This window comes from Tasmannia lanceolata, unplaced genomic scaffold (genome assembly GCF_043159265.1).
Source record: "Tasmannia lanceolata isolate RefF3 unplaced genomic scaffold, GAP_Taslan_0.1 ptg000023l, whole genome shotgun sequence".
Classification (NCBI taxonomy): Eukaryota; Viridiplantae; Streptophyta; class Magnoliopsida; order Canellales; family Winteraceae; genus Tasmannia; species Tasmannia lanceolata.
In genome coordinates this window covers 8836819-8908907 of record NW_027518700.1, presented here as the reverse complement: position 1 = coordinate 8908907, position 72089 = coordinate 8836819, and the positions used below count along the sequence as shown (strand labels likewise).

The following is a 72089-nucleotide window of genomic DNA, read 5'->3' as shown; positions in this document are numbered from 1 at the left end:
AGGGAAGGCTGTCCGTGAGCCCTCCTGTAGACACCCCATTTTGACCGTGCCCTAAACCTTCCAATTTTGTGCAAAACCCCATCAGATCAATGATCTAGGGTCCCAAACTTAACCCTAGGCTAGCTTTGGGTCCCAGCTAGGTCCCCGCAAAATTTCGTCAAAATCCGAGTACATTTGCCTAGCGAACGAGCAGAGAAAGGACCGTAGTGTAAACCAGAAAAGGGGGGTGAATTATCCTGGAACGGTGCAGAGCAGATTTCGAATAAGACACGATTGGATGGTGCGTCCATCAATTTTTCCGCCAATAGTGCGCCCATCAATATTGGTAGTGTCAATATCACCACCCTGTTTTTATAAAATAAAAAAAAAATATATATATATATATATATAATGTGGGACCCGCTTGTGTGGGGCCCACTTGTGTGGGACCCGCTTGTGTGGGGCCCGCTTGTGTGGGGCCCGCTGGTGTGGGACCCGTTTGTGTGGGACCCGTTGATGTGGGATCCGATTATATTCAAAGAAAGAAGAAAGGGGACATCATCATTTTCTTTTGATTTTTAAAATTTGTAAGCAATGATTATGTTTTTTGTTTTCTTTTGGTATCCTATGCATGTAATGATTTTTTATTTTATTTTTTTAAAAAAAATTAAGAAAATGGGGGACATGAGGGGGACAACCACTCTCACTTTCTCTCCCCCTCATGATGACTCATGATGGTTTTCTTCTCTCTCGCGAGGAGAAACCAGAGGGGGAAGAGAAAAAAAAAAAAGAGAAAAAAGAAAAACCAGAGGAAGAAAAGAGAGGAAAAACCAGAGGAAAAAAGAGAAAGGGAGAGGGAGAGAGAGAGAGAGATCTGCAGAGGGGAGAGAGAGAGAGAGAGGAGAGATCTGTAGAGAGAGAGAGGGAGAGAGAGAGAGAGTCTTCTCCTCCGGCAACCCAACCGGATTCCGGCCACCTTCTCCGACATCCTCCCAACCAACCACCGGAGCTCCACCGGCATCCACATCTCCTCCACCCCACCTCCAGCGGGCCCCACCTCCAGCGGGTCCCACATCAGCGGGTCCCACATCAGCGGGCCCCACACAAGCACGACTCTGTCAACACCTTCCTGGATCTCTTGTGGCGTAAGTTCATTTTTTTTTATTATTTTTTAATTATTCATTCTTTGCACTACACACACGGGTCCCACAGCGGGTCCCACAGCGGGTCCCACATCCGCGGGTCCCACAGCGGGTCCCAAAGCGGGTCCCACAGAGGGTCCCACATCTGCGGGTCCCACATCCGCGGGTCCCACAGCGGGTCCCACATCAGTAGGTCCCACAGCGGGTCCCACAAGCGGGTCCCACAGGGGGTCCCACATCCGCGGGTCCCACAGCGGGTCCCACATCAGTAGGTCCCACAGCGGGTCCCACATCCGCGGGTCCCAAAGCGGGTCCCACAACGGGTCCTACAGCGGGTCCCACATCAGTAGGTCCCACAGCGGGTCCCAGCGGGTCACAGCGGGTCCCACAACAGCGGGTCCCACAACGGGTCCCACAACAGTGGGTCCCACAGCAGTGGGTCCCACATCAGCGGGTCCCACATCAGCGGGTCCCACATCAACGGGTCCCACAACAGCGGGTCCCGCAGCGGGTCCCACAACAGCGGGTCCCACAACAGCGGGTCCCACATCAACGAGTCCTACTATGAATAGTAGTTTTGAATAGTACTTATAAATAGTAATTATGAATAGTAGTTTTGAATAGTACTTATAAATAGTAATTATGAATAGTAGTTTTGAATAGTACCTATAAATAGTAATTATTAATAGTATTTTTGAATAGTAATCTTGTATAGTAATTATAAATAGTAATTATAACAGTCTTCAGCACAGGAGTCAGTCCTTCAGTCAGTCCAGGAGTTTTTCCTATCATCATAGGGGTTAGGATTCTGTCCATCCTCTCATCAAGTCGTGATCTTTACCCGCTCCTGCAAGGTATAGGATGCTGTCCAACCCTTGCCGAGTTATTTTCCTGTTCGTTCCCCCGCAAAGCATAGGATGCTATCCAACCTTTGCGGGATTCCAGAAGTCTCCCTACCCATATGATGATAGGATTTTATTCTCTGGTGTCAAAAAACAATAAAAACATTTCAAAAATACTTGAAAACAACAAAAACATTCCAAAAAACACTTGAAAATTCAAAAACATCTCAAAAACAATTCAAAATCCAAAAACATTTTAAAAATCAAAATTTCAAAAAAAAATCTTGAGTCATGTGCAGAGTAGTTAGGAATTCTGGTCCGAACTACGTTGGCTTGATCCCTTTCAACAGGGTACGTAGTGCAGCTTGGGGTCCACATCCCAGGTCCAGCCAAACCTTTAAAAATAAACATTTCAAATATTCCAAAAAAATACAAAAAAACTTCAAAACCTTTTCAAAAAAGATCTTCCCCTAGAGTTAGGAGTCTGTCCTAGATATTTAGGGTGTTTTAGAGTTAGGAGTCGGTCCTGATTTGTATTGATATGGTGTGTCCTGTCGTGTGAGTGTCCCTAGAGTTAGGAGGCCTCAAGTCGATCGGTTAGACATTTAGTCGAACCGATGGCTAGACTAGGAAGCATATAGTCAACCCATGGTTTTCCTTAGAATGCACAGCCTAGATACACATAGGATATAGGGCCCACCTGCATTAGCTTAAGGCTAATCAACTTGCATTAGTTAGGGCATATAGAGTCCTAAAAATTACAATCCACTTGAATTTAAGCAATCGCACAAAAAGCTTTAAAAACTAGTCGAGTCTAGTTGATCGAGTCTAGGATAGCGGTCCTAGAGGTTTAGGCATTGTAGTTTAGCATAGGACACCGAACTACGTTGGCTCTGATTCTTCCCGAGGCCGGGATACGTAGTGCAGCTAGGATGGATGGCCATCCTGGTCCGAGTCAAGTATTGCATTAGAGTCTAGGGTTTGTCGTGTCGGGTCGTGTGTCGAGTCGTGTTGTGTTGTGTGTTTTGCTGTGTTTTCTTATTTTATGTACAGATCCTATACCTTTAGCTGTAATATGCATGTGCTTGTCCACCAGAACTTAGACACCAATTAGGCATGGCACTCATAACCTAGCTATTCTTAGGCGACATATCTTTCATTTCTTTTGTGTGTGCTTCTTATTCATCTCCGAGACATGCATGATTAGCTAGACGTTATCTCGGAGATATTCGTTCCCATTTCGCATGATTTTCGCCCAAAACTCTTCAAAATTAATAATAAATGGCATAAGAGACCAGGTGCTAGCACTTGGGCGAATTGGGGGCGCCTAATCCCTTCCCCATTCGTCATCAGGCACGAACCCTATTTTATATCTCTGGTTATCTGTTGCGACAGAGCACAGCATGGGATCCAGGGCCCACTTCCTTGGATGGCGACTCTTTCTTTGCTTAAGGTGCGTCTCGAATCCGGGCTAGTCCCCGAATCGAGAGGTATCTCACTTTACATCGCCGCTCATGCTGTGAGGGGCACTCTTTCGAGGGTTCCTTGGTGGGGCTCTCCTTCACGTGGACGATCTAGAGACTCGCGCGGGGGCCCGTCCCCTCACGCCCGTCCCGGATCGGGGTCCACAGACTGGCGACTCCACTGGGGATTTCTTGGAACATTGCCTAACTCTGTAAAAATGCCATTTTTATTAATTTTGAAGAAATTTGGGTCAAAACCAAGTTAAATGGGAACTTTATCGTTAGAAATCCAGGGGCACCAATTAGGTGCGTAAATAAAACAAGGGATTCACACACTGCACATCATGCATTGTCATATTCTTTATTTCTTTCATTATTTTCATTATTGGCCTCAGGGAATAGATATGACGCGCACCAGATGGGAGCCGTTGTATCTATTTCCGAGCTATGCGCCAGAGCTGCAGCCGTAGACACTGGGTGTGCTGGTGTTCTACAGCAGCCGATGAGCAATGAACATACTTTGTATAATGCTGGGTGTGCTGGCGTTATACATCAAGGGTATGGTCATAAGCATAGTACCCTGCAGAAATGCCCGGGCCCTACTTTTATTTCATTATATTATGTATATATATTAGTTTCTCCCTTTAGAACCAAAATTAGGGAACCCTTGCTAGGACACTATATATATGTACTCATATAGGACGAACATGTGCGACCAGCATATGTAAGCCTAGGATAGAAGTCAGCCTACCCATGTAGTGTAGAAGGGTAAGTCACACCGTGGTTACCCGCCGCGTTATCTAGTACACTCACAGACACTTCTGGGTCAAGATTTTCTTGGCTGCGCTAGATTAGACTAGGGTTGGTGCCCCTGGTTAGGATGTATATATATATATATATATATGTATATATTTATTATTAGATTAGGGCTTGCTTCTTAGTTAGGTTTCCTTCTAATCTAATCAATTTTTCCCCATCTATCCATTCTGTGGATTATCATCAGATTCTTGGCTCTTTTAGTCATGATCTGTCTTCCGTGAGCTTGATCATTTGATTGATCCTGATCAGACCGTGTTCCACATGTTGATTGTGAGTCTATCTTGCCATTATCATTATCGGAGTGTGTGTTCTTGCTGAGAGCCCTGCTTTATCTTGATCATGACGGCATACTCTTCATGTTTAGTTGCTGAGACCCTCCTAGTATAGCCGTCATGCTGCTGATTCTTTTCAGAACCCTTGAACGTAATCATTATCCTTTTGGGTTCATTGACAAACTATGTGCTTACCTTACCACATCTCCTGGTATAGCCGTTATGCTGTCGAATTTTCTCCAAATACCTTGAGTGTGATCATCATCCTTTTTGGCTTGTTGACAAACCATGTACTTGCCGTACCACATCTTTATGTACAGTTGTTATGCTGTCGGATTTTACCCAAAGGAAGGATGTATTGGTGCTACCTTTTGTCTCAACTTGCGCATTGCATTGCCATGTGATTAATTCTCATTGAGCTTAGTGTTTGTGGTGTCCATGAAAGGAGTCTTAGTCACTCGTCTGCCATCAACCCCAAAAGAGCTTTCATTTCTAAACTCGCTTGGTCTAGCCAGTCTGCTGTATCTTTTTCCTCTCACATTGCCCAGATGGCCGAGTACACTGAAAATCTCATCTTGACAGAAATGAGAGAGACGATGATGACATTCAAGACCTGATAGACAGGGATCCCCTCATTCTTCTTGAACTCAAGTGCTTCCAAGAACCCTACACCTAACCGTGTTGCACCTCCTACACCCACCATGGGAACCATTTCACCCATTCAACCCTTCATATATCTTACCACCTTTACCTGTACCACCTCTGGGCTGGAAAATGATTGGGAAGAGAAAAGAAAAATATCATACCAGAGAAAGCCTTGCCATTGTCAGGTGCCAAAGAACAATTTGAGCTGGGTCAACAGAAACCAAAGAGGCCCTCCCTTCTGAGATTCTAACTCTAGGATTACTCTTTCCGATCATTATCGCCATTAATGAAGGCACGTTGTCCTTGAACTTTCAGCGCCAATCCGTTGCCTCCGATAAAGTGTCTCATCTTTGAAATTTGTTTTGAAGTGTGTATACCAACCCTCCTGTCAAAGTTGGTAAGTCTAACCATGTCAGTATCAATTCTAAGTATGTTGTGTTTACCGGTCTCTCTCATTGTGAGCCAATGTCCAATCTTTTGCTGAATTTGATGGAGAGCCTATCGTGGCGCATCAAAAATCATTGTATGTACTTCAAACATTCAATGAAAAGAACATTTGATTCCAGTGTCGTCAATATTCTTGTATATGTTCACTCTTGGATCTAATGTTAATAAACAAATTAAGACACCCTCCTCGAATGAGGATGCCGATGAAATTCTCCTCGTGATTTGAAAGATAATCAAACGAGAGGAAGAGCGTCGAGCAAAGCCACTTGCAGATGAAATCGATACCGTGGATAGTGGTATCGAAATCCGAAACTCGGGAAGTAAGGATTGGCAAAATCTCCCGAAGAGCGCAAAGAATCGATAAACCTATTTAGAGGGTTCAAAGAAGTGTTGCTTGGTCCTATGAGGATAAACCAGAAGCGTGCCTTGGCATCGTTCAATGTGAGTCACCCTCGGCTTCAGACAGGTCAAAAAAGCAAAAAAATTCAAATGAAGAATACCAAACATCAAATGCAGTGAATGAAAAATTGAGAGAAGACTTTCAGACAACAAAGTCATGAGCATAGAGCATGAACCCCAAAAAGAATACTTGGGCTATACATTGCGATGGAATTTCAAGTTAAAGCATTCCAGGCGTAGGGGCATTCCCCACATCCAAGCAAAAAAATAAAAATCAGAATGAACAAAGAAAAATAAGATAGAATCCAGAGAAGAAAGGAGAAGGGAGCATGCCCCACGTCAACTCCTCAAGAACGTCAGAATCGCAGGAAGCAGAGTCGATAAATGGATTGAAAATTTCAAAATCATCTTCAGCATTCATAGAAGACCCAGAGCCGTAGAATCCCGAATATCAGTGCGAGATCCCAAAGAAAAAGTGGGAATTCAATCAGTCTAGCTTGCACAGTGCAGATGAAGTCTTGCCAGGAAATGCCGCCAGACTCCTCAAAAAAAAAAGAGAAAGGAAAAAAGTTCAAAGCCATTGAACCTTAGCCATTCAAGAAGCTTGTATGCCAAAACATCAGAAGGCCATCCTTGGACGCCTGAGCCTTAAACGCCAAAAATCCCAAGTTCAAAAAAAATCCTTTTGCGAACACCTTCGAGCCTCAACAAAATCAAACATTCTTTTCAAACACCCGCAAACCAGGGGCATTTCGTCCCGAACTACGTCTGACCTGATCCCCAACTCTTCGGGGGTACGTAGGCAACCTGATCAATTCAGGTTCGGTCAACCTTTGGGATAAAAATCAAATTATTCCCTTTCAACCTTTGGGATAAAAGTCAAATTATTCCCTTTCAACCTTTGGGATAAAAGTCCATTTATTCCCTTTCAACCTTTGGGATAAAAGTCCATTTATTCCCTTTCAACCTTTGAGCTTAAAAGCCAAATCATTCTGTTCCAAATCTCAGTGAACTACGCGAACCTGATCCTCCATTATTGGGGTACTGAGGCAACCTGGCCAATCCAAGTCTAGTCGAAACTTTGAAATCCAAAAGAAATATCCAACCGTTTTGAACCCAAGCCCGCCTAGAAAGTCCTTCTGGTGAACAAGCAGAGGTTCAAAGTCAAGAAGAAAAAATGATGGAGTTTGAAGACCCGCTAGGTTGAAAACCCGGGAGGGCGGTCTAGGCAAAATTTAGGGTCATTTACCCGCTAAGTTGACAACTGAAAATTCAGCTTAGGCAAAAGTTAGGGTATCGAGCCCGCTGGATTGAAAACCCGAAAGGGCGAACCAGGCAAAAGTTAGGGCAAGCGGTCCGTCAGATTGAAAACCTGAAAAGGCAATCTGGTCAATAGCAATGACTTCCAGCAAAAAGTGAATCATTGAGGTGGAGAAACAGTCTTCAACCAGGGTAAAATCTCGGAGTCCAAGTAGTGCCAGCAAGCTTACTTTAACATTCCTCTAAACTGAGGGCATCGAAACCGAGCAATCCAAAAGGGATAATAACCATGACATAAACACCGAAAAAGGAGAGTTGTGCATCTTGACACGGTCTTCGAAATACTCTAAGAGTGGCTAAGCCATACCCTTAAAAATGACACATCAGATCCAAGAGTGAGTCAAAAGCGAGTCGAGTCCTTGGAACAATGAGAATCTTCTTTGATTGAGTCCTTGGAAATCTGTTCCTCCTTCATATTTGTGTTCCCTCTCCTTGCGAAGTCCAAACTGTCAGATGCTGGAAGAATGGGAGCGTGTCATCCAAAATGCGAAGAAAATTCAGAGTAAATCCTGGTTTAGGTATCAGAAGGGGCGGGAGACATCTTGTTCAAACCTACCCGAGACCTTAAGCCTCCAAAAGTGAGCCATGCGAAAGAAGAGATTTCCAGACTCAGCCATCATGGTTATTGTCCTATTCTCTCCATACAAAAGAACTTTGCATCCTCGAGCCTTCATGAAACGAAGCATATTTTCTTCAACCATCATTGCCCTGCCTCCTTAAAACTCCTGTCATGGAAACACAATATACTAGGGGCATCTTTTATGACTTGCGTCATAAAAGATATCAAGCACAAAAGGCAATCAGTGCCAATGTTTTCAGTAAGTTGAGATAAGAGATGTACGAGTATATCTCGAGCCAAACTTCAAACTTCTCAGACGAGTGCATTCTCTGAAAGGTCAACTTCCCCAGAAAATCAGTTTCCCAAGCAGAGTCTAGAATTTGCTCGCGCAGCCTTCAATCCCTGGCAAAATTAGAAAAATGGTCAATACTCAAAACCTCAGCAAGTTACCTGTGTCTGGTTCTCAGCAGAGATCGCACACTCCTAACGTTCTCGGCAAGAGACAATCAATCATGTAATGGAATCGATCGAAATCTCGATTTCTTGAATCAAAATTGTTCCTCCTTGAGTTTCGTGTTCTTGATTCTTAGAGTGGTTTGATCATGATAGCTGTCTAATCATTCCGCCATGTTGATCTGTCAAGATGCTATCTTCCCAGATCCCAATTTAGGTTTGATCATGATAGCTGTCTAATCATTCCGCCATGTTGATCTGTCAAGATGCTATCTTCCCAGATCCCAATTTAGGTTTGATCATGATAGCTGTCTAATCATTCCGCCATGTTGATCTGTCAAGATGCTATCTTCCCAGATCCCAATTTCGGTTTGATCATGATAGCTGTCTAATCATTCCGCCGTGTTGATCTGTCAAGATGCTATCTTCCCAGATCCCAATTTAGGTTTGATCATGATAGCTGTCTAATCATTCCGCCGTGTTGATCTGTCAAGATGCTATCTTCCCAGATCCCAATTTAGGTTTGATCATGATAGCTGTCTAATCATTCCGCCATGGTGATCTGTCAAGATGCTATCTTCCCAGATCCCAATTTAGGTTTGATCATGATAGCTGTCTAATCATTCCACCATGTTGATCTGTCAAGATGCTATCTTCCCAGATCCCAATTTAGGTTTGATCATGATAGCTGTCTAATCATTCCGCCCTGATCATCTGCCAAGATGCTATCTTCTCAGATCCAAATTCAGGTTTGCATATCTTCGACCTTTCGGTTCATTCGCAACCAGGTCAATCCTTGAGTTTTGACTCATTCGCAGTCTCGCTCATATCCTCGACCTTTCGGTTCATTCGCAACCAGGTCATAGGTTTGATCATGACAACTGTCTAATCATTCCGCCCTGATCATCTGCCAAGATGCTATCTTCTCAGATCCAAATTCAGGTTTGCATATCTTCGACCTTTCGGTTCATTCGCAACCAGGTCAATCCTTGAGTTTTGACTCATTCGCAGTCTCGCTCATATCCTCGGCCTTTCGGTTCATTCGCAACCAGGTCATAGGTTTGATCATGATAACTGTCTAATCATTCCGCCCTGATCATCTGCCAAGATGCTATCTTCTCAGATCCAAATTCAGGCTTGCATATCTTCGACCTTTCGGTTCATTCGCAACCAGGTCAATCCTTTGAGTTTTGACTCATTCGCAGTCTCGCTCATATCCTCGACCTTTCGGTTCATTCGCAACCAGGTCATAGGTTTGATCATGATAACTGTCTAATCATTCCGCCCTGTTCATCTGCCAAGATGCTATCTTCTCAGATCCCAATTCAGGTTTGCATATCTTCGACCTTTCGGTTCATTCGCAACCAGGTCAATCCTTTGAGTTTTGGCTCATTCGCAGTCTAGCTCGTATCCTCGACCTTTTGGTTCATTCGCAACAGGGTCAAAATCTTAGGTTTCCGACTCATTCGCAGTCAGGCCTGTTTTCTAAACTCTTGACTCGTTCGCAGTCAAATTAATCTCTTTGACTTCAGTTCGTTCGCAACCAAGTCATCATTCCGGCCTTTTGGTTCATTCGCAACCGGGTCAAAATCTCGGACTCTTCGGCACATTCGCTGCCAAGTTCTCGCTGATTTCTTGATTCATTCGCAATCAAGATAATCTCCCTGACTTCGACTCCTTCGCAGTCGAGTCAATCTTTCAATTCTTAACTCATTCACAGCTCAAATCAAATTCCATCCTTTTGGTTCATTCGCAACCAAGCTAAAATCTTAGACTCTTCGGCTCATTCGCTGCCAAGTTTCTTGCTGATTTCTTGATTCATTCGCAATCAAGCTAATCTCCCTGACTCTGACTCATTCGCAGTCGAGTCAACCCCTCACTTTCTAGTTCATTCGCAACTAGGCCAGTATCCTTGACTCTGGCTCCCTCGCAGTCAAGTCAAACCCTTTGCTTTTCGGTTCGTTCGCTTCGGTTCGTTCGCAACCAAGCCAGTTCCCGTTCCTTTGACTCATTCGCAATCAAGCTAATCTCCCTAACTCTGACTCATTCGCAGTCGAGTCAATCCCTGACTTTCTGGTTCATTCGCAACCAAGTCAATTATTCGGTCTCATAGTTCATTCGCAACTCGGCCAGTATCCCTGACTTTGGCTTTTTCGCAGTCAAGTCAAACCCTTTGCTTTTCGGTTCGTTCGCAACCAAGCCAGTTCCCGTTTCTTTGACTCATTCGCAGTCAAGTACGTGTCGTGATCTTTTGGTTCAATCGCAACCATACCAATATCTTTCCCGGCTCTCTCGCAGCCAAATCAATTCTTTAAAGCTTTGCAAGAGAGGCTATCTCATCCATATATCCATTATTGAGTTACGAGTTCAAGAGAGGCTATCTCACCAGCGTTTGTGGAGTCAGAGTCCGGTGAAAGGCTATTTCACCATGTTATCTTTGTGAGTATCATTTTCAAAAATCCAAAAAAAACAAAAAAAACAAAAAACAAAAAAACAAAAAAATCCAAATTTTTTTTAAAAAAAAAAAAAAAAAAAAAAACCCTCTGATTTTGGGCCAGTCAAAATGTGTTGTCTGTTCAGCTTTGACATTCGCGCGACAAGCACGCTCTGCCAAAGAGGGGCATCTGTAGACACCCCATTTTGACCGTGCCCTAAACCTTCCAATTTTGTGCAAAACCCCATCAGATCAATGATCCAGGGTCCCAAACTTAACCCTAGGCTAGCTTTGGGTCCCAGCTAGGTCCCCGCAAAATTTCGTCAAAATCCGAGTACATTTGCCTAGCGAACGAGCAGAGAAAGGACCGTAGTGTAAACCAGAAAAGGGGGGTGAATTATCCTGGAACGGTGCAGAGCAGATTTCGAATAAGACACGATTGGATGGTGCGTCCATCAATTTTTCCGCCAATAGTGCGCCCATCAATATTGGTAGTGTCAATATCACCACCCTGTTTTTATAAAATAAAAAAAAAATATATATATATATATATATAATGTGGGACCCGCTTGTGTGGGGCCCACTTGTGTGGGACCCGCTTGTGTGGGGCCCGCTTGTGTGGGGCCCGCTGGTGTGGGACCCGTTTGTGTGGGACCCGTTGATGTGGGATCCGATTATATTCAAAGAAAGAAGAAAGGGGACATCATCATTTTCTTTTGATTTTTAAAATTTGTAAGCAATGATTATGTTTTTTGTTTTCTTTTGGTATCCTATGCATGTAATGATTTTTTATTTTATTTTTTTAAAAAAAATTAAGAAAATGGGGGACATGAGGGGGACAACCACTCTCACTTTCTCTCCCCCTCATGATGACTCATGATGGTTTTCTTCTCTCTCGCGAGGAGAAACCAGAGGGGGAAGAGAAAAAAAAAAAAGAGAAAAAAGAAAAACCAGAGGAAGAAAAGAGAGGAAAAACCAGAGGAAAAAAGAGAAAGGGAGAGGGAGAGAGAGAGAGAGATCTGCAGAGGGGAGAGAGAGAGAGAGAGGAGAGATCTGTAGAGAGAGAGAGGGAGAGAGAGAGAGAGTCTTCTCCTCCGGCAACCCAACCGGATTCCGGCCACCTTCTCCGACATCCTCCCAACCAACCACCGGAGCTCCACCGGCATCCACATCTCCTCCACCCCACCTCCAGCGGGCCCCACCTCCAGCGGGTCCCACATCAGCGGGTCCCACATCAGCGGGCCCCACACAAGCACGACTCTGTCAACACCTTCCTGGATCTCTTGTGGCGTAAGTTCATTTTTTTTTATTATTTTTTAATTATTCATTCTTTGCACTACACACACGGGTCCCACAGCGGGTCCCACAGCGGGTCCCACATCCGCGGGTCCCACAGCGGGTCCCAAAGCGGGTCCCACAGAGGGTCCCACATCTGCGGGTCCCACATCCGCGGGTCCCACAGCGGGTCCCACATCAGTAGGTCCCACAGCGGGTCCCACAAGCGGGTCCCACAGGGGGTCCCACATCCGCGGGTCCCACAGCGGGTCCCACATCAGTAGGTCCCACAGCGGGTCCCACATCCGCGGGTCCCAAAGCGGGTCCCACAACGGGTCCTACAGCGGGTCCCACATCAGTAGGTCCCACAGCGGGTCCCAGCGGGTCACAGCGGGTCCCACAACAGCGGGTCCCACAACGGGTCCCACAACAGTGGGTCCCACAGCAGTGGGTCCCACATCAGCGGGTCCCACATCAGCGGGTCCCACATCAACGGGTCCCACAACAGCGGGTCCCGCAGCGGGTCCCACAACAGCGGGTCCCACAACAGCGGGTCCCACATCAACGAGTCCTACTATGAATAGTAGTTTTGAATAGTACTTATAAATAGTAATTATGAATAGTAGTTTTGAATAGTACTTATAAATAGTAATTATGAATAGTAGTTTTGAATAGTACCTATAAATAGTAATTATTAATAGTATTTTTGAATAGTAATCTTGTATAGTAATTATAAATAGTAATTATAACAGTCTTCAGCACAGGAGTCAGTCCTTCAGTCAGTCCAGGAGTTTTTCCTATCATCATAGGGGTTAGGATTCTGTCCATCCTCTCATCAAGTCGTGATCTTTACCCGCTCCTGCAAGGTATAGGATGCTGTCCAACCCTTGCCGAGTTATTTTCCTGTTCGTTCCCCCGCAAAGCATAGGATGCTATCCAACCTTTGCGGGATTCCAGAAGTCTCCCTACCCATATGATGATAGGATTTTATTCTCTGGTGTCAAAAAACAATAAAAACATTTCAAAAATACTTGAAAACAACAAAAACATTCCAAAAAACACTTGAAAATTCAAAAACATCTCAAAAACAATTCAAAATCCAAAAACATTTTAAAAATCAAAATTTCAAAAAAAAATCTTGAGTCATGTGCAGAGTAGTTAGGAATTCTGGTCCGAACTACGTTGGCTTGATCCCTTTCAACAGGGTACGTAGTGCAGCTTGGGGTCCACATCCCAGGTCCAGCCAAACCTTTAAAAATAAACATTTCAAATATTCCAAAAAAATACAAAAAAACTTCAAAACCTTTTCAAAAAAGATCTTCCCCTAGAGTTAGGAGTCTGTCCTAGATATTTAGGGTGTTTTAGAGTTAGGAGTCGGTCCTGATTTGTATTGATATGGTGTGTCCTGTCGTGTGAGTGTCCCTAGAGTTAGGAGGCCTCAAGTCGATCGGTTAGACATTTAGTCGAACCGATGGCTAGACTAGGAAGCATATAGTCAACCCATGGTTTTCCTTAGAATGCACAGCCTAGATACACATAGGATATAGGGCCCACCTGCATTAGCTTAAGGCTAATCAACTTGCATTAGTTAGGGCATATAGAGTCCTAAAAATTACAATCCACTTGAATTTAAGCAATCGCACAAAAAGCTTTAAAAACTAGTCGAGTCTAGTTGATCGAGTCTAGGATAGCGGTCCTAGAGGTTTAGGCATTGTAGTTTAGCATAGGACACCGAACTACGTTGGCTCTGATTCTTCCCGAGGCCGGGATACGTAGTGCAGCTAGGATGGATGGCCATCCTGGTCCGAGTCAAGTATTGCATTAGAGTCTAGGGTTTGTCGTGTCGGGTCGTGTGTCGAGTCGTGTTGTGTTGTGTGTTTTGCTGTGTTTTCTTATTTTATGTACAGATCCTATACCTTTAGCTGTAATATGCATGTGCTTGTCCACCAGAACTTAGACACCAATTAGGCATGGCACTCATAACCTAGCTATTCTTAGGCGACATATCTTTCATTTCTTTTGTGTGTGCTTCTTATTCATCTCCGAGACATGCATGATTAGCTAGACGTTATCTCGGAGATATTCGTTCCCATTTCGCATGATTTTCGCCCAAAACTCTTCAAAATTAATAATAAATGGCATAAGAGACCAGGTGCTAGCACTTGGGCGAATTGGGGGCGCCTAATCCCTTCCCCATTCGTCATCAGGCACGAACCCTATTTTATATCTCTGGTTATCTGTTGCGACAGAGCACAGCATGGGATCCAGGGCCCACTTCCTTGGATGGCGACTCTTTCTTTGCTTAAGGTGCGTCTCGAATCCGGGCTAGTCCCCGAATCGAGAGGTATCTCACTTTACATCGCCGCTCATGCTGTGAGGGGCACTCTTTCGAGGGTTCCTTGGTGGGGCTCTCCTTCACGTGGACGATCTAGAGACTCGCGCGGGGGCCCGTCCCCTCACGCCCGTCCCGGATCGGGGTCCACACCTCCCCTCCCTCACCTTCCTCCGAGGAAGCCGAATATATGGGCGAAGGAGAGGAGGATGTCGAGGTCGGCTCCGTAAAGGCGGCATCCTCCGTCCGTCGTATAGAAAGGAAGGGCATATTGCGAGGTAGGAAAATCGTCTTTGAAGATCTTGCCGCATATGATGTTCGATCCCTTTTTGTGGCCTTTGGATGGGTCAATTTTCTCGGAGTACATTGCGATTCATACCCGACTCTTGTGAAACAATTCTATGCCAATTATAGAGTCGACGAAGATTATAAGTTCTTCCAGTCCACAGTCAATAATAAAACCTTTCGCATGACCATGGAGAAGTTTTGTGAAGTCGCCTCTCTTCCCACCACAGGCGACGAGAGTTTCTTTTGGCCCGGTACCATGGATGACTTTGATCGTTATATGGTTGATCCTGTCACTGCTTATGGGGAGCTTGGTTGCAGACCCCCACCTAATGACGGGTCAACCAACGTGTCCTACAATTCCCTTAGCCGTAGGTGCAAAGTCCTACACAAGATTCTGATCAGCAATATCACGCCTCGCGGAGGTAATAGTGACATGGTCCGGCCTTTTGAGGCGTTTATTATGTATCGACTTCTAAAGGGCTAGCCCCTTCACCTTGGCTATATCATACTTAGCTTCATGGAGGACACGAGGACAAAGGCCTTGGCTAGTCTACCATTTGGGATGCTTCTGACACGTATCTTCCAACATGAGAAGCTGATCGAAGGTAGCGAAGAACGCGTTCGTCCTTCTAATCCAATGAATCGTACAACTATAAAGGCAATGCGACTTGATGACCAGAGGCCCGCTCCACCACCTCGTCCGCAGGCTCAGCGTGTATCGGCAGAGGAGCTCGTTGCACATCGTCAGTACTTTGACGAGAAGTTTGCTGCGCTTTCTCAGCTCCTTGCATCTCATCATGAGGACCATGTCGCGACACAGCAGGCTGTGAGCGCCCTACGCACCGAGGTCTCCACCCTCCGGCAGGAGTATGGGACGTCATTCAGCTCCCTCACTGAGCAGGTTTCTTCACTCAGCGAGTTCGTCCGCCGCCTTCTGCCCCCAGATCATTAGGTTGTTGCTGCCGATGAGAACTGTACATGATCCCTATGCAGTTATTTACTTTTTGGTTTACTTTTTTTGGCATGTATATGGATGGTATGTTATTATGGTTGATATTATGGATTAATGGATGGTAGGTATGTTATATTTGGGTTTGATATGTTATTATGGATGGATGAATGGATGATATGTTATTATGGTTGTTCAATTTCTCTGTCTTGGATGACTGGTATGTTTTCATGGTTGTTATGAATAGCAATGGTCCTACTAATCCAATGAATGGTACAACTCTAAAGTGACTTGGGGATATTTGTGAGGCCTTTATGGATAATTTTGATTCTGTTTACCTATGCATGGGACTAACACTGTGTTTCAAGTGGTTGTCGCTGCTTTGTACAGATTGTGTTTAACTTAAGGATACAAAGGTTCCCATTTCTTTCGTTGCGGCTTCGTCATGGTGATTAACTTCTCCATTTCCATTTGCATCTCCTTAACTTTCTACCTCAACTGTTTCCTAATAGCTTTTTTTGCAGGCCAAATATGTCTTCTCTAGATGCTGTCCTTCCCGCTTCCAGGAGTCCTTCAAAACGTTCCGGTTACATGATGCGCATAAGAATTTGATAAATGAGACCCCATTCAGAGATTTGGTACTACACAAGAACCTCGAGGATGTGGAGTTGCGCAAGAGGATTTTGTCGACATTGGTGAGAAAGTGGGATCCGAAGCGGAAAGCATTTAGATTGGGGAGCATTGTAGTTCCTTTTCTAGTTAGTGATGTAGCCAAAATATTAGGCTTAACTATGAGAGGGGAGAGGGTGCAACTAGATTGGGATAGCATCACAACGGTGGATGGTTGGAGGTTTGGGCTTCCAACAGCCACCTTCGAAGAGGTCGTAAATGTTATTCATGCGGAAATGGATTCAAATGAAGAAGAGTCGATAAAGTCCACAGTGAAACATTTGATATTGTTATTTTGCAGTACTGTCTTGTTCGCACAGAGGGGTCACAAGGCATGTTCTTGCCTGTTCCCTTATATTGATATGGGGACTATAGGAGATGTTGCGTGGGCTTATCTCGTTCATGAATTCTTGGTCCTGTCCTTAAATTCACATGCTGCACTTGGTGGGAAGGGGCATATATTGGGTTGCTCTATCATTTTACAGGTAATTTTTCATTCATGCCTTATAGTTACTTGTTTCTAAATTATTAGGAGTGCGTAAATAATGTAGCCGCATTTCAGGTATGGGTATTTGAGCATACCACGTTCTGGGTACCTGATTATCCTGATGCTTATCCACGTCTATTTAAGTGGATCGGTGAGGATACGAAGAAGACGGAGCATAGAAAGTTGATTGACCGTGTTCGTGATGGGATGGTAAAACCAACAGAGGTGAGAGATTAATGTTAATTGGTCGTTGTATGTATGTCTTGCGTGTTGTTTTATTACATTCGTATTTGTAATAATAAAAATATGACATTTATTTCAGGTGGTTCTGATGGTTAAAACTATGGCGAGAGAGGAAGCCCTACTGCTCGGCCAGGTTGAGGCCGACGTTGTTAGTGCTGTAGAGGCTTCAGTGGGGGATTCGATTGGGGCAATTGCGCCTACAGTGGGGGATGCGATCGGGCCAATTGTGGCATGTAAGGGGAGAGAACGAAGAAGGAGAGGGATGAAAGTAAGAGAGGGACTTCTGAATGCGATCGGGCCAATTGTGGCATGTAAGGGGAGAGAACGAAGAAGGAGAGGGATGAAAGTAAGAGAGGGACTTATGAAAGAAGTAGAGGAATCTGCATCTCATAGTTCTTCGTTGGAGAGGATAGAGAAACTTGAACGTGAAGTGAGGGAGCTAAAAAGTGAAGTGAGGGAGCTAAAAAGTGAAGTGGGGGAGCTAAAAAGTGAGTTCAGTCAGTTGAAAGGGACAGATTCATTGAAGAAGAAAGATGTACAGTTATCGGGTGAGGAGGAGAAGGTAGTGAAGGATAAAAAGAAATACAGTCGAAGAAAGAAGAAGCAAACAAATGATGATGAAGAAATGGATAAAACAGGACATATTGAAAAGAAAGATGGGAACGTTGGGATAGGGAGTGATAAGGGACGTTCGGAGGGTGGATTAGTAGAAGATCCGAAGACGATGGATATTGTAGAGTTTGGGTATGATGTTGGGAAAGATGTGGTTGTTGATCGAAAAGACGAGATCTATATTAATAGTCAAATTACAGAGGATGACCGAGAGGCTGCAGCTAATATAGTTGCTATCTTGCTTGACACTCCCGAAATGAAGAGTAAACAATGGAGCATTGAAAATAATGTAAAGCAACGTCGAAGGCGAACAAGACCTAGTAGAGCAATGAGATCGCCATATTACATAGGCCAGCGGAAATTCAAGGATGCTCTTGCCAAAGTCACCGGGCCTGCAGCGACCAAGGTGGATGCATTGGCAGCGCTACAACCTTGGTAAATTCCTTATAACTTAGATTGTGTTGGAAAGCCCGTTTCATTTTTTGGAACTCTATCTTCTCCGATCAAATTCATAGATAGGTTGTTTCAGTAGAATGATCTGAGCTAAGGTCCATAGAGGGAGATGACTTTTTACTGGATTCGCAGTGACAAAGTCATTCAAAGTGATGGGTACTACATGTGTAAAGAAGACTTGCTTCTACTAAGCGATCGTAGAGGGTGGTTATCATCTCCGGTAAGATTTTATGTTATTTCTTAGATATGGTTCATTGAGTAACGTAAAGAGTGAGCGCACATTTCTTATTAAGTTCCTTCTCGTTGACCAATGGTCTGTTTTGTAGATCGTTAATGTATATACAGACTACTTGAACTCGCGGGACGAATGTTTGCGAAAAGAACAAAAGGGAGCATGCATTTCCCTGACTACCCATCTAGCTGTGAGATTCAAGTGACTTACATTACAAGTAATGATTTCTATATTTGAAGCTGCCGGCAATTATAACATTTCTTTTCGTGGTTGCAGCAACTTATAATAACCGATAGATGTGAAAATCCCGAAGTATGTTCCCGATTCGTACAGCGTCTAGAGCATATCTCAGTTAAAGAGCTAAGAAAAGTACTCATTCCAGTCAACATAGATTTGGTTCATTGGGTTCTTCTACTCTTGGATATGGGTCAGTGTACCTTCGCTCTTTACGACTCGCTAGTCGCTCGCACGGATCCTACAAGGGTGCAACCCCTTGTGAGTACTACCCTAAGTCCAATTTCGTAAGCCAAATATTAATTTCTGCTGACTACTGGCATAACGTACTGAATTATTGATTTGTAGGTTGATTACCTTGTTGAATGGTTCAAAAGGGTGAAAGACATTGATATCAGTGCATTCCCCATTGATGAAGTCGTTGTTCGGCCCATACAAAATAACGGGTGATGTAACTTTCAATTACTTGAGTTAGGGAAACCTATGTAAACGATTAATTCTAATTCTTATTGTTGCATATTCTTCATGTTTTGCAGCTACGATTGTGGGCTATTCGTTTTGAAAGAGATGGAATACCTCAGCCGTGACGCTAGTTTGGATTTCACGCAGAAAGATATTACAGCTATGCGAACTTCTCTATTTTCTAAAATGTTAAATGGGGTGTATGGGAAAGTATCCATTTAACTTTTGGGAGGAACTGATGTTGTAACTATATAGCAGGCACTCAGGTGTAAGTAATTTTGGGACAGTGAGGTATGGATTGCCTCTGGAAACCAATTTTTGACTCTTTTGTAATTTTGAAATCTCATTGTGGGTACCAAACTAATTCATCTGATTCATCCGTTTAAAACAGTTGTGGAAATTTGTTAAAAAAATTTTTTTATTGCACTCCATTCTGTTACATGTGGGATGTGATAAGCTAGTTGGTTGTTACGAACCCAAATCCATTCCCAATGTGATTGGTTTTCTTAGAGCGAAGATCAACCTCTTCTCCCATGTCGAGGGATGAGTCAGCCCTCCTTTCTACTGAAATACACAATTCTTGGGTAAATTTCATCATCGATTTGAAAAATGGAAGATTACAAGGTATTTATATCAAATAAAACCACTTAAGAGCTAAGGGACCTAATCTTATAACTGTTCTAAAGATAGGATCAACTAACATTTATAACTCCACTGACAATTAAAAGCAACATGAGATCATTCGGGAGTCCGATTGTACCGTCGGAATTCCGCGTCGGAAGTCCGACGATGCTTTCGGACTCCCGAGTGATGGCCAGTGAACCCAAAAAGTACTGGACATCCTTCGGGAGTCCGATTGGACCGTCGGAATTTCGATTCGGGAGTCCGGTTGGACCGTCGGAATTCCGAATCGGATGTCCGACGATGCATTCGGACTCCCGAATGATGGCCAGTGATACCCAAAAAGTACTGGACATCCTTCGGGAGTCCGATTGGACCTTCGGAATTCCGAAGCGGAAGTCCGACGATGCATTCGGACTCCCGAAGGATGTCCAGTGAAACCAAAAAGTACTGGGCATCCTTCGGGAGTCCGATTGGACATTCAGAATTCCGAATCGGGAGTCCGACGATGTATTCGGACTCCGGAATTATGCCCAGTAGATACCATAAACTACTGGAGATCCTTTAGGAGTCCGAAGGAACTATCGGACTTCCGATTCCGAATTCCGACGACGCATTTGGACTCCCGAATGATGCCCAGTTGGAACAAAAAAGTACTGGACATCCCCGATGATGCCCAGATTGGATGGCAATTCTACTTGCATGAATTCGGGAGTCCGAATTAATCGTCGGACTTCCGGATAAGACTTCCGAAGGTTGTTTCGGACTCCCAAATAAACCCAGATTGGAGACCAACTCTATACACAGAGTGAGAAAGAGAGAGAGGATAGAGAGATAGAGACATAGAGAGAGGTCAACATAAACATGGCAATAACGAAACAAAAGTGTTGAAGCAGTTGTTCGAATATGAACAGGGTGTATCCAATAGCAATTAAAATTGTGGTTCCAAACAAAATTATTCAACCAGGTGTTCCAAAATTGTGGTTCCAAAAAATGTACAGTTCCGGGCAACTAGTAGATACAACAACGTATAAATTGAACAATTTTCGTTTGAGTAAGTATCATGTGTAGTAACAAGGTTCCCAAAATCATTGCCACTTTTTACAATTTTCGTCTAAGTAAGTATCATGTGTAGTAACAAGGTTCCCAAAATCATTGCCACTTTTTACAATTTTCGTCTGAGTAAGTATCATGTGTAGTAACAAGGTTCCCAAAATCATTGCCACTTTGTACAGAAAAACCAACAACTCCATCCCTAAGTAAAGAAAGGAGGTGCGAAGGACACTCCGGACCTATAAGAGAAAGTTGGTACAATCAATAACAATTATGGGTTTAATATGAAAATCATATCGAGTGCGTAATAATGAAACATACATGTTCTGTGTAGGTGCGGATGGACCGATGGGAGTCATATTTAACTGACGATTTATGAGGGGAGGATTTTTACACGTTCTTTTGTTATGTCCAGGTTCCCCACATGATTTGCAGTTGTGATGTTTTCCAAATTGCAGCTCTCTCTCTATTCGTACTTTTTTGGGTCATCCGGGCTGTCGTCTTACTCGCGGTGGCAATAGTACTACTAAATCATTGGATGGCTCGGGCCATTGTGTTCGATCTAAAGTTGGATGAATCACCTCCTCATACGTACTCCGATATGTTGAAGCCAAAAACCAATCCTGGCAGTATTTATATCGGTCAAGCTTATTTAATCCCATAGCTGCTATGGCATGCCCACACGGCAATCCCATCGTTTGGAAAAGACCACACGTACATGTTTTCTTCTCTAAATCCACACTATCCGTATGAGTGGATGAGAGCACTTCATATTCATTCCAACTACACACGCGGGGTAGAAACTTACTGCCAAACGAACATGATCTGTCCAACCACTTTTCTGCTCTATGAGTTAAATGCGTTTTCCATGTAGCCGCAGCTTTCCGGCGAAACTGGAAGAAGTCTTGTACTTTCCATCTAGTGTGATCAACTAGAGCAGCAATCGGCAACTCCCTTGCGCCCTTCAATACGTTGTTGAAGCACTCTGCTGCATTAGTGGTGAGCACATTCCACCTGGCCCCTTTAAAATGTACATTAGCCCAATTTTCTTTAGGAATCTCAGATATCCATTTCTCTGCTTTTTCATTCTTTGCTTTTATGAGTTCCATCGCCTCCTTATGGTCACTCTCCCTTAAGGCATATGCCGCTCTCGAAAATAGTTTACAAAGTTTTTGACTCTTAAAGGTCTTCAACAGATTGGCATTGAGGTGGCGAATACAGTAGCTATGGTATGATCCCGGTAATGCTTCAGCAACAGCTCTAACCAGACCCCGATCGGAGGAAATCGTAAATTCATTGTTGTTTTTTTCTACTGGCATCACTCTCTGGCGGAGTAAAAGAAGAAACCATAGCCAACTGTCAAAGTTCTCGTTCTCAACCACAGCAAAAGCTAACGGAAATAATCCACCATCACCATCTAGAGTTGTCGCAGCTAATAAGATTCCTTTATATTTCCCCCGCAAATGTGTCCCATCAATTAGTATCAGGGGTCTAACTGTTCGACTGAACGCACGGATGCTGGGGCCGAATGACCAAAATAAACGACCAAATGTGTTATCTCCACTAGCCCATAGCTGCCGGGTTCGGTATACACGCATAATGGTGCCGGGATTACATCTCTCCATCTCCTGAGCATATGCAGGAAGGATGCGGTAAGAAGCCTCCGCATTTCCACACATAATTTCGTGTATAATGACATTCCCATTGAAAGCCTTCGTATAGCTTAAGGTTATACTCCACTTATCCTTGACATATGCTCTTATCAAACTAGGTGGCACGTCTCCTGGACGGGGAAATAACCCTAGGCAGGTTTCAGCTGCCCAAGATGCAGTGGCAAGGGGATGATCATTACCACTCATCGTACTTGAGCATGTATGCTCTGGCACAAACCTGTTCACCCTGACAGAATCCAGGTAATTTGTCCCAGTAATTCTGAAAGGACAACTTCCATTCTTGCATCTAACAGCATACTTTGTAGGTTTTGAGTCTACTGGGACGAATACAAAACGCCTATCAATTGCATACTCTCTAACTTTGTTCTTAAATACTTTAAAATTCGGGAAGATTCCCCCCACCTTGAACTCCTCAAGTCCTATTCTCCCCACATTTAATTCATCCACAACCATTTCATCTACTTCCATCGGCTCCCTTGTATACGTATTACCGAATGGGTCGCCGATAATGTTATGTACACCATCCTGGTCTCCGATAATGTTATCTACACCATCCTCGTCCCCGATAATGTTATCTACACTATCCTGATCATCTACACCATCCTGCTCTACACCTTGGCTGTCATCGTCCTCATCAAAGTCGTCATTGTCCTCATCAAAGTCCTCATTACCATCCTCGCAAATGGCATCATTAACATGCATATCACTATGAAAATCCCTACTGAACCGTGCATCGTGCCTGTATGGTAAGGAAAGGACTAGGTTAGAATGAAATTCAATGAGAGAAAAATATAACCTCCCAACTAAATATAATTTCTTTAATTTATTACATGGAAGTGCTCTTATGTTCAGTTGTATCTTCCTCTGTCTCATTAAAAATTGGATCCTCATAATCTTCATCCAAGTCTACTGAATATCTGCCAACCCGATCAACAATTAGAGTAACAATAATGGAATCATAAATTCATCAATGGAATCACAATTCAATACACGGATAGTACCTATTGTTGGTATGTCCTTCGCCATGTCGTCTTCGTTTGCTGGGAGCTTCAGCTGCAATAGGTGTTGCTGACACTGCACGAACGGAATTATTTTTGGGACTCAAAGCAGGTTCGATTGGAGTAGAAGCTTCATAATGTTCATTTATCTGAACTACATTTCTGAGCAATGAAAATTTCCACATGAGATAATATTCTAATGGAATGAGAATTTAAAGAATGCCAAAGTCCAGCTGAGTTAATATTTTACCTCTTCATGGGTGCAGATATAATTTCTCCAACTCTGTACTCTTTACGTATGTACAGGCTGATAGAATTAAAGAGTCTATTCTCAAAAACCATCATCACCATACCTAGGTCATGATCATTTCGAATGTCGCATAACACGATTTGATATGGATCCATGACATATCGACATTTTATAGATAATGACACGCGACATCCAGTGGTCCCAATCCTTTGGTGAATTAGAGACTGAAATTCCAGAAAATTTATATGGCGATTCACAGTTAAACACATTTTCGTCTCGCCAATATATTCGAATGATACTTCATCCTTCAAGTACCCATCAACGTGTAACATAAAAGAAGCCCTGTTTTCCACCATTTTTGCACACCCTGTTTCGATCAGAACCATTATTAGTACACTTATCATATTAATTGGACCAAAACATAACTATTACACTTTTCGAACCACATTGTATAAGCCGAAACCACTACGGAACCACATTTTCTATGGCAGAACCATTACGACACCACATTTTTCACACCGAAACTATTAGGGAATCACATTTTTCACAACGGGACCAGTAGGTAACCACATTTTATAAGCCGAAACCACTAGGGAACCACATTTTCTACGTCGGAACCATTACGGAAACACATTTTGCACCCCGAAACCATTAGGGAACCACATTTTTCACCCCGCAACCACTAGGGAAGCACATTTTATAAGCCGAAACCACTACGGAACCACATTTTCTAAGGCTGAACCATTACGGAACCACATTTTACACCCCGAAACCATTAGGGAACCACATTTTACACCCCGAAACCATTAGGGAACCACATTTTTCACAACGGAACCAGTAGGTAAGCACATTTTATAAGCCGAAACCACTACGGAACCACATTTTCTATGGCGGAACCATTACGAAACCACATTTTTCACACCGAAACCATTAGGGAACCACATTTTTCACATAGGAACCAGTAGGTAACCACATTTTATAAGCCGAAACCACTAGGGAACCACATTTTCTATGGCGGAACCATTACGGAACCACATTTTATACCTCGATCCCATTAGGGAACCACATTTTTCAACCCGGAACAAATAGGGATGCCCATTTTATAAGCCGAAACCACTACGGAACCACATTTTCTACGTCGGAACCATTACGGAAACACATTTTGCACCCCGAAACCATTAGGGAACCACATTTTTCACCCTGCAACCACTAGGGAACCACATTTTTCACCCCGCAACCACTAGGGGACCACATTTTCTAAGGCGGAACCATTACGGAACCACATTTTACACCCCGAAACCATTAGGAAACCACATTTTACACCCCGAAACCATTAAGGAACCACATTTTTCACAACGGAACCAATAGGTAAGCACATTTTATAAGCCGAAACCACTACGGAACCACATTTTCTATGGCGGAACCATTACGAAACCACATTTTTCACCCCGAAACCATGGGAACACATTTTTCACAACGGAACCAGTAGGTAACCACATTTTATAAGCCGAAACCACTAGGGAACAACATTTTCTATGGCGGAACCATTACGGAACCACATTTTATACCTCGAAACCATTAGGGAAAAACATTTTTCAACCCGGAACCAGTGGGATGCCCATTTTATAAGCCGACACCACTACGGAACCACATTTTCTACGTCGGAATCATTACGGATACACATTTTTCACAACGAAACCATTAGGGAACCACATTTTTCACCCCGCAACCACTAGGGAAGCACATTTTATAAGCCGAAACCACTACGGAACCACATTTTCTATGGCGGAACCATTACGGAACCACATTTTATACCTCGAAAACATTAGGGAACCACATTTTTCAACCCGAGACCACTAGGGAACCACATTTTTCACCCCGAAACCATTAGGGAACCACATTTTTCAGAACGGAACCAGTAGGGAACCACATTTTATAAGCCGAAACCAATACGGAACCACTTTTTCTACGTCGGAACCATTACAGAACTACATTTTTCACCATTAGGGAACCACAGTTTTCACCCCGGAACCACTAGGGAACCACGTTTTATAAGCCGAAACCAGTACGGAACCACATTTTCTATGGCGGAACCATTACATAACTACATTTTTCACCGCGAAACCATTAGGGAACCACAGTTTTCACCCCGGATTCACTAGGGAACCACATTTTATAAGTTGAAACCAGTACGGAACCACATTTTCTACGTCGGAACCATTACAGAACTACATTTTTCACCCCGAAACCATTAGGGAACCACAGTTTTCACCCCATTAGGGAACCACATTTTATACCTCGAACCCATTAGGGAACCACATTTTTCAACCGGAACCAGTACGGAACCACATTGTATAAGCCGAAACCACTACGGAACCACATTTTCTAAGGCGGAACCATTACGGAACCACATTTTTCACAACGGAACCAGTAGGGAACCACATTTTATAAGCCGAAACCACTACGGAACCACATTTTCTAAGGCGGAACCATTACGGAACCACATTTTTCACCTCGAAACCATTATGGAACCACATTTTTCACAACGGAACCAGTAGGGAACCACATTTTATAAGCCGAAACCACTACGGAACCACATTTTTTATGGCGGAACCATTACGGAACCACATTTTTCACCCCGAAACCAATAGGGAACCACATTTTTCACAACGGAACCAGTAGGGAACCACATTTTATAAGCCGAAACCAATACGAAATCACATTTTCTACGTCGGAACCATTACAGAACTACATTTTTCACCCCGAAACCATTAGGGAACCACAGTTTTCACCCCGGAACCACTAGGGAACCACATTTTATAAGCCGAAACCAGTACGGAACCACATTTTCTTCGTCGGAACCATTACGGAACCACATTTTTCACCCTGAAACCATTACTGAACCACCTTCTTCACCCCGGAACCCAGAAGGATGCCCATTTTATAAGCCGAAGCCACTACGGAACCACATTTTCTACGTCGGAACCATTACAGACATTTTTCACCCCGAAACCATTAGGGAACCACATTTTTCACCCCGCAACCACTAGGGAACCACATTGTATAAGCCGAAACCACTACGGAACCACATTTTCTATGGCGGAACCATTACGGAACCACATTTTATACCTCGAAACCATTAGAGAACCACATTTTTCAACACGGAACCACTAGGGAACCACATTTTATAACCCGAAACCACTACGGAACCACATTTTCTACGGTGGAACCATTACGGAACCACATTTTTCACCCCGAAACCATTAGGGAACCACATTTTTCACAACGGAACCAGTAAGGAACCACATTTTATAACCCGAAATCACTACGGAACCACATTTTCTACGTCGGAACCATTACCGAACCACATTTTCTACGTCGGAACCATTACCGAACCACATTTTTCACCCCGATTTAGGTTTAGTAATTAGGGTTGATTTCTTTCTAGTCTCTTCATTAAGCAAGCTACTAGTAACTTGACTCATGGTAAGAGCACCATCTGGAGCAGAGTTACTAAGTGAAACCAGCAAAGTTTCCCAACTATCAGGTAACGAGCTCAAAAGTAACAAAGCCTACAACTCATCATCTAGCACCATCTTCATTAAAGACAACTGGTTCACTATGCTCTGAACTTCATTCAGATGCTTTGCAATCGAACCACCATCTTTGAACTTCAAGTTTACAAGCTTTTTAATTAAGAAAGCTTTCTTCCCAGCAGTCTTTCTCTCATAAAGACCCTCCAACTTTGTCCAAAGCGAACGTGCAGATGTTCATTAGACACATGATGGAACACACTGTCATCTAACCATTGCCTAATATGTTCAACAGCCTTTCTATTCAATTTTTGCCAATCCTTATCAGACATGCCAGTTGGCTTGGCCTTATCACCTTCAATGGGTTCATGCAAATCCTTACAAAATAGAATATCCTCCATCTTTGGTTTCCAAATCATCCAATTTGATCCAGTCAACTTTATCATAGTTCCTGAAGAACTCTCCATTTCAATCCACACAGACAACTATGCTTCCAAACAACCACGGCTTTGATACCACTTGTTGGGTTTTTTGCCAAAGAAAACCCACTTAAATTACGAAGCAAATAAATATGTGGATAAAAGAACACTAAACAATCAAGAGAGTAATCACACAAGAGAACACAAAGATTTACGTGGAAAACCCTCTAACGAAGAGGGAAAAACCACGGGGCGAAACCGACGAAATATCCACTAATCAAATAAGTAATACAACGTCTCTTTCTCAAGTTCTCACCCGAAACTTGAGACCATACAAGAAATAAGAGATATAAAAGGTTACCTCGTTGCAAACAACGAAACCCACTTTCTCACAAAAAATTACCCACTTCGATCTTCAACTCGAAGAAGCCCAAATCCTAACAAAGTCTCCGTGCAACGAGAGGATTCAACGGTGCGGTGAAAAGCTTCAAGAAGAAACGCTAAAAAAAACTGGGTTTTGATTCCGCACAAAACCTCCAAAAAGAGCACCCAAGAAAAACCCTTGTTGTCTTTTTCTTCTTCTTCTTCTCTTCCCTCTCTCTTTTTTTCTTCCTTTTAACATTTTTGCTAAAACGTCAACACCCACCAACAGCCCCTTTTTTTTTCCCTTTTTGGGTTTTCTCAAAAACCCTCACACACACACGGCCACACATCCCCCACCGACTCTCTCACTTTGCCTTTATAATTGGGAAACATGGGTATCCTCTTTTAATCGGATATGTGACGTGGGTGTGAGGCCTACATATGGGCTGGACCCACGACACTTATAAGAGGTTTCGAGACTGTTAAACATGGTTCCAAGTGTTTCAGATCCAACCCCTCCACAAGAAAATGAAAAAAATTGAAATTCTAACTGTATAGATTTCAAAAATACCTTCTCAGGATTGCACCACAATTTCCGACGAGAAGGGGAAGAATTCCGGCGGCAAAGGGACTGATTCCGGCGACAAATATGTGCGTACCGACGAGAAATGTGATATTTCAGGCGAACGGGAGAAAGAAGAAAGAGAGAGAACGGTGAGAAAGATGGGTAAAAGCCTTGTTTTTAAAACATAAGGGTAATCTTGTCATTTCCCCTCCATGACCGTACCTGACTGCCCCTCTTTCCTTATTTTGAAATCTTTACCCTTTATTCACAATATAACTAAAACTTTGCATTTTTTTAATAATTTTTCCATTATAGAATTAAGAATCGGGTGTTTTGATTCAAAAATGTCTTTTCTCTCCTTATATTCGTAGGAATACCCCAAAGTGATCTTTTAATCATTGATTCCATATGTTCTTCAAAGCTACATTAGTTTGTAGGGGTTTCTTTGGAATTGATACTTACATATGTCAGTAGACACTCCTATAATGGGGTCGGCTGAGTCGAGTTCACCTAGGCCAAAATAGAAACATACAATAAGCCAAAAAAAAATAAAGATATATTTAGAGGATCGAGGTCAGATTCCGGTCAAGTCGGATTGCCAAGGCCTCAACCTTAACCCAACCCAAAATTAAATCGGGCTGGCTTTTCCCAACCCAAACCCAAAGCAACCCGAGCCAAAATCTGGTTGAACCCATCGGGTTCGGGTTGAGCCCGACCCAAGTTCCACCCCTAGTAGAGAGTCCCTTTACCCTCTTCTTCCACGCTCTTGTCTCTTACCCAATCCTCTTCCTCTCTCTCTCTCTCTCTCTCTCTCTCTCTCTCTCTCTCTCCCAAACCCCTATGTTACGTGCCTAATTGGGCCATAAGACAAATAAACAAAAAGAAAATAAAAAAAGATGAATGCTACTACATAAATACAAGCAAGATGGAATGCCACATCACAAGCCCATTTACCCACTAACAAGACACCCCCACAACCCTAAACTACATACCCACAAGGCCACAACTACATAACTACTAGATTAAAACTACCCATAAACATAATAAACATAAGCACATATCTGACGCTCTCTCATTCTCCTTGCCCAAAACCCTCTCTCTATTCTCACTTTTTCCCTCTCGGGATTTTCCCCAAAACCCTCCCCCATGTTCCTTGGAATGCCATTCAGAAGCATTTTGATCGAAAACCCACCAATTCCATAGTACTAAGAACCCATCTCTACCCAACACGACTCATATTTTCTCCTCTTCTCTCCGCCTGGTCAATGCCACACGTTATTTTATTTTAAAAAATTTCCCTTTAATTTTTATTTCATTCTCCATTAACAAATTCATATATCGGTATTCCCCATGGTTGAGATTTAGCAGTCATGCACAATTTTCAAGGATGTATCTCTCCAAGCTATCAAAGTAGAGGATTCATTTTCCTTGCATTTAGTCAGGAAATGTTATGAAGGGCATTCCAAGTTTGAAAGCCTACGTGCTTGCATCTCTCCGCTTAAGGAGTTTCTCATTGAAGGCAGATTTATTTGCGAGGAAGGTGTTTGGTTCTTCATCTCCTTTGGTTCCTGTACCACTTCCATGTCCAAGGTAAAAGCTTCGCTTATATGTGAAAGAAACACACACATCTATGATTATATACATGAACATAATCAACAAATTCAACTAAAATTGACGGCCAACCTCATGTCTCAATTGAATTATGTCATGAAATTGTACAGCAAAAAAAAAAAACTCATTTGCTGTTAACATACGAAACTACATGGGTACAAATATACACATACAGATACAAAACATATATATATTCTATGTGAATCCACGTTGGAAGGACATCAAACCAAAGTTGTACAATTAGGTCCTCAATGTGGTTCTATTCCGTTCATCTATTGGAGGTTATGTTCCTTTTTTTGCTTTTTTTTTGTGCTTCTTCTCAAGCCTCTCTCTCTCTCTCTCTCTCTATATATATATATATATATATAGAGAGAGAGAGAGAGAGAGAGAGAGAGAGAGAGAAAACGGTTTCTACACACATGTGTAGATAAGTTATCTATACACTAGCTTAAAATAGAGTGGATGGCATATTGTTTGGGTGATCCAAACCATTCATTTGATTGGCCCTCACATAGATAGGGTGTCCATAAAAAATCAGCTCCATAAGATCATCCCAACCCTACGATTTGTGGGGGTAAAATGGACGTGTATAAACCTTCACAAATTTATCCATTTTTTTGCCTCCACGGTTCGAAGGGTTAGGATGATCCTATGGAGCTGATTTTTTGTGGACACCCTATTTATGTGATGGCCAATCAAATGAATGGTTTGGATCACCTAAACAATGTGGGCCTCCATTGTATTTTAAGCTAGTGTGCAGATAACTTATCTACACATGTCTGTAGAAACCGTTTTCTCATATATATATATATATATATATATATATATATATATATATATGTAGAGAAGAGAAAATGAGAGAATTATTTGAATTTCTCCCAAAATTCTAATAGAATTACACATCACTTTTTTGACTTTTTTTTAACAAAGGCACCCATTCAACCTACATATTTTCAATTTTACCCCCTCATTTTTGCTTTTTAACAAAGGCGCCCATTAAAGCCACATAATTTCAATCCTACCCCCCTCCTTTATGCTTTTCTAATAAAAAAAGTGGACAAAGTCAACATAGTGACGTTTTTTCTTTGCAAAATTACGGATTGGGTACATATGTTACATAATACTACGTATTCTTATGAGCATATTACATAGTACTACGGATTCAGGACGCCTTTCAAAATATTGATGAATTCCGGGCACCTTAAGAGGAGCAACATATTATGGAAACCTCTATAGATTGGAGGGCTAGGATCAGCCTATGGAAATGATTTTACGGGCACAACCTATTTCTGTTCTCTTCCATCACATGGATGGTTTGCATCAACCTATGATGTGGTCCATACAGTTCTTTGTCGGCCCGTGCATCGCACGGGTTTTTTTACTAGTGTGTGTGTGTGTGTGCGTGTGTGTGTGTGTGTATATATATATATATATATATATATATGAGAAATGGGTTCCTGCGCTCGAGTGCTGGAAACAGGGGTGGGGCCACATTGGGGGGGAGAAAATGGACAGATATTGTTTGTCCACAAATCTGCCCATTTTCACCCCACAAATGGACACCCTATGGTGATCCAATGGAGCTGATTTTTGGTGGACATCCTATCCATGAAGGGCCCCATCAAATGAATGCTTTGGATCCCCCTCCCAATGTGGCCCACCCGTGTTTCTGTGCTCGAGCTCAGGAACCCTTTACTCTCTCTCTCTCTCTCTCTCTATATATATATATATATATATGAGAAAAGTGTCTCTAGTCGGCCGACTAGAGAACCTTCTCTAGTCCGCCGACCCAAAACACAGTGGGCCCACAATGTTTGGATGATCCAAAGCATTCATTTGATAGGCCCTGACATAGATAGGGTGTGCCCAAAAAATCAGTTCCATAGGACCATCTTAACCCTTCGATTTGTGGAGCTAAAAATTGGGCAAATTAGTGAAGTTTTATACCCATCCATTTTAACCTCCACAAATCGTAGGGTTGGGATGATCCTATGGAGCTGATTTTTTGGGCACACCCTATCCATGTCAGGGCCTATTAAATGAATGCTTCGGATCACACAAAAACTGTGGGCCCGCACTGATTTTTTGGCGGACGGACTAGAAAACTTTTCTAGTCGGCCGACTAGAAACATCAACCCCTATATATATATAGGAAAATGATTGTGAGCTTGAAGCTCATATAGCTTATATGAGCTTGAGGGCCCAAACATTGTTAGGATGATCCAAAGCATTCATTTGAAAGGCCCTTACATAGATAGGATGTGTACAAAAATTCAGCTCCATAGGATCATCCTAACTCATCCAAAAGTGGAGGGCAAAATGGACAGACACCGTTTGCCCCAAATCTGCCTATTTTTGCCCTCCGCTTTTGGAGGGGTTAGGATGATCCAATGGAGTTGATTTTTGGTACACACCCTATCTATGATGGGGCCTTTCAAATGTATGGTTTGGATCACCACAAAAAATGTGGGACCCATGTGTTTGGGCCCTGAAGCTCATATAAGCTATATGAGCTTCAAGCTCACAATCATTTTCCTCATATATATATATATATATATATATATATATATATATATATATATATAGAGAGAGAGAGAGAGAGAGAAAAGTGTTGCGCACCATTTTTTTGGTGCGCTTAAGTGGTTATAACGCCTCCCATTCGTTTAAATGTTTGGGTCCCACATACAGGAACCAATGGGAGGCGTTATAACCACTTAAGCGCACAAAAAAATGTTCACACACACACACACACACACACACACACACACACACACACACACACACACATATATATATATATATATATATATATATATATATATAGAGAGAGAGAGAGAGAGAGAGAGAGAGAGGAAATGGTTTCTGCGCTTGAGCACAGAAACAGGGTGGGGCCACATTTTGGGTGGGATCCAAAGCATGCATTTGATGGGCCCTTTCATGGGTAGGGTGTCCACCAAAAATCAGCTCCATTGGATCACCTTAGGGTGTCCATTTGTGGGGCAAAAAATGAACAGATTTGTGGACAAACACTATCTGTCCATTTTTTGCCCCACAAATGGACACCCATTGGTGATCCAATGGAGCTGATTTTTGGTAGGCCCCCCATCCATGATGAGGCTTTCTAAATGAATGCTTTGGATCACCCCCCTATGGCCCCACCCCCCTGTTTCTGTGCTCGAGCGCAGAAACCCTTCTCTCTCTCTCTCTCTATATATATATAGAGAGAGAGAGAGAGACAGAGAGAGAGAGGAAAGTGTTCTTGCGCTGCAGCGCAGGGAGCTCCCTGCGCTTTAGTGGCTTATAAAGCCTCCCATTCGTCACTTTTTGTGGACCCGCAAAGGTGGACCCGCTATACGAACCAATGGGAGGTTTTATAATCCACTAAAGCGCAGGAACGCTTTTCTCATATATATATATATATATATATATATATATATATATATATATATATATATATATATATATATATATATATAGAGAGAGAGAGAGAGAGAGAGAGAGAGAGAGTTTTTATATGGTGCATGTGTGTGTGCATGTAGTGCTCATGCAGCCCAAAAGGATAGCAAGACCCACTTGAAAGGATTATCGAAACCATTCATTTTTGGGGCTCCATCATTTATAGCTCGTGCCCGAATAATGGTTATCGTTTGATGATCCTCAAAAATTCGATTTGAGGAATGTCATTACCACACCGTCGTAATCAAAAGGTAAGGATCATCGAACGATACCCATTTTTGGGGCATGGCCTAAGGATGATGGGGCTCGAATGGCTTAGATCACCTATTCAAGTGGCCCTGTTGTCCTTTGGGTTGCACGAGCGTTGTACTCGTGTGCACAATATGAAAACTCTCTCTCTCTCTCTGTACTTTTAAAAAAAAAAATGGTAGCCAAAAATATTAAAAGAGGAATCATTCAAAAAAATATTAAAAGAGGAGACTGAGAAGGTCAATGTACAAGATAAGAAAATGAATACAACATCACTACTAACTGCTACTAGAATGGTCACGGAGGGAGAGCATCAAAGAGAGCTAGAGATTGCTTAGTTACTCCCTCTCTGGCTAAGCTATCTGCCACCTGATTAGCAGAGCGCCAAATATGATGGAATACCACGTCAAGATTCCTCACTCAATCAAACATTTCGTCAAACCACCTGTCAGAATCTCCATGGTGGTTTATGGGGCCCTTTGAGCCATCGGACGACATTCAAAGATTCTCCTTCCAGTACAATGTTGTTGAGACAATTTTTTCATGACAAGCTTTAGGCCTTGGTATACTACTCGCACCTCCACCCCCGTAGCATCTGCCGTTCCAATAGGCCCTGCAAAGGCCCAATGAACCTCTCTGAGCTCATTCCTTAGAACACCCCGAACTCCTGTCGGACCTGGGTTCCCCAAGCTAGAGCCGTCAAAGTTGAGCTTTAGGGAAGCAGTAGGAGGGGCAATGTTTAAAAACTCTTTGACTCGACTCGGAACTTGCCTGAGTCGACCCCCTTTTGTTAAGAAATTAGCGGTGTAGAGAGGCTAACTGTGTAAAAACAATAAAGCAAATTGGCAAGCAAGCAGAAAAATAGAGAAGAAAGGAAGTAGAGAGCAAAGAGAAACAAGAATAAACACACAGGATTTACGTGGTTCGGCAAAGCCTACGTCCACGGGCGACAATCTCTTCTTCTTTCTTTATTCAATAATGGCAGCCAAGTACAAGAGAGTACAAACCCTCAAAATCTCCACAAAGTTGTTTTTCTTTGTTTTTTGGGTTTCATACAAAAGCAACCCAAAAGGCACAAAACCCTAAAAGAAGAATACACTTACGTTTTTTTTTTGGTGGGTTTCTATTATGCAAGAGACCTAACAAAGTAACTTTCCCTTTACCAATAGCTTGCTTCATATACAAGCAACCCAACAAAAGGAAAGTTTCTTTTTCTCCTTTATGGCTTCACCGTTTCAACACCTTTTACCTTGGCCTGTTCCGCGTTGCATTGCATCCGCATTCTGCGTTTTGCCCTACAGTGTCAATGAAAACTCCTTTCACTCTTCCGAGTTATGACCAAGGTTTAAAATTTCGATTTCGGTACCGGTTTCGGACTTCCGGAAAACCGAAATTTCGACTGAAATTCCAAAATTTTGTGACGCTTTTTAATAAAAAATAAAAAATGCATTTTCTCGAAATTTCGGCCGAAATTTGGTAAATGGCGAAATATTTAATTTCGCCAAATACCGGTTTTGGTCCCCACCTTCTGATTTCGGTCGAAATTTAAAACCATGGTTATGACAGCGTCAACAACGTTCTTGGCCGCGACCGCACCGAGTCGACAATGATTTTTCTTGGCTACGTTCCGCGTCACATCTGCGTTTTTAAACATTGGGAGGGGGTTCCCATTCTTTCTCTCTCTCTCTCTCTCTCTCTCTATTATTATTATTATTATTATTATTATTAAAGTGTTCCTGCGTTGTAGCGCAGGGAGCCCTTCGCTTTGTTGTTTATAACGCCTCCCATTCGTCACTTTTTGTGGACCCGCTAAGCGAACCAGTAGGAGGCTTTATAACACAACTAAAGCGCAGGGAGCTCCCTGCGCTGCAGCGCAGGAACACTTTTCTCATATTATTATTATTATTGAATGGCTATTGTTGTTGTTGTTGTTGTTATTATTATTATTATTATTATTATTATTATTATTATATGTGTGTGTGTACGCGTGCGTATAGTTGTAATGATTGTTCTATGTATTATTTTTAGAATTGATTGGTAACTTCTTTGATTTGCAGGGAGACCCATTTTTGGTATATCATACCTGATGAGGTTCAGAGTGGATCGTTGCTAGTTCAATATCTAGAACTGTTATCACCATATGAACGAGAAATTGTTTTTCGCATGAGAGGAGATGCGCTTAAAAAAGAGCCCTCCTAGCTCGTGTTTTGGTGCCCAGTACCCTTGCAAGATGTATGTATCTTTTCATTTTATACTCTCTTGATTAGTTTTGCTTAATAACTGTGCATATGCTTGTCACCAATTCACCCTTAATAAATGACATGTCAAGCATTGCCCAAGCACTTATTTTGAAGCTATCTTTTCTGTTTTATTTTATTTTTATTTTTTGAGTGGTTCTTTAATGTTTTATCTTTCAACACAATTATATATGTCTATGTAATTCCTACATATTAGTCCCTTCCTCATGTTGTTTGTTTCCTCTAATGTGTTATTCTTTATCGGTCTTGCCTCTTCCTGGTCAGATCCGCGTGCTTGTTCATTTTATTTTACTTCTTTCCCCTTACTGAAAGATTTTTAGTTGCAGGGGAGTGGACTCCACGCTTAATGATATTATTTATCCATTACAATATATATTGTATATATCACCTGGAAGATATAGCTTATCTTGCCCAGTATTTATCAACAAATTAATTGAGATTCAGCTCAGGTTACCCTGGCAATTTTGAGATTTATCATTTTTCTAAACATTAAGAAAAAAAAGAAACAGAAGTTCATGGAAGCTACAAAATAAAAATCTGAATTCAGAACCCATAGCAGGTATGATTGTAAATGTTTTAACACATCTAGGATCGCTGTTCTTAACTATTAATGAACAACAAAACTGCATCATTTAGTAATTAACTGTTTTGGTCTTCTGGTAAGTGGTAACCAACAAGAATCCAAAAAGCTCTTTGAGTCTGTCTCACTCTTTACTTCTGTTGCTTATTTATCTGGTTATTTACATACATATGGGTATGTAACTTTTGGTCATTAACCATGAAAACAAAATGTTCGACATTTCTGACTCTAGACTAGAGCTCCTTCCAAGTGTTGATGGATTTTTCAAACAATTTATGATCTGCCCCTCTTATTCTATAGTCTGTTATACTTGGCCATGGAGTATGGATGGAATGGATATAAAAAACTTGAGAGAATCAACTTAAACTTGAATATTTTCAACCAGGGTGTAACCTTGGATATTTAAACTGTCATAAGGGAGTAGAAATTCTTTACCAAGTTTAGTTGAAGAGATCTCATTAATGGCTACTCTCCTGCACTGCACCACCCCCCCCCCCCCCCCCCCCCCCCCCCCCCCCGCGCCCTTCTCCCTCTCTCCTCTCTCTCTCTCTCTCTCTCTCTCTCTCTCTCTCTCTCTCTCTCTCTCTCTCTCTCTCTCTCTCTCTCTCACACACACACACACACACACACACACACACACACACACCCACCCACCCACCCACCCACACCCACACACCCCTATTAAGTTTCCATCGGTCCAACCATGGGAAGCCTTATTCTCTTAGAAATTCCTTGCTAGTGATTGCACCAATTATAGGAGTGATACTATGTGACGTGCAAAATTGTTATGCTTTACCATTTCCAATGATATGCTTCTCTTAACTTTTTCATTGCACAAAGAATATCCCTCCCTTAAGGATGGAACCCACATCACTCTATGGGCTTTTTTCCCCCAATGGAAAGTTAAAAAAAAAAGCCCTCAAATCATGCATTATTCCTCAATCAGTGAAGCAGATTCAAACGAGGCGGAAGCTAATTTTTTACCAATGGGACTACATTTCTTCATTGGAGTTTCTATCCGACAAACTAATGATAGAAGGTGACTCTGGTACCGTCATTTCGTGGGAAAAGGAAAATTAGCTGGACCTTGGCGTCTTGCACCAATCATATGGGAGATTATAAATAATTGTTTAGTGAGTAATCCGCACTTGATGCATTGCCCAAGATCGGATTGAATTAGTGTTTGACAAGAGTAGATAGGATTGAATTAATGATTAGCGATATTTTTACAGTTGGCTAATTCTGTTTGAATCGTCTAAACTTAGGACTTAGGACTTAGGACACTCCGTCCTCTCTTATTTGTTTTCTAATAAAAGTTACTGTTCTAAAAATGGGTATTATCCTTTATGGAGCATATTTTTCAGTGTTAGGAAGTTAGATATTAGCAAAAATTGTATTAAAAGCATAAATTCAATGAAGTCCTCTGACAGTGGGATTTAGTTGTTGAAGTTGGGTAAGGGATTTTCCTGAAGTTATTTGGAGGATTTGGAAAGCAGAACTATCTCATATTTGATTATTTGTACAATCAACTTGATGTATATTGGCAGTTGCCTTGTGGGGATTTCTCAAAGTTGACGCCTGTCTTACAGTTTCAAATGAGATTTGCACACTAGTCTGGAAGATGGTGAATAATTCGTTCGAACAATGAAAGTCACTTCCTTTAGAATGATGGGTTAAACTAAATGTTGAGTGTTTAGAGAAGCCGATGGAGCGATGGTTCAATATCATGCAACACCTTTGCAGATATTGTATTCCATTTGTCTTTTCCAGGAAGGCTTCATTTCATGGGTTATGGCAGGTTCATAAACTCTAACTGTGGGTAATGCTCTAAGCACAAGTGTAGAAAAGCAATTTCAAATTCCCGTGGAGTTTTAAAAGGAAATCCTTGTAAAGGATACATTTTGGGTGATCTGCCAAAAGTGATTAACTGGGTGTCGCAAGCGTTGAAGCTTCCGCTGAGATTGGGTGATCCGCTTGAAGCAATATTTCATATTTGTTATCCATTGAAATTTCTTTTCAGCTCATTGTGAGAGAGGCCAAAGACGTGGCGGACTCACTGGCCAAGGAGAGGTTTATGCGTGAGCTTGTCATTGGCCAGCATATCCTCTCTTGTTTGTCTCTGTATTCCTTTGTTAACCCGACTTTATTGTTTTGATTCAGTTGTCATGAATTTAATTTTTTGGCTTTGATAAATTTCTCATTGCCATTCTGAAAAAAGAAAAAAAATACAAGTCCTGATTAATGCCCCCATCTCCCTTTATATAACTTTATATATATTCACTGTTTATCTATCGCTCCTGGTTTATTTATATTCTGATACTACTGTTCTTCTGTTAATAGAGCTTTGTTTTAATGGAATATGATTGAAGAATATCAGATCACTAGTTTAGTACTCAAGGTTGTTCTCTGTAATAAGGTTTCTTGTTGGATGATGGTTTCAGCATTTAGTTTCATTAACATGGAGGCTTTTACAAACAAACACTAAGGTCTCATCCCTTCGTTGTCAGTTCAACCATTTAATATGCAGCTTTATGTATTTTTGTTTGCCTGGAAGTCAAAGAAAATCTTAAAATGTAGACATATTGGCATTTCAAAACCAATATCCAGGGCCTCCACTCTCTGTGTGTCCTTCCATTGTTGTGGATTATCTCAGGTACTAGCCAAGGTTCATGAATCCTACAAAAATACATGGTTGTATTGGTATGCAATACAATTTATCTATTTGCTCCCCAAAAGTATAGTTATTTTTTTTTATCTTGGATCTTTCATTGTTTAGTGAGCTCACATGGTATACTATATAATGTTAAAACCGCACGTTGGGAATGATATCTTGATTATACTTTTTTGTTTCATAAATATATTCAATGTTTTTTGTGATGATGTTGGCAGCATGACACAGGTAAATGAACTACAAAATTAATCGAAAGCTATTTGAATTTGTTTTACTTTGTCTGATTTTTGGTCTTGTTTGGTATTTAGATCATATACAAATTCTCATGTCAGTCCAAGATCATTGAACTTCAGAAAGAACATCTTCGGGAAGCCAGAGGTAGTATATCAACCTTAATTTATGAGGTTGATGGAGAGCTTTCCCTTAAATCTTCTATGCTTTCGTTTTTTATGGCACTGTTTTTGGATTCAGTAGGGCTTCACCTTTAATTTTATATATTACGCATGTGGATAGGTAGTGTGGCAGCATGATAACAATTGGGACCCACCGCCCTTGCATTTCAACATCTCACATACATCTTCCTTGATCGCCAGTGGTGTGACTGTTGATAATCCAGTAGTATTCTAATCGCTCTCGAACCTCTGGTCTATATGATAGTTATGCTCTCACTTTTCTCATTTGCTGTTCGTAAAATTATTGTTAAGAAGCATCATTTTCTGAGAGATGATATTCACTTTCTAATCACAGATTGGGATTGATGTGGAAGAAAAGCAACGGCAAATGAGGAACAGCATCTCATTATTTGCTCGTCGTTACTTTCTCTCCCCGTGAAGGAATTCTTGGATACCTTCTCAGATCCTGAGATTCAGAGGCAAGAGTTTATTAAATTATGGACCCTCAAAGTGAGTGAGCTTTCTTAAAAGTCTACATTATTCTATAGCTTCTATTGGATCCCTATATTGTCTTTATTCAGCCCTTGTAAAGGGTTTTGTGGTTTCATAAATTATATATGCTCTGGCTTGCTTTCATTGAAGTGGCCTATGGTTGTGAAGAAATGAGCATTTCATTCCACGTACTACTAAGGCCCTGTTTGTTTCAGATTATGCCAACCATTGTCAGCCCTAAACCTATCATTGGACTCGAATTTAAATGTAATTTTGAGTCCAATAATAGGTTTTGGACTTACAATCGGTTGTCATAATCTGAAACAAACAGGGCATAAGGCCCTGTTCTTTTAAGATTATGACAACCAATTGTTAGTGCCAAACCTATTATTAGACTCAAAATTACGTTTAAATTTGAGTCCAGTAATCAGTGTAGCACTCATAATCGGTTTTCATAATCTTTTAAAAACAGGGCATAAGAATTGTCTGCGGAATTTGTTCCATCCTGATTGAGAATGTCTTTCATGTTTGGAGGTGCTTTGTACATACGAGTTGGTTTATGTCTACCGGCAGTGACATCTCAATCGTTATAGGAGCCACAGATTTGAATGCTGGAACTGCCACTTATTCTGTCACTTGACATCAACAATGCTTAGGACTTAAGTGCCTCCAACTTGGGGGTTTTTGGAACTACTTCCAGACATCACCACCTAAATCTGAATTATGTTTTTCTTCAACTATTTATCGTAATGGTTGATTATAGTTTTCTTCAACTATTCCTCCTAATGGTTCTTTCTGGACTTCTAAGGCCATTTCCCTAATGCATAATCATAGGATGGGCTTCTCATTTGCCATTTCAGGCTAATAATTGGGCCTTGTATTGAATTCTTGACGTCTAATGATCCTGTGTTACTTACAGCTTGTTGGGAGGTTGTCGTCTACCTTCGGAAAAAAACTCCTGTTATCATGTCCATGTCATCAGATCTAGATGTCATCTTGTTTCCTGTCATCCTCTCATCTTGTTTTGTTATTTTGGCCCTTAATTTTGGGCCAATAATCAGTTGGGGCCCTCACCATCGGTTATCACAATCTTAAACAAACAGGGCCTTTGCTGCTTCGCTAGAGCTAGGTTGTCTACTGCCGTGTTCAACTGTTTTTGGAGTGCACTCAACTTCTTTTCATGATTGCTATTAAATCTCTATGGAGTTTCCGGAATTCTGTAAGGGGGGCCCGTTTGGATACCCCTTGGATTTGGAGGTGAATTTGGATTTTTAAATCGAAAATTCAGCTTATGGCAAGCCTTTATGACATCTGGATTTGGATTTGAGTGAAATCCACAAGTTTTACAAATTCCTCATGTTAGTGTAATTTTTTGGATTTATAAATCCTTTCTGCGAGAGGTTATTTATAAATCTAAATCTGACCCGTAAGGGGTTAAAATGACCAAAATATACCAAAAAAGTGTTAAATGACTTAAGTACCCACATGAAATTAAAAACTGATCAAAATACATCGTATTAGGCAAAATGAATGGAAAACCTCGAGTCAGGCAAACTGACCAAAATATCCCTATACTAGGTAAAAATGACAAAATACCCCCGAGTCGTGCAAAATGACTAAAATACCCTTATAACATAAAAATGATCAAAATAACCTCATACAGGGTAAAATGACTAGAATACTCCAATATCATGGAAAATTACTAAAATACCCCTAGATTAAGTAAAAATGACCAATGGCTCATAAAAATGACTAAAATGACTGAAAATACCATCATGAGATAAAAATGATAAAAATATGTCATATTAGGTAAAATGACTAGAAATACCCCTATACCAGGTAAAAATGACAAAATACCCTCGAGTCGTGCAAAATGACTAAAATACCCTTATGACATAAAAATGATCAAAATAACCTCATACAGGGTAAAATGATTAGAATACTCCAATATCATGGAAAAATGACCATGGCTTATAAAAAATGACTAAAATGACTAAAAATATCATCATGAGATAAAAATGATAAAAATATGCCATATTAGGTAAAATGACTAGAAATACCCCTATACCAGGTAAAAATGACTAAAATACCTTTATGAGATAAAAATGATCAAAATAACCTCATATAGGGTAAAATGACTAAAATACCCCCAGATCATGGAAAATTATCGAAATACCCCTATATCAAGTAAAAATGACCTATGCCTGATGAAAAATGACTAAAATGACTAAAAATACCCTTATGAGATTAAAATGATCAAATGCGCCATATTAGGTAAAATGACTAGAATACTCCCGGGTCATGCAAAATGACCGGAATACACCTGTACCGGATGAAAATGACCAAATACCCTGAGTCATGAAAAATGACTAAAACACCCTTATGACATAAAAAATGATCAAAATACCCCTATATAAGGTAAAATGACTAGAATACCTCTGAATCATGGAAAATGGCAGAAATGCCCCTATATCAAGTATTTTAGGGCTTTTTGGATTTGGAGGTGAATTTGGATTTCCAAAATCCATGGATTTGAAATCAAGAATTTTAAAATTCACAAATATAAATAATGCCGTTTGGATGACCACGTATAGATTTGGATTTCAAATCTAAATTATTATTTTTTTGTTTGGATGCTCTTTGAATTTGAAATCTAACAAAACCAAAAAGCCCTAAAATACTTGATAAAGGGGCATTTCTGCCATTTTCCATGATCCAGGGGTATTCTAGTCATTTTACCCTATATGAGGGTATTTTGATCATTTTTATGTCATAAGGGGGTTTTAGTCATTTTCCATGACTTAGGGTATTTGGTCATTTTCACTCGGAATAGGTGTATTCCGGTCATTTTGCATTACCCGGGGGTATTCTAGTCATTTTACCTAATATGGCGTATTTGATCATTTTTATCTCATGAGGGTATTTTTAGTCATTTTTCATGAGCCATAGGTCATTTTTACTTGATATAGGGGTATTTCGATAATTTTTCATAATCTGGGGGTATTTTAGTCATTTTACCCTATATGAGGTTATTTTGATCATTTTTATGTCATAAGGGTATTTTAGTCATTTTGCACGACTCGGGGGTATTTTGTCATGTTTACGTAGTATAGGGGTATTTCTAGTCATTTTACCTAATATGGCGTATTTTTATCTTATGATGGCATTTTTAGTCATTTTAGTCAATTTTTTATGAGCCATTGGTCATTTTTACTTGATCTAGGGGTATTTTAGTAATTTTCCATGATATTGGGTCTTCTAGTCATTTTACCTTGTATGAGGTTATTTTGATCATTTTTATGTCATAAGGGTATTTTAGTCATTTTGCACGACTCGGGGGTATTTTGTCATTTTTACCTGGTATAGGGGTATTTCGGTCATTTTGGCTGACTCGGGGTTTTCCATTCATTTTACCTAATACGATGTATTTTGATCAATTTTTAATGTCATGTGGGTACATAAGTCATTTAACACTTTTCTGGTGTATTTTGGTCATTTTAACCCCTTACGGGTCAGATTTAGATTTATAAATAACCTCTCTCGCATAAAGGATTTATAAATCCAAAAAATTACACTAACATGAGGAATTTGTAAATCTTGTGGATTTCACTCAAATCCAAATCCAGATGTCATAAAGGCTTGCCAAACGTCGAATTTGGATTTAAAATTCAAATTCACCTCCAAATCCAAATCCCATGGGTATCCAAACGGGCCCTAACATTTCTAGTTACCTTCCGTTCAGGAATTGCCGTCACTTGCCCAGCTTGTTTCCGGGGTTCTTTGGATTATATGGACTTCTCCAGCTCAGCTGTTAAAACCATCCAATTTTCAAGCTAATTAAGTCCATCTATTTCTTCCGAGGACCATTGCTGGGACTAGCTGTTCAGAAATAGAAGCCCTCCAGAAAGTGCTATCCATGTTTCTAAATTTATTACAGGCTCGTGCATTAAATTATCTGAAAATTTTGAACACTCTGATTTCTCCTAAGGCTCGGTTTGGATTGGAAGAAAACATTTCTTGAGGAAAATTATTCCCTAGGACAATTTAGAGGGAAATGATAAATTTTAGTGAAATCATTATAAATTAAAGGTTCAAGTCACTTTTTTTCATATGTAATCAAAGAATGGAAAAACACATCAATAAAAAAAAAGAGTGGAAAAACATGAAATTTTTTGAGAAGTTTTTCTTTTCCAGAGAATTCCTGCAATCCAAACAGGACCCAAGTTCTATGTTATTTGCAAAGTATTATATGTAGCACTTGCTATCTTTCATTGTATGTGTTAGCTTTGTATTAGTACACCGGCCATTAAACCATCGAGGTGATTGCTTCAGTAGTATGCATCGAGTTCGTAAGTGAGAATACTGTGTGAAACCCTAGGAAATTTAAGAGAAAAGTAGTAAAGGATTGAAAACCATAGAACCAGATAACTGTTAATAGCTGGAGAAAGATCAGGGCTTTTCTGAACCCAGCACAAATGCTTGGATCAATCTACTGCTAATTCGTTTGGATTTTATGCTTATCACAAATAACTGATGCTTATGAAAGTGCTTACTCTAGTATTAACATGTTGGTATATCAATTATTATATAATTGAAAAACTTAGATGGGCCCCGACGTTTATTTAACACCTTATAAACGTAATGGTTCCTGTAATTACTCCACACCTTATAAATGTAAATTTTGTTCTAGCTACTCATTCTCTATTTTTACCTCATAAAATTGTAGTTAGAAAACCATGTATTTTTTGCAAGAATAATGTTCGCACACTGCCCGTGCCATTTTCTTTTATAATTATATTGGTCATTCAAGTAATTAAGAGTCAAGGCATCAAAGTGTTTCTGTGATTGACATTTCTCTCGTCCTCTCTAAATATTATTTTTTTATAGGTAAATATTATTGGTATCAATGAAAGCCATTTTTTATTTTTTATGATTTTTTATGCTGTATGTTCAACTCCATCCTATAGAGTACAGACTGAAGCACAGCCTCTTGTCCTGAAAGAATAACTTGATTGTAAAGAACAATACGATCGTTTTAAAGATCTACTAATTATACAACTCACTCGGTTTATAAATTTCTTGGAACTTCCAGGAGGCATATGTCAAAGCACTTGGAAGGGGTTTCTTGGCTGCACCTTTCAGGACTTTTACAATCCAACGGAGGCCTGGTAAACACATGCAAATTCCTGGTGAATTCAATTCTGATGTATGTCACAGGACCTTTTTTAAACTAACTGTTTGCATATTTCAAGTTTCGTGTTTTGAGTTCTCTATTACATTCACAAATGCTTGCTTTGAGTTCTTTTAGCCTCTTCTATACCAGTTATTATTTTAATTGTTGAAAGGGCAATGCAAATAGTTTTCTCTACTTGTAAATCTTCCCTTCATCGCTCTTTCGTTATTACAGGCATTTGAAATAGTACTAGAAGCCTTTGGTAATCCTGTAAACCTGTCGACTGATTGGCAATTTGCACTATTTGAACTGGCTAATTCTCATTATGCTGCCATTTGCTTGGGAAATGATGGCAATATTAATGGTAAGATCTTTGTATTCAGTGAACCAATATCTCAAACAAGTTTAGAAACCCCAATTGCGTCTTTTCACTTTAATCTTGTACACTTGCAGGCAAATCTAGTAGTTCACTGAGATTCAGTGTGTGGAAGACCATTCCATTTGTAGAAGATGAATGTGTATCTGGTATGTTGATACAACCGCTCTTCTGAAGTGCAGGACCACCAGAATGAAGAAAAATATGTGGTCACCATTGCCTGGTCTTAGGCCCATGTCGTTGAGAGGGATATGTGAAGGTTTGGTTTCTCTGATCGTGACATTACTCCATATGAAACACATACTAATGCATTGGTTTCAATCTTCAATCATCGAGACCTTCCCGCTCCAATTGAAAGGATTAAGTTATTTGCTTGAAGCCTAAACAAGAATTGTGACTGATAAAAAAGAGATTCGGTGGTGAATATTTTAACTGTCCTAGGAGTGGTAAAAAAATAATTGTATATATATATATATATATATATATTTTATAGCTCCTAAATGATCAACAGTAATGAATGTGCATGTAAAGTTCTTAATGGTTAATGGATGAATGAATAGGCTTTGTATCTTCCATTGTAAGAATTCTTTCTTGCATGATGATTTTAAGTTCTATCTTTTATGTTTGAATGCTTAGAATTCTCTCTTTCATATTGAAAAATAATATAAGAATCAGTTTATTAACTACAATTAGGCCATACCATGTGTACAGTATAGAAAGTGGAGAATTGCTTACTTTATATTCTGCTTGATTAATGATAAGAAGGAAACAGAATGCTCTCTATGAGAACATGATTGACAAAGAAATCTGTCCTCCTTTTCTCCTCTCCAACTAAAATGCATAAAAAAAATGCTCAGACCTCTCTCTCCACACGTGAGGTGTTTATCACCTTTAAAACACTGAAACAAGGATCTTGGGATTTGACTTTGGAAAAAACTCATGGCTTTCTTCCTTTATGCGTTAATGATACTTACCATTTGCCATTAGTCCTTTATCTATGACTAATATAAACTTATAAACAAGTAAAATAACGCATGTAAACAATAAAGCTAATCCAGATTATATACAAGAATATAGTGCAGTCAATGACATACAAGAATATAGTGTAGTTAACAGCAGAATTCAATGAACAAGGGCCTAAGTGAGAGAATGTGGTGGGCTGATATGGTTTAGGGACTTGGGGTGACTGATTAGAGGAGATGGTGAGACTTGAGAATGACTCAAAATTTGAGAAATGAATGACAAGATACTGAAAATAGGAATTGTTCGGAAAAAAAATACACATCGCCCTTTGTTAAAAATGCTCCTGAAATAATACTTAAAGTTATAAAATTTTTGAAAGTACTGTCACAAAATAGTATGATGAAATCGGATTTAGGACTGTTCCATGGGTTTTTGTTAGTTGTTTGGATCCGATCGGAAATAATTTTGAATCATAAGATATAGATCCAAAATATGTCCACGAACCTGTGCCATTCAAAAAAATGAGGGGTGTTTTTGTATCATTTAAAATCAGGTAAATGTCCTAGAAATGTGTTTTAATTCTAAAATGACAGGTGAGAAGAAGAAGAGAAAAAAAAGAGGTGGAAAAAGGCAAAGAGAAGAATCGACGCCGGAAAAAATGAAAAAGTGGTAGGAAAAAAAGAAAAAGAAAAATTGGCCCCAGGAAAATGGAAGGTGCTCGAAAAAAATGAAAAACTGGGGTCATGTCGGAAAAGTGGGGTCGTGTAGGGGACTAAGTGGGGTTGTGTCGGGAATAAGTTGGGTAGTGTCCATTTGGAATAAACATGTACATTTTACCAAGGTGACCCCACTTTTGACCAAGTCGACCCCACATTTTACCGAGGTGACCCCTCTTTTGACCGAGCTGACCACATATTATACCGACTTGACCCCACATTTTACCGATATTACCCTAGTAGCAGAAAGTAGAATCTCAGAAATGGGAAAGAAAAGACTTAACTACCTTGAAGGGCATTTCGGTCTTTTTCCATATGTAAAGGGATTTCAAAATACAACTCCAGATTGCTGTTGGATGAGAAATAAAACGCAACGTCTATTTCATTTTCCCTTAAAAATCTTACTTTAAAATGACGAACATTTAATCTTCATGGTGTTAGTCTCTCTATCTCTCCCTTAAGTTTATCTGTTCTTCCCTTGATCTTGAGCCCTAACTATGTACAACATAAGTAAGATCTACAACACCGTGTTAGAAATGGATCATGATCCAACCGATAACTGTTCTGAATGGATCTGCTCTGAAGAGATAGAGAGAAAGAGTTGTCTGACTTTGTCCACGACGCAATACCATTGATTCATGAGTTTGGCCCCACTTACTCCAATGTCTTCCCCTTCCTACAATTCAAGTTAATAGTGGGGCGCATAATCCTAAGGGGGGGGGCACGAAAAAATCATCTCCCTTTGTTTTTTTTTGACATATAGAGTTTCCCCGCGCCAATTTAGGACAAAACTAATCCCCACGTATGTACACAATCACTGTGGGTTATGTAACGATTTTTTTGGTTGGTCTGAACTGTTTTGCTTCACAGTTTTGTTGTAATATTATCTATTTTAAGGCAACCTCTATTCTTTTTTAGAGTGGCAAACAAATTCCAATTGGGCTAGGGCTATCAATCCATCTTAGGATCGGATCCAGCTATGTCTTACTCAGTATATATCCATTCAGCTCTTCTCTCCCACACCAAACCAACGATATTTAGTTCATCTCTTATTCTTATATACCTATAAAAGACCTCTATAGCCCGCCTACATACAAAAGGAAAAATAAAAAGACCACCTAAAACACAAAAGAGAGAAAAAAAAATCCATGGCTTCCTCAATTTCTACTTCCTTCTTCCTCTTCCTCCCCTTCCTCCTCTTCTCCTATGCTTCTTCCTGCTTTAACGTCACGAAAATCCTTGAACCTCTTTCAGACTTCTCCACCTTCAATAGTTATCTAACACAGACCCAACTCGTGTCCGAGATCAATGGACGAAGTACCATCACTATCCTGGCCGTCGATAATGATGCCATCTCGGCCCTATCGGGAAAACCCGATGAAGTTATCAAGATGATCATGAGCGTCCATGTTATCCTAGACTACTATGATATGGACAAGCTTGAGAAGCTCTCAAACAAGACAACTCTTCTCACCACCTTATTCCAAAGCTCTGGTTTGGCCACTAACCAACAAGGGTTCATCAATGCCACTGTCGAGGGTGATCATGTTGCTCTCGGCTCTGCCGTTCCCGGTGCAGGCCTAGATGCCAAGCTCATAAAATCCGTGGCTTCAAAACCCTATAACATTTCCATCTTGCAAATCAGTAGTGCAATTATCCCCCCGGGAATTCACTATGTGGATTCCGGCAAGGTACTTTCGCGGGGCCCATCTCCTTCTCCAGCGGCCACACCCACCGTGGTCCCCACTCTGGCAACTCCTTCTCCGGTAACCCCCAATGCCGGTGCACCTGGTCCGGCAAAGGATGTTTCTTCTTCTTCTTCTCACACACATGTCGGCTTGTTCTTAGCTGTTTTATTGGGTGTAATGTGCATGGGTGCTCTATAATTTGATGTATTTGGAATGAAAGAAGTGGAAGGATTTGAAGTCTTAAAGGAAATGATTGATAGATTAATGTTGGATGTTGAAGTATTTGTGTTTGCTTGGGTTGTGTAAGCCCAAGGGTTTTCATGTGTTAATCATTCACCTTACATTCTTGTTTTGATGCTAGCAAACCAAATTGATTAGCATTTATGGACTGATGTGTTGCTTTGAGGTGTTGTGTTGTATACAGGAATTTCATGTCATAATCGCCATTACACAACTCTTCATAACACATGACTTGTGGATCAATGAGCAAAGGAACCAAGAGCTTGCACCTACAGTGAAGACATCTTCATTTGAAGATGTTCAAGTAAAAAAACTCATCATGAAGATGCCACAAGTTTCCTAAGCAAGTGTCAAGAATGAGCTTGGAGTTGAACATGCTATGGTGACACCTTATATACCTCAACATGCATTGAAGATTGGAGGACAAGTCACAAGAGCTAAGACAAGGTCAAGATGTTCACCCAAGCCGAAGAAGTCCAAGAAAGTGCAAACGAGCCAAGACATTCCAAGAAGACTCAAGGTTTTTATTTTTAGATTGTATTTGGAGTTCTCTTGATTTTATGTTTAAATGTACTTTCAAAAGGTTTTCAAATGGTTTTTATACCTAACATTTTACATCTTTGAAAACCATCAACACACCCAAAAATGTGTTTGAAAACCTTAGACTTAAGCCCAAAGACCATAGCCCAAAAACCCCTGAATTTTAAAGTTAAAATGGAATTTCACTCAGGGCCGGTCGACCGCGGGATGGAACCTGGAAATCCATGCCATCTCAAATTTTATCGGGCCGGTCAACCGGGATGATCCAGGCGACTGCGAATGCGCTTTTGTTTCTACAGAAGTAATCCGATTTGGTCTAGGTCGGACAAATGTCGTGGGTCGGTCGACCAGGATAAGTTTTATGAGCCAAATTTTTGAGCAAACAGTTAGCCCTCGCCGGGAGACCGCCATGGGGCCGGTCGACCGCGACAGTAAGAAATTTGAAAATAGAATAGGGCGCTCGATAGGGGCGGGCGATCGCCGTAACTCGGTCGACCTCCGCGGTCGAGCAAACTAGCCATTTGGGCATTTTCTGCTTGACTTTTTCAAGCCATTTATTTACAGTTTGACCCCAAACAGTCATATTTTCAAATACACTATATATACATGATTAAAACCTATCTCTACATGCTTTTGAACATTTGAGAAAGATAAAATCTCATTTCTCTTTGAGCTTAAACATTTTATTTCAAAAGCTAAAAACCTCTTTGATCTTCCATTTCTACATCTTATCAAGAGGCACTCTATAGGGCTTTACATTTGTATTTTCTTGGAGTGATTGTAAGCTATTAAAGTTGTAATCCGCCTGTTAAGAGGCATTGAGAGTTTTATATTTTATTTGTTCTTCATGTGAGGGTCTCTTCTTCGGCCCGTAAAGAAAGGTGAAGATAAGGGTCTCCGATTCGGCCCGTGAAGAAAGGTTAATCATGTGCAAGAGTGTGATTTTCTTGTCAAGGCTTCGTGCGAGGGGCTTCACTTTGGCTCTTGAGAATGAAAAAGCAAGGGTTTTTTCCCTTTGGAGATGAAGGAATCGTGTGTATGGCTTCATCATTTTAGTGAAGATCCCAAGGAGGTAAACTTGAAAGAGTGGAGTAGGTCAAGTTATGACCGAACACTATAAATCTTGTGTTCCTTGTGGATGTCTCTTTTCCTTCTCTCTTGCACGTGTGGTGATTGGTAATCTATAACCTAACTTGTTTTTGTGCTTTTAATTGAACAAGGGTTAGTAAATGCACTTGATCAAATTTTTTAAACCCTAAGCATTATAATATTCATTTGAACAAGGGTTAGCTAAATATGCATGATTAGAAAGTTTAAATCCTAGCTTTCATTGATATACATATTTGAACAAGGATTAGACTAATTAGTGCTTAATTAAATGGATTAATTTTTAAACTCCCTTAATTAAGCATAAAATTTCTAATTGACCAATTCACACCCCCCCCCGTTCTTTGGATTGTCACACCTGTATTTCAGGTTGTGACTTGTGAAGGGTTCTTTTCAGTTTCATGGATATAATATAGTATTCCAATTTTAATGAAAGTCAAAGGTGTCTATTTTTTAAACCTTACTAGTACACATTCAAACAAAAAAACTGAAGTACTAGGTTGTTTTGTAGAGTATCTCGTGATGAGGCCTAAGTATGATTGTCCAAATTAATGTTCATTTAACCGTTAACAACCAATTAAACAACTAATTAAACAGTTAGGATCGTCCAATAAGGTGTAGCTTTTGGCTGATCATTGCCGTCCAAACTGTTGGCTCACCATTGCTTGCCAGACCCAAAAAAATTGCACCCATCAAATCTATTCTTAACCATACAATTATATCAACCCTAAACCAGATCACTTTCCATGTTTAATGTAATCATCCATTGTAGTCCATCAGAAAAGCAATCAATCAGGACCCTACACTGCCCTCACAATATCCATTTCGGTTCCCATCATCTTGATTGGATGATCCTAACCCTCGATCCATCAAGTCATGTTTAGGGTTCGGCCAAAATTTGCTAATCAAGACAATGCCGATCTCCTTATGATGATTTATAAGATCAACGGTCTCAATTACACATTGTTTGATCACCCAAAGGCTTAATTGATATGATGTGGTGTGGGGGCGTGTCCTTTTAAAGAAACAAAGGGCTTTGGGTTACCAAAATGCAAGCCTAGATGCAGAGGAATGCAGATGGCAATGATAAAGCAAATAGCCCTTCTATGAGATACACAACAAATAACACGAACACGCACTAGTGTAGTGATATAGAATAGAAACTAAACGGAAATGGATGATTTCAATTCTTCTTTACTTCATATAATTGTATAAAATTACAACTAAGATAAGCAAAAAGTATGGCAAAAAGTGAAGATAATGTAAATTAAGACATGTTTTGAACTGTTATGGGACCTCTTCCCTTGAAGCAATCATCTCCTTACATAGTTTTTCCATTGCAAACGTCCAATATTGCTCCTTACTTTTGAGAGGAAGCCTATGATAATTGTCTTCAACTACCCATTTTGATTTTCAAATCGCAATTCGTTGAAGATAACTATCATTGTCCTTATTTTTAGAGAAATGACTGTTGGTGGATAACTGTCCAATCCCATCGACTTAATAACCAACGAACGATTTGGTCTTACAAGACTGCTCTTATCTTTAATTTCAAAAATGGGTGTAAAGACACATGCCCAACGTGAAACCCGAAGGTGAGTGTTACAGCCGGCATAGTGGGGCTCTTAAAAATGGTGTAATAGACTAATAGTAAGAATGTGATGCATTTGGAATTTCCCTTTCAAGTCTCAACAAATGTAAAGATTTTCGCTAGGAAAGATCTCGGTGGCATGACCGGTTTAATAGACAAGTATAGTTTGAATCATTGAGCAAGCGGCACATACTTAATTTGTACCTGTGATAGCTCATTTTCCACGAAAAATACGTGCATGCAACCATGGTCTTAAATTTCGACCGAAATCCGAAAAATATGTGCATGCAACCATGGTCTTAAATTTCGGTGGAGACCGAAACCGAAATTTGCCGAAATTCCGAATTTCGGCGATTACCAAATTTCGGAATTTCTGGAATCTCAGTCCGAAATTTCGGTTAATTGTAATATATATAAAAAATATTTTACAAAATTTCGGCCGAAATTAATTTCGAAATGAATTAAATATTCTTTTTTAATTAATACCAAATTTCGACCGAAATTTCAGAATTTCGGTTTTCTGAAGGTCCGAAACAGTTAGCGAAACCGAAATTTTAAACCATGCATGCAACATATAAAAACTCATTAATATTACATTACATGATGTCATTTCTCACTAACTTTTTAATCGGGTGTCTTTAGTGATTGGCACTTCTCTTTTACTTTCTCTGTTTACACTTTTCACAAGGTCATTCTTCACTAACTTCAACAGGAGTGTCTTTAGTGGATGGCATTCCTCTTTTCCATTCTTTGTTTTTCTTTTCTTTTCAATTTCTTACACTTTAATTGAGCACACTGGCTCAGAGTGTATGTTGTACGAATTCTTTATTCCATGGGCCCGTAGGGTTGCAACTCGGGTCGGGTGGGTTGGGTTTTCAAGAACCCTAGCCTGCCCAAGAAACTATTTCGGATAGAGTCGATTCAGGTTATTTATGCAAAAACTATCGACTTAGGTTTGGTTATTATGTAAATATATCTTTTTAATTTATGTTTTCTTAGGATGAGATGAGGGAGATTTCTTATGCTTCGGTAGTTGCAAGTCTCATATATGCTCAGATATGTACCCGTCCAAACATTGCATTTGCAGTTGGCATGTTTGGGAATATCAAAATGACCCTTGTCTGGATTACTGGAAAGCAATTGAGAAGGTTATATAGTAACATGCGAGAAACTTCTGATTACACGCTCACATTTATAGAGTCAAATGACCTGAGGTGATTGCCTACTTTGATTCTGACTTTACTAGTTATCGGGACCCCGTAGGCATCTTTATGCTTGCAGGAGGACTAATTTACTAAAGAAACGTCAAGTAGAAAATGACAACTTCATCCACTATAGAGGCAGAGATATTTTGTGTATATTTTGTGGTATGAGACTTTGGCTCATGCCTTATAACTGTGTGAAATTTTATTTTGGGGCTTCACATGATTGACGCTATTGAGAAGCTACAGAAACTCTTTGTGAAAATTCTGCTATGGTGTTCTTTTCCTAGAATAACAAGTCTGGAGATGAACCGAAGTATATTAGTCTAAGGGAGTTCAAAATCACTATCTGCCTGTGGAGTACATATTTTGATTGATCCTTTGACTAAGGTCATTTCACCAAAGTTCTTTAGAGGGCATCAAGAGCGAATTGGATTGGTTGATACTTTCGATAGCCTATTATAGAGGGAGTCTGCATTATGTATTCAAATATATTTATGTGATCACTCTTTTGGTTTTATGATTTTGTTATTATTATTACTACTACTACTATTACTATCTGCTGGTCCATTTGTTTTGTGCGCATTATATGGATTTTTAGTAAGAGGCAGAATGCCCGACCTTTTGGACTATGGTTATGTTTCATGTATGCATTCATAGTCATGTTGGTAGAAATTGCCAGTGATATAACAATGGGGTAAGTTATTGGGTAGAGTTAACGACCTGATGATTACATGATTTAAAGTAAACCAGATGATCATTGTAGGCCAAGTGGGAGAATGATAGGATAGATCCGAGCCTTAGGTGGCCTTAGCAAAGAATCAACAATTAGGATCATAGGGCCCCTTGTGGCATCTCTTTGTCCACTCCCAAAACTCTATAAGTAAAGCTCCTCGGGTCCCTACTTGCGCACCGACAACAAGAGCAAGGAAGCCAATCCCATCACTGATCATCGTGAAGCAAGGAGAATCTCAAAAATCAAGTTGTTTTGGAGATTCCGACAATGATCATCAACTCCGGCCAATGCTACGCACCATAAACCAACATCCATGGCTTTCGGCTAATCGGTTTCACCAGTTTAGCTTCAAAATAAATGAAACTTAAGAAACAAGAGAATTCTCCGGCTCCTAAGATCATGTTTGTGCTCTTCCAACATTGAGCATTAATAGGGGTGGCAAGGGATCCACTTCGGATCGATTCACCTATGTCTTCGTCACAATCCATTCAAATCCCTTAATGGTCTGATCCTTTTCAGAGTATTTTTTGGATTCTGCTTTCCGTATAGGTTACGAATCATTTTAACTAGGACCATCTATTGGAGTGTCCTGAGCCCTAGTTATGTTGAGCACAGTTAAGCCATAGGATTGGGGGAAGAATGAGGAAAGAAAATAGAGATAGAAGGGAATTTTCATCGAAACAAAAAGTGGGGATGACATAGTGACACTTCTATGTGTTGATAATTGCAGTAACTCATCTTGTCTTTGCTTTTCTGATGGGCATTTGAGAGCTTTTTAGAAATTGTAATAACCTTTCACAGCTCGTTAAATAATAAATGACAAGATGAGTTAGTGCAATTAGAAAAACATGGTACTGCCAAAATCAGTAGCCAAGAAATATTTGTTTTCATTTTGAGCAGAATTTTATAGTCACAAAAGTGCCCCTCATGAATAAACATATAAATGAACAAAAATAATTCAGGATTTGTACATTTGCGGCCTTCATTCGGATTTATTCAGCTCCATTGACGTTGGATCTGTGCGTGTGTGCGTGTGTGTGTGTGAGAGAGAGAGAGAGAGAGAGAGAGAGAGATTTTAAAGGCTGTTACTATTCCTAGAAAGAGAGAGGTCGAGGCTCACTTTCCTTAATGAGGATTTCTCACCTAGGGTAGTTAGCTTTTAAAGGCTGTTACTATTCCTAGAAAGAGCGAGGTCGAGACTCACTTTTCTTAATATGAGTAGTTAGCTTTTAAAGACTTAGGGTGTGTTAGGTAACGATTTAAATAACCGCATTCTCCACTTTTTTAGGCGTTAAAGTATCTCAAAAAGTCGTGTTTGGCAATCTGGCCCACTAAGCCCGTTTCTAAACTTTTTCCTTCTTTTTAGGCTAAAAGCAAGGATTAGAATCCAGGTTTTTAGTTTGAAAACAGTGTAAAAGAGGGTTCATAATCAAGCTGATGTATGCTGTCCTGACAGCGTTTCTTGGATTTTAAGTGAGAAATTCAGGTTTTAAAAATCTCTCCTCCATCCTGAGATTTCTAAAACTTGGAAATATGGGAGGATCTGCTACTCTTTTTTTGACGGAAACAAGGGTGAGAAGTTAAAAATGAGTAAAAAACGATCAGTTTCTTCTCTTGTCTTAGCTACAATTTTGAAGAATTTTCGGATTTTAGATGATCATTGTAGGCCAAGTGGGAGAATGATAGGATAGATCCGAGCCTTAGGTGGCCTTAGCAAAGAATCAACAATTAGGATCATAGGGCCCCTTGTGGCATCTCTTTGTCCACTCCCAAAACTCTATAAGTAAAGCTCCTCGGTCCCTACTTGCGCACGACAACAAGAGCAAGGAAGCCAATCCCATCACTGATCATCATGAAGCAAGGAGAATCTCAAAAATCAAGTTGTTTTGGAGATTCCGACAATGATCATCAACTCCGGCCAATGCTACGCACCATAAACCAACATCCATGGCTTTCGGCTAATCGGTTTCACCAGTTTAGCTTCAAAATAAACGAAACTTAAGAAACAAGAGAATTCTCCGGCTCCTAAGATCATGTTTGTGCTCCTCCAACATTGAGCATTAATAGGGGTGGCAAGGGATCCACTTCAGATCGATTCACCTATGTCTTCGTCACAATCCATTCAAATCCCTTAATGGTCGGATCCTTTTCAGAGTATTTTTTGGATTCTGCTTTCCGTATATGTTACGAATCATTTTAACTAGGACCATCTATTGGAGTGTCCTGAGCCCTAGTTATGTTGAGCACAGTTAAGCCATAGGATTGGGGGAAGAATGAGGAAAGAAAATAGAGATAGAAGGGAATTTTCATCGAAACAAAAAGTGGGGATGACATAGTGACACTTCTATGTGTTGATAATTGCAGTAACTCACCTTGTCTTTGCTTTTCTGATGGGCATTTGAGAGCTTTTTAGAAATTGTAATAACCTTTCACAGCTCGTTAAATAATAAATGACAAGATGAGTTAGTGCAATTAGAAAAACATGGTACTGCCAAAATCAGTAGCCAAGAAATATTTGTTTTCATTTTGAGCAGAATTTTAAAGTCACAAAAGTGCCCCTCATGAATAAACATATAAATGAACAAAAATAATTCAGGATTTGTACATTTGCGGCCTTCATTCGGATTTATTCAGCTCCATTGACGTTGGATCTGTGCGTGTGTGCGTGTGTGTGTGTGTGAGAGAGAGAGAGATTTTAAAGGCTGTTACTATTCCTAGAAAGAGAGAGGTCGAGGCTCACTTTTCTTAATGAGGATTTCTCACCTAGGGTAGTTAGCTTTTAAAGGCTGTTACTATTCCTAGAAAGAGCGAGGTCGAGACTCACTTTTCTTAATATGGGTAGTTAGCTTTTAAAGACTTAGGGTATGTTAGGTAACGATTTAAATAACCGCATTCTCCACTTTTTTAGGCGTTAAAGTATCTCAAAAAGTCGTGTTTGGCAATCCGGCCCACTAAGCCCGTTTCTAAACTTTTGCCTTCTTTTTAAGCTAAAAGCAAGGATTAGAATCCAGGTTTTTAGTTTGAAAACAGTGTAAAAGAGGGTTCATGATCAAGCTGATATATGTTGTCCTGACAGCGTTTCTTGGATTTTAAGTGAGAAATTCAGGTTTTAAAAATCTCTCCTCCATCCTGAGATTTCTAAAACTTGGAAATATGGGAGGATCTGCTACTCTTTTTTTGACGGAAACAAGGGCGAGAAGTTAAAAATGAGTAAAAAAACGATCAGTTTCTTCTCTTGTCTTAGCTACAATTTTGAAGAATTTTCGGATTTTAGATACGCGAATTTTAGAATCCGGGATTTCTTCAAAATTGTAGCTAAGAGATGAGAAGAAGCGGATCAGCCGTCGTTTTTTACTTCTCGCCCTTCTTTCCGTCAACAAGAGAGTAGCAGTTCCTCTCATATTTTCAGGTTTTAGAAATCTTAGGATGAGTGAGAGATTTTTAAAACCTGAATTTCTCAATTAAAATCCAAGAAACACTGTCAAGACAGCATACATCAGCTTGATCATGAACCCTCTTTTACACTGTTTTCAAACTAAAAACCTGGATTCTAAAATCCGCGTATCCAAACTGTTAGAATAAGTGAGATCTCACCAATAGGTTAGATTAGGTAACTATGGTTTGATTAAGTAGAATAAAATCACATCTTTCAAGATTTGATTTGGATTGATTGGGGAAGATTATGGAGGCAGGCTAGATTAGGTATTGAGATTATCTTCTCATATCTTGTCAAATCTCTTTCCATAAATCTTGTGATACTAGTTTCTATGTTTATCCTCTTGAGTGTTCTATATAAACACTCATTACGCTTGATTGTAAGATAAGCAAAGATTAGTGGAAATCTTCAATATTTTATATGGTATCAGAGCCACCGATCTTGGAGTGACCACAAGACAAATAGTTGCTCTCTCCGGCGGACGGCCGATCTAGCCATCCGCCTGGCCACCATTGCTCCCACATTCTCTTTCTCAAATTAACACCACTAGTACTGTCTTTCTTACCAGCTTCATTAGTTTCAATCTCGTTGCATCCTTAGCATAATTCCTTAGCATTCGTGTTCAATCTCCTTGCATTCTTTTCTCATCTAATTTTCAAGACTTTCTTGGTTGTCTTCAATAACCCCTCATCTTGTTAAATGCACCCCTGTCATCATCTTGTGCCAATTACACGGTCTCCTTATTTTGCTGTCAACACCTTCACAAATAAATAAAAAAAGAGATTTGCATTTTCAAAACACATATTTGATATTTGCACACTTTTTACCAATGTCTAATTTTTTGTCGATAATTGTTACCACCATTCCTAGCCGTTATTTGTCACTTTCTCTTTTATTTCTTTCCTCTCGTTCTTTATTTTTTTGTCTTTCGCCTATTTCGGTTGAGGGGCCTCTCTCCTTGAGGTTCGTGCCTGAGAGAGCAATTTCTCTCTTTCATAAGGATCGGTATCTCAAGCTGACCCGTGAAGTCTGCCCATTGAGGCTTTCTTTTGCCCATAGAGGCCATTTCTTGCCCATTCCGGCATTGGTATATTGTGACCCATTTTCAGAAGGTTCGATATTCTAATCGAACTAATGATTCGCCCATTCAGGCTTGAGTCCAATCCAGTTCATTGAAGCTCTTTACGGCTTACCTTTTAATGTGACACATTCTTCAACTACAAGCGGCCATCATCTTCAACAATATTGGCAGCATACATCAAGCAGACATCAATCGTGACAACGTGCAACAAAATTGGCAAATTTTTACATTTTTTGGGGAATATTCATTGTAATCAAACGTATATTGATTTTCAATCCATATACGTTTGAGGGGGCATGTTAGAATATGTGAGATCTCACCAATAGGTTAGATTAGGTAACTATGGTTTGATTAGGTAGAATAAAATCACATCTTCCAAGATTTGATTTGGATTAAATGGGGAAGATTATGGAGGCAGGCTAGATTAGGTATTGAGATTATCTTCTCCTATCTTGTCAAATCTCTTTCCATAAATCTTGTGGTACTAGTTTCTATGTTTATCCTCTTGAGTGTTCTATATAAACACTCATTAAGCTTGATTGTAAGATAAGCAATTATTAGTGGAAATCTTCAATATTTTACACAAACGGCCCCTTAGTATTCTCAAAAAGCTAATCAACAACCAATAATATGGTGTTCAGTAAATGTAGGCCCAGTTTGCTTTGGATTTTGAGAATTGATTGAGTCCAAATTTGATTATTGAACCCAAAATTATGTTTATGTTGAGTTTAATAATCAGCTTTGGACTCAGAATCAATTCTAAAAATCCAAAACAAACATAGCCTCAGAAGTGTACTTATTAAGAAAGGGAGTGCAAATATCATTTGCCAGGGAAAATGACAAAAAACTGACTAAAAATGGATGGTTGCGGTTGTGGTGGCCTTAGAAGAAAGGAGTGCAAATATCATTTGGACTTTGGACAGAAACGTACAACAGGCAAGCTACTTACCACCATGAATTCTGATATAGTGATACTAGCAAAAAACCCCATGCGATGCACGGGCTGACAAAGAATTGTACAGACCACATCAAAGGTTGATCTAAACCGTCCATGTGATGGAACACAACATAAATAGGTTGTGCCCGTAAAATAATTTCCACAGGCTGATCCTAGTCCTCCAATCTATAGAAGTTTCCATAATTGTTGTTCCTCTTAAGGTGCTCAGAATTCGTCAATATTTTTACAGGTGTCATTCATTCATAATATCAAACTTTTCATAATTTGACCCGCACATAGTGAATAAGGAAAAGTAGTTCCCGATTTCCATCCCGACTGGGTTCAACCCGACCCCACCTGATTTGCAATTTCCTCAACCCGACCCAACCTGATTTCCAATTCAGGTTGGGTTGGGTCGGGTTGACCCAATTTGATATGGTACCAATTGTTGATCACCTCAACTCACGCCGGGTTGTTTTGGATTTTGATAGCCAATAGTGAGTCACCAATAATCAGTTTTTAACTCCCAATCGGTTCTCAAAATCCAAACCAAACAGGGACTAACAATTAACAAAGGGAAATGTTATCCGCACTACTATATTTTGATGATCACACTCCTCAGTTTAGTAAAGTACGGTATGGCCCGCACCATAGGATTATCGAAACCACCCATTGTGGACTGTGGAGACTATTTCAATGTTGAAAAAGAAAAACACATATACAAAACTTTTTCAGATGGAACCAAAATTTGGGTTTCTGGTCGGGTCGGGTTGCCCGACAGCCCAACCCTACCCGACCCAATTTCCAATTCGGGTTGATTTTTTCCAACCCAACCCGATTTGCGAAAAAGCGTAACCCGACCCGCGTGGGGGCATCCAAGTAACAAAGATGGTTTCAAATTATATATAGTGCCTCACTACCATATTTTATAATGGCACTACTCACCGTATTTTGGTGATCACACTCCTCACTTTATTAAAATGTACGATATGGCCCGTACCATAGGATGATCCAAACCGTCCATTAGAAGGACCACTGCCTACATAGGTTGTGCCCCAAAAATAATTTTCATAGGTTGATCTGAACCCTCCGATCTATAGCGGGTTATAAGTTGATCCAAACCGTCCATGTGATGGAACACAACATCAATCGGTTGTGGCCGTAAAACCATTTCCATAGGTTGATCCTAGCCCTCCAATCGATAGAGGTTTCCATAATTGTTGTTCCTCTTCGGTGCCCGGAATCCGTCAATATTTTGCAAGTGTCCTGCCTGAGTAATATAAAGTAGTTCTTTGTCATTGTCATATGTCTTTACCTCTTCTTGGTAGTTTTTTTTCATAATTGTCATAGACAGGTACCCTGGGTCGGTACTTTACTTTTCGTATGTAGATTACGATTTTACCCTCAAATAATTTCTCATAGAGATAGATATTAGATATCAGCAAAGGGGTTAACGGTAAAAGAGTAATACTGATGTGTAAATCTCACAGAAAAAGAAAAGAAATTCCTTTTTTCTCTAGCTATATAGTAGTAGATATGTGGCTTACGGTGTATTAACGTGAGAGTAGGAAAAGCTACGTGTGCATTTTGTGCCGTACACGCTATCACCAATCTCCTCTACAAAACCTCTCACATGAGGTAACCCTCTTTGCCGTGTTTAGAGAACCAGCACCACATACAAATTATGCCCTTTCTAATTTAGGATTTGCTAAGCAATTTCGCGGAAAGCCATTTCGCATCTGACTTTTGCACATGAGAACAGCCACCTCAGATGAATTAAATTTGGCGGGTGATTTTCACCCATATTTTTTCAAAATGGACGGTACAGCCCTCACCATAGGATGATCCAAGCTGTCCATTTGATGTGCCACAACGTAAATAGGTTGTGCCCCAAAAAACATTTCCATAGGATGATCCCAACCGTCCGATCCATAGAAGTTTCCATAATGTGAGTCCCTCTTTAGATCGGAGAGTTGGAGTCATCCTATGGTAATAATTTTCGGAGGTCAACCTATTTACGTTGTGGCCCATTAAATAGACGGTTTGGATCATCCTATGATGTGGGCTGTACAGTCCATTTTGAAAAATATGGGGTGAATTCATCATAGAAGGGGGTGAATTTATCACTCCCCATTAAATTAATAACACAATCTGCTGAAAAGTGAGCCTATGTGGCTGTTCTCTTGTGCAAAAGTCAGCTGAAAAAGTCAATTTTGGCAAAATTGCCTAGCGAGTTTAACCTTGACTTTTACTATGGGAAATGATATTAGCACAACCATATTTTGATATATTTGCTAACCTATTTTACTATTTAAAGAGCTGTCAAAAGGTTATTACATTTCCCAAAAAGCTCTCACAAGCCAATTAAAGAAGAAAAGACACCTGGGTTTGTGCAAATATCAAAATATGGTTGTGCTTGATAACATGTCCCATTATTTATGCTCTAATTGTATTGTTATTACATTTCCCAAAAACTCTCACAAGCTGATTAAAGAAGAAAAGACAGCTAGGTTTGTCCAAATATCAAAATATGGTTGTGCTGATAATATCTCTGTCTATTTATGCTCTCATTTGTATTGTTAGTTTTACTATCTCTTTGAGTGGTGCAATTTTTTCAGATATCGCATCTCCCAACTAGGGCTGCAAATGAGCCGAGCCGAGCCGAGCCGAGCTTTGGGGTGTTCGGGCTCGGCTCGTGAAATATTCAAAAAAACTCGGCTCGTGAAATATTCAAAAAAGATCGGCTCGTCTCAAGAATGATAAAAACATACTTCTCGTGAAATATTCGAAAAAGCTCGGCTCGTCTCAAGAATGATAAAAACATATATCTGTTAGATCGAATTGAACCCAAACCCCCTCTAAATCCAGCGCCTTAACCACTCGGCCGAACTTTCATTTATGATAAACAACCCACATTCTTTTATTTTATATATAAAAAGCAAACATAATCCAATCTTTAAAGGTCGGCTCGGCTCGTTTATGAACCGAGCCTAAAAAGCTCGCGAGCTTTTCCGAGCCGAACTATACAGAGCTCAAGTTCGGCTCGTTTAACTGGCGAGCCTAATTTTTGGACTCGGGTTTGGCTCGTTTAGTAAACGAACGAGCCCGAGCCGAGCTTTTAACGAGCCGAACCCAAACATGTTCGCGAGCCGGCTCAGTTCATTTGCAACCCTACTCCCAAGTGGGTTTTTGGAAACAGATTGTGCATCTGTTAGCCTTAAATTTGCTCATAATGAATCTTAGTCTTTCTAAGCCACACTGAAAGGATTTCTTTTAGAAATTTGTTCTCATTACCTTTATTTGATGTTGAAACAGTTCTAAAATAGCGTCCACAATGAATGAATGATTAGTGTTTGACATCATTCACGTGGTTGCGGTATGAACACGAGCTTCTTATGATAATGCATCTCGCAGCAGCACTCTTTAATCGATACACTGAAAGGGAAATATATTTTCTTATAATTTTTTACTCATTTTTTCCTATAGGCCTAACTAATAAGACAAAAAAAATATACACATGGGGAGTTGATTTATCCATTTGGGGAGTCAATTTATCACTGCCCTAATTTTTTACTCATTTCAAAGGATGATCCAAACCGTTCAGTTGTTGGACCACAACAACGTAAATAGGAAGTACTTAGCAAATCATCTTAATAGGGTGATGATCATAACCCTCCAATCTGAAGAGTTTTCTTTAATGTGTAGTTCCTCTACAGATCAGAGGGTTAGGATCATCATCTGGAGATGATTTACGGGAAACAGCCTATTTACGTTGTGGCCCAATAAATGAATGGTTTGGATCATCCTTTGAAGTGGGACCCACTGTACTGATGGGAAAAAACTAGATTTTTTTATTTTTATTTTTTTTGAAAGAATAAATATATTGAATTGGTAGTTAGAATTCTTAATTTTTTTGTTTTTTTGTTTTTTTTTATTTTTTGTTTTTTTTTTATGACGTAGGATGTCCCCACCCCCTTCGGGAGTAGGACTAGTCCCTACGGATACACGCAACGACACACACACCATAGAATTCTTAATTTTCTTGATAGTTCTAGAAAAAGGAGGGCTGTACAGTCGAAACTACCCTCCCAAAATATAAAAAATCAATAGACATGATCTAGAAAGACACGGAAAAGACGAGAAGATTCTTGGTTTTTTCTTTTTCTCATATAAAGGGAGGCAAAATTGAGAGGAAATAATTTAAGTGGGCCCACACACATGCTGTCAAACAGATGATAGTGAAGTTTGGGTTTAATGTTTTTGGCAAAGATTGAAAATATATCGCGTGGGCAACGAGACGAATTTACCAAAACACCTGTAAACTTCAGGGATTTGCCAAGAACAGGCGAATGTTTTGATATCTCCACCCTCTATCATTATAAAAGGTTAATGTGCAGGATCTGGGCACAGTAATAAGATACTAACAGCATCTTTTAGATCCATATCTTAAGGTCCGAAATTATTAAATGTTATTTAATCATTTGTACTTACTTAGGTATGATCCCTCCTTTTAGGGTTGTCCTACACGTGTCACCATCATTTTAAATTTCGGCCTTGGCCAAAACCAAAATGTCAGCTGAAATCCTATAATTGGAAAAAAAAATTTTAGCATATCCGTAATTACGGAAATTTTGGCCCAAATTTGAATTTGGTAAACCCGAAATTTCAGATTTCAACCGAAATTTAAAACCATGCATGTCACATGTGACTCCTCTTTTTAGGGTTATTTAATCCAGGACCTTTACTATAATAACATGTTAAACAACCATTTACTCAACAGCTTAATTAAGCTGTTAAGATGTTAGAGAAGGCGTTATTTAATCATTTATACTTTAACAATGGAGCCTCTAGATCCGAATCTAAGCAAGGTTTGATAGATCAAGAGGATAGAATAATCAGATCAAGGTGGGCAACTGGAGATCGACGGATCTCATCACTTTGACATGGTACATGCGATGTTCATCAAGGTGGAACGTTGAGAAAGGGTCAACCAGCCACACTTTCTTGGCATTTTTTGAATTTTAAATGTAGGCAACAGGATTGACCTACAATTTCAATGCCCATATGAGAAATTGAATTCAAAGATGACAAAAGCAACCATTTGAATGACGATCCACGGGCATCATTATTCATTAACTTATAGGGTTCCTATATTATTATGGGATTTGCTAGGGAATTTCGTGGAAAGGCATTTTGGGGCTTACTTTTGCGTGAGAGCACAGCTAGAGGCTCACTTTTCAGCAGATTTTGCCTTATTCATCGCATGAGAGAGCAGCCACCTCAAGGGAATTAAAGGCACTTATGGATGCCCACAAGATTTTTATTCGGATTTCTCACATTTGCATTTTAGATTTGGAACTGGATCAGATCCTTAGATTTCCAGGTCAGCTACAATAGTGCAAAAAATCTGATTTTCAAATATGCTCTGCAAGATATTATTTGGAAATCAATATTTGTAGGAATCACCTTCACCCTCTCTCTCTCTCTCTCTCTCTCTCTCTCTCTCTCTCTCTCGTACAACATGAGCATTAGGATGATTGATGTATTTTGTACCCAAAACTCAAATCCAAATACAAATACAAAAACATTGGGTATCCAAACGTGGCCTAAATGAATAAGACAAAATCTTATGAAAAGTGAGCCTATGTTTTGCAACAGCCGGTCCGCAAAATATGCACATGCATGCATGGCCAGCCTCCGTATAAATTCTCATTATAAAATATAACTCTATGTAAATGATATCCTCACTCCTTTTAAAGTAATTACTGGCACTGGTGTATTTAGTTTACCATAGTCACAAATAGCTCCGATATTTTTAAAACACCAAGATGGTTTACAAGGGATTTGCTAGCATCCATCGCAAAAGGTATTTCCCGGATGGTCTGTTGTATGTGAGGAGCACCAACCGAGGCTCACTTTTCAGCTAATCGGCTCCGTTTGGTTGCTGGAATTTTTTTGATTCTTGGGACTTTTGTGGGATTTCCTCAGGAAACCCACGTTTGGTTGGTGGGCCTAAAATAATCCCAGGAACCAAAATAACCCCGCACGAAACCCTAGGAAGGAAACAAAATAATCCCAGGAACCAAAAATAAGCTTGAGAAGAATTGTTTTTTCTTCACAACAGTTCAAGCAACCAAACAAAGTATTTTTTTTCCCCACCATAGTCCGGTCAACCAAACATGAGATTTTTATTTTATCGAGATACTTCTAGGACTTTTTTTTTTCCCCACCAATCTCCTTGGTTTTTTTTTCTCCTACATAAATCCCAGGAAAAAAAAAAACTCGGCAACCAAACAGGAAGCTTTTTCATTTGTTTGAGAAGAGAATAGGTTGGAGAAGAAGGTTTTGTTGGAAAGTAATCAAGAAATAAAATGAAAATGTGCCTTTGGAAAAGGTGAAAAATGAATGATTTGATGGGTTAACTTCACGAGGTATGTAAGAATATTGTGGTCCCAAAATTGGCTAAGTTTCTCCCTCTAACCTTTTTTGGGAATTTAGAAATCACAATTTTAGCTTAGAAAGTACATTTTTATGGTATTTTCCCTAAAATATAACTTTATGTAAAATATCAGAAGGGGAGTGATAAATCGACTCCCAAATATGATAAATTGACTCCCCATGTGTCTTTCTCTCTCCTCTGGGTTAGAGAGAGAAAGAGGAGGGAGATAGACACATGGGGAGTCGATTTATCATTTTTGGGGGTCGATTTATCACTGCCCTATGACAGGATCTAGAAAGACACGGAAAAGACCAGATGATTCTCGGTTTTCTCTTCTTCTCATAATATAAGGGCGGCAAAATAGAGAGGAAATAATTTTAGTGGGCCCACACAAAATGCTGTCATACAGATGATACTGAAGTTTGGTCTTTTAATATTTTGACATAGATTGAAAATATAACGCGTGGGCAAAGAGGGGCCAGTAGAGACTAGAGAGAAACGAGACGAATTTACCAAAACACCTGTAAACTTCAGGAATCTGCCACGAACAGGCCAACGTTTTGATATCGCCACCCTCTTATCATTATAAAAGGTTAATGGGCAGGATCTGGGCACAGTAATAAGATACTAACAGCATCTTTTAGATCATTATCTTAAGGTCCGAAATTATTTCGGATTTTGAGTTTGTGACTAAAACGTAGTGTGAAACAACCAATTTGTCCAAAAGCTTAAGCCATTGGAGAAAATATTATTTAATCATTTATACTTACTTAGGTATGGTCCCTCTTTTTAGGGTTGTCCTACACATATCACCATGGTTTTAAATTTCGGTTTCGGTCCAAATTTCGTCCTTGGCCGAAACCAAAATTTCAGCTGAAATCCGGTAATAGAAAAAAAAAGTTATATTTTGGTACATAGCCGAAATTTGGTAAACCCGAAATTTCAGTTTTGGTTTTAACCGAAATCCTAAATTTCGGATTTCAACCGAAATTTAAAACCATGCATGTCACATGTGACCCCCTTTTTTTAGGGTTATTTAATCGAGGACATTTTCTATAATAACATGTGAAACAACCAATTACTCAACAGCTTAAGCTATTAAGCTGTTAGAGAAGGCGTTATTTAATCATTTATACTTTAACAATGGAGACCCTAGATCCGAATGGGGGGCTAATATAAAAAAACACCCTTTATATTTTTCGTTTAGGGATTTGCTACAGTCTATAGCAGAAGGCTTTTTGCGTCTGGTATGTTGCATGTCAGACCAGCCACCTCGTGCATGGAGACAAAAGCTGCTGTCTTCATTAATGAGGTGGCTGGTCTGATGCGTGACAGACCAGTCGCAAAAACCCTTTTCCGATGGACACTAGCAATTCCCTTTCGTTTATTTATATCTATTAAGGCTCTGTTCACTTGCATTATCAAGAAATCGAATCCTGGGAAAACACCTATTTTTTTCCGAGAAAGCTAAAATAGTAGTGTTCACTTGTTTTCTCGAGAAACGAACATGATGAGGTGGAAAATGTCAAAAAATGACATGGAAAATGCCACAAATGACGTGGAAAAGACTCTTTTCCCGCAAGTGTGAGAAACCAAATCCCACTATTTTGGTGAGATTTGGTTTCCCACTCTTTTGCCACAAATGTGAGAAACCAAATCCCACTATCTTACCACAAATATTTCTCACCAATGTTTAATTGGCAAGTGAACAGGCGCATGAAACCTTTTCCTGCACAGTTTCTCGGGATTTCTTTTTCTTTTTGCCAAGTCAGTTTCTCAAGCATTCTTTTCTTCGGATTTCTTTTCCTTTTCTGGGAAAACAAGTGAACGGAGCCTAAGTGAATCTATTGACATTCGAAGTGAAAAGTTCTAGAATCTCTGATGGACTCTAACAAATTCCATTCCAGACCAGGTGCAAATGAATTCAAATGACCAAAGGGGCTCTACGGAACCAATACGAGGGTATGAAAATAAAATGCCCCCTTTCAAAAGAGTTTGACTATTCCGGGATCAACCTAGCAATCAACAGTGGGTCCCACATGAGAACTTGTGTGTATAATCAGGACCATCCATCTGCCATTAGGCAAATTATAAACAGATCTCCCATATGTAAGGTTAAGGCCTACAAAAATCAACAATCTTAGCATATTTTAGTAGAATCTAAACAAGGTTTGATAGATCAAGAGGATAGAATCATCAGATCAAGGTGGGCAACTGGCGATCGACGGATCTGATCACTTTGACGTGGTACATGTGAGGTTCATCAAGGTGGAACGTTGAGAAAGGGTCAACCAGCCACACTTTCTTGGCATTTTTTGAATTTTAAATGTAGGCAACAGGATTGACCTACAATTTCAATGCCCATATGAGAAATTGAATTCAAAGATGACAAAAGCAACCATTTGAATGACGATCCACGGGCATCATTATTCATTAACTTATAGGGTTCCCATATTATTATGGGATTTGCTAGGGAATTTAAATGAAAAGGCATTTTGCGGTTTACTTTTGCATGAGAGCACAGCCAGAGGCTCACTTTTCAGCAGATTTTGCCTTATTCATTGCATGAGAGAGCAGCCACCTCAAGGGAATTAAAGCCACGTATAGATACCCACAAGATTTTAATTTGGATTTCTCACATTAGCAGCTGAGATGTGGAGCTGGATCATATCCTTAGATTTCCAAATCACCTACAATGGTGCAAAAAATCCGATTTTCAAATATGTTCTGCAAGATATTATTTGGAAATCAATATTTGTAGGAATCACCTTCACCCTCTCTGCTCATCAACCTTGCTACAGCAACAACGAGACGTCCCTCCCTCCCTCATACAACATGAGCATTAGGATGATTGATGTATTTGGTACCCAAAATTCAAATCCAAATACAAAAACATGAGGTATCCAAACATGGCCTAAATGAACAAGACAAAATCTTTTGAAAAGTGAGCCTATGTTATGCAACAACCGGTCCGAAAAATATGCATGCCACCATATAAATTCTCATTATAAAATATAACTTTATGTAAATGATATCGTGACTCTTTTTAAAGTAATTAATAGCACTGATCTCTTTATTTTACCATAGTCACAAATAGCTCCGATATTTTTAAAACACCAAGATAGTTTAAATTTTTTTTATTAGGGATTTGCTAGCATCCATCGCAGAAGGCATTTTGCGGATGGTCTGTTGTATGTGAGGAGCAGCCACCCAGGCTCACTTTTCAGCTAATCACTTTCTTTTACACCTTTCTCATTGGCCGCGGAGAGCTTTTGAGCGATGTAATAGGCTTTGACACTCTGTTTAACTGTAAAATTTACAAAGTAAAGCCATTATCAAAGAATGGTTGTGCCGATATTGCTAATATTAATAACTTTACATCCAAACATTTTCTATTCCTATAGTGTGTGAGCATATAAAGATTAGTTTGTGAACATAAAGGCTGCATTTGTATTGAAAGAATCATGAATCGGAATCGGCATCATATTTCAATTCCTATTATGATTCCCTTATATCCAGAATGAAAAAATAAAATAAAATTAAAATTAAAAAATTATTATTTTTTATCGAATTATTAGAATCAAGATTGTACCTATTAGGGCGAGAAACGGACTATGAAAATTTTCCCTTTTAATTTCACCCCGGTGTTAGTTCCATCCTTTATTGCATTCATTTTTTTGAACCAAGGGCTGGAATATAGCTGAATTAGAATAGGGTACCAATTTTGAAGAATGGCAATCCAATACGCCCAAAGGTTGCATTTGGGTTACTAGAATTAGGAATTCGAATCAATATCCTAATCCAATTCCTATTCCTATTACTTCGTAAATGGATCAGAGAAAAATTAATTAAACAATTTAATTAAAAAAATTCAATAAAAATTTCATTGTACCAGAATACCACCGATTAGTGATGCACTACCATGTTTTAATATTTGCACAAAGTCAGCTATGTTATTTTAAAACAGTACTTTAGTGATCCCATTAGATCTTTGGTATTGAAAACAAAGAAAAATCCGTGTAAAGTGAGAGGGGTTAGGATTTTCTTGTGCCATGGTTGCTCCTTCAATTGGCGTGGCCGTTTGGATATGCAGATTTTAGAATCCAGGTTTTTAGTTTGAAAACAGTGTAAAAGATGGTTCATGATCAAGCTGCATGCTGTCCTGACAGCGTTTCTTGGATTTTAAGCGAGAAATTCAAGTTTTAAAAATCTCTCCTGCATCCTAAGATTTCTAAAACCTGAAAATATGGGAGGATCTGGTACTCTCTTGCTGACGGGAAGAAGGACAAGAAGTAAAAAACGATGGCTGGTCCGCTTCTTCTCGTCTCCTAGCTACAATTTTGAATAAATCCCGGATTCTAAAATCAACGCATCCAAACGGCCCCTAAGTTTTTTCCGAGCACGGTGAAGGCTCAGAAAAGCCCCTTCGTTCTTCTCTTCCTTCACACACCACTAAGTTTATGGGAAACCTTTATCTAAGCAAACTCTCAACCTCTTGAATTGCTCCTATATAACTTTCCTAAAGTGCCTAATTTGTTTGGACTCTTAGGTGCAAATATAGCAGCTAATATAAGTCATAATTTTCACTTCAAGACATTACTAAACCAAAGGTTTACTAACATATATGATGAAAGATTGCTTGAATGCAGAGCTACAATCTTATTTGGCAACTCTAAAACATAGAACAATGTTTTAGAATTCCAATCCAAAAAAGGAAACTCCATCTTTGGAAACCCAAAGTATGAAAAACTTCCAACAAGCTAATCTTTTGTTTGGCTTTTTAGAGCTTCTTAGGAAATCTAACCACATTCGACGGCTGTTTAAATAATGAGAAACAAGATGAGTTAGTGCAATTATCAAAAGATAGCAGTGCCAACATCACTGACCTTAATAATGAGATGAAAGAACAACTTCCTTAGAAATTTCTCGCCGTTATTCAAGACCGAACGAGAAAACGCGGGGACTTCTTCACAGTCAGAAAAGGGCTGAGGGGTATTTTGGTAATTGTAACAGTCTAATTAACTCAACCAGCTGTCTAAGTCTAACCATGGTTAAGAGTGGTAGGTGATTTGACCAGTCGAGTTAGGTGGGCGTTGGTTCGTTCGGAGATGCAAATAAAAGCACCCTAATTCAATGCTTCTCATTCAGATTCTTCACGCTCTCTCCTCTCTTCCTTGTCTGAAATTAAATCTCGACCGTCGATTTCAGCCAAGGAGGAGAAATCAGAAATCCCTACGAAATCTCCACCGTCCGATCTTTCCTTCTCTTCGTGAACTTGATCTCGACCGTCGATTTGATATATTTCCGACATCGGATTTTCCGCCTAGCGTTTTGATATCATGCAATCAAGTTCATTGAAAATCTCTCCTTTAGAACTCGTGTCTGCACTTCTGAAAGGGAAATTCGATCTTTCAGCCATGGATTCGGAGTCCGGATCATCGATTTTCATTGAAAATCGTGAATTTCTTATGATTTTAACGACCTCGATCGCTGTTTTAATCGGTTGTGTATTTGTGTTCGTTTTCCGGCGATCGTCCGGTCAGAAATCCGGCAAAGTCGCGGTAGTTCCGAAGCCTTTGATCGTTAACGGACCAGATCTGGAAGTAGATGGAGGGAAGAAGAAGGTTACGGTCTTCTTTGGAACACAGACTGGTACTGCTGAAGGATTTG

The 72089-nt window shown here is 40.0% G+C and overlaps 1 protein-coding gene, 1 long non-coding RNA gene and 2 pseudogenes across 2 annotated transcripts in view; all 4 read left to right on the top strand.

The window, feature by feature from the left end:
* Positions 1–18218: 18218 nt before the first annotated feature.
* LOC143855699 (uncharacterized) lies at positions 18219–19076 on the top strand. Its single transcript, XR_013238063.1, has 3 exons — positions 18219–18302; positions 18409–18504; positions 18591–19076. It is a non-coding gene; the product is annotated as an uncharacterized LOC143855699 (long non-coding RNA).
* Positions 19077–35949: 16873 nt separating this feature from the next.
* Positions 35950–46159, top strand: LOC143856791 (uncharacterized; annotated as a pseudogene).
* A 2411-nt stretch (positions 46160–48570) lies between these two features.
* LOC143855736 (fasciclin-like arabinogalactan protein 14 pseudogene) lies at positions 48571–49308 on the top strand (annotated as a pseudogene).
* A 22251-nt stretch (positions 49309–71559) lies between these two features.
* Positions 71560–72089, top strand: part of LOC143855697 (NADPH--cytochrome P450 reductase 3-like) — a 6998-nt gene continuing 6468 nt past the window's right edge. The window contains exon 1 of the mRNA XM_077365773.1: positions 71560–72089. This exon is cut by the window's right edge and continues 5 nt beyond it. Within this exon, the coding sequence (XP_077221888.1) occupies positions 71759–72089 (331 nt within the window). The 5' untranslated portion in view covers positions 71560–71758.